General features: G+C 40.7%; 1 protein-coding gene across 2 annotated transcripts; it reads right to left on the reverse strand.

The window, feature by feature from the left end:
• Positions 1–1,728: 1,728 nt before the first annotated feature.
• On the reverse strand, positions 1,729–59,033 carry st3gal8 (ST3 beta-galactoside alpha-2,3-sialyltransferase 8). Of its 2 annotated transcripts, XM_010904723.3 has the most exons (7): positions 58,577–59,033; positions 42,485–43,384; positions 36,135–36,328; positions 34,964–35,143; positions 11,567–11,612; positions 6,406–6,525; positions 1,729–6,302 (listed from the first exon to the last, which is right to left on the reverse strand). In XM_010904723.3, exons 2-7 carry the CDS (start codon positions 42,809–42,811, stop codon positions 6,123–6,125), a joined length of 1,047 nt encoding a protein of 348 aa, XP_010903025.1. In that variant the 5' UTR covers positions 42,812–43,384; positions 58,577–59,033; the 3' UTR covers positions 1,729–6,122. The 2 variants fall into 2 exon arrangements, with proteins under 2 accessions (XP_010903025.1, XP_010903026.1); XM_010904724.3 differs by lacking the exons at positions 1,729–6,302; positions 6,406–6,525; positions 11,567–11,612 and adding an exon at positions 13,166–13,432.
• Positions 59,034–72,089: the final 13,056 nt, after the last annotated feature.

The raw sequence follows: 72,089 nt of genomic DNA on the forward strand, positions 1-72,089 counted from the left end.
TGTTTGACGGTGAGGATGGTGTTTTTGGGGTCATAGGCAGCATTCCTCCTCCTCCAAACACGGCGAGTTGAGTTGATGCCAAAGAGCTCGATTTTGGTCTCATCTGACCACAACACTTTCACCCAGTTCTCCTCTGAATCATTCAGATGTTCATTGGCAAACTTCAGACGGGCCTGTACATGTGCTTTCTTGACCAGGGGGACCTTGGGGGCGCAGCAGGATTTCAGTCCTTCACAGCATAGTGTGTTACCAATAGTTTTATTGGTGACTATGGTCCCAGCTGCTTTGAGATCACTGACAAGATCCTTCCGTGTAGTTCTGGGCTGGTTCCTCATCGTTATCTTGATCATTGCAACTCCACGAGGTGATATCTTGCATGGAGCCCCAGATTGAGGGAGATTGACAGTTCTTTTGTGTTTCTTCCATTTGTGAATAATCGTACCAACTGTTGTCACCTTCTCACCAAGCTGCTTGGCGATGGTCTTGTAGCCCATTCCAGCCTTGTGTAGGTCTACAATCTGGTCCCTGACATCCTTGGACAGCTCTTTGGTCTTGGCCATGGTGGAGAGTTTGGAATCTGATTGATTGCTTCTGTGGACAAGTGTCTTTTATACAGGTAACAAGCTGAGATTAGGTGCATTCCCTTTTAAGAGTGTGCTCCTAATCTCAGCTCGTTACCTGCATAAAAGACACCTGGAAACCAGAAATCTTTCTGATTGAGAGGGGATCAAATACTTATTTCACTCATTAAAATGCAAATCAATTTATAATTTTTTTTTGTTGTTATTCTGTCTCTCACAGTTCAAATAAACCTACCATTAAAATTATAGACTGATCATTTCTTTGTCAGTGGGCAAACGTACAAAATCAGCAGCGGATAAAAAAAAAAATCCCTCACAAGCAGTTGACCCAAGTCAAATTGTTGAACCGGACAACTTTGCAAGCTCATGCCACTCCTTTTGACATAGAGACAAAAAGAAATGGTAAATTAGTCCTTTTACTCAAAGGAACACATTTGCCATTGGAATTCATGCGCTCCACCATGATGGATTTTTGGCCATTTTGAGTATGTGAAAAACACTTGAAAAGATATTCATGTATGTATGTCAACAATTGTGGTCACTATTTTCTAATAAACCTTCAAGCGGGCGTGGTTTTGTACTCACAAGCATATTAATGAGACAACGTTGATCGTATTATAATGCAACTTGCTAGACACGTTCAGAACCTTGACAGGACATACCGTGTGCAAGTATTTTCCAATTGACCACACGGGGGTAATGTTGAGCCATACATTTTTGCAAGCTGATGCCACTCCCTCCATTTTACCTAGAGACTGATAAATGGTGGATAAGTCCATGTCCTCACAGCAAACATATTTGTCATTGAGACCCATTACCTCCGCCTTAATAGATTTTTGGCCATTTTGAAAATGTAATGAACACTTCACAGGAATGACATGATATTTGTTAACTACGGACCAAGGTCATTTATGAACTCATTACCCAGAAAAGTACAAATAAAAACATTGCCATTATTGACCAATCAATCTACACATATGCATATAAATCAGACCAGTCAATCATATGATAGTTTTCATTTTAACAGGCTATATCATACACTTGATATAACATGTCAGTGCATTTGTAACAATAATCTATATATATCAAGTGTATGATATATAGTATGTTAAAATATTAATGGATTCGGAATGGAAACACAAAGAAAATCAAATAAGTATGTAATTATTAATGACAATTTCACACATTTAAATATGTATTTTCAGCATTAATTACACTACATTTCACAAGCAGTTCCCTTATTCCACCACTTGGCGCTGGGTGTACGCATGGTCATGGCTGTGTGTAAATTCACACTCAAGCAAACAATCCTACAGATAAATCTCTTAGCGTTGAATGATCCCAGCATGTGATTTGTTTACACTCTTGTTTCTAAAAGGAGGCATTGTGGTGTTTGGTCACCATGCTCTCATTTTAAAAGATACCACAGGTTGATCATAATTAATATCATACACATACACAAACATACAATATGTACTCAACAACACAACTTCTCACTCACACATACATTTGGGACAGGAAATGTTCAGGAAGATTCTAACACTTGAGCCCAGATTAAATCTATAGCTGAAGTTTAGCACTATAGTGATTCATATTTAAAGAATTTTCAATTTAAAAGCTTTTATTGCAACAAAGTCTCATTGTATTCAAATATAGACAGGTCTACAACACTGATGTAATCAAGACCTAACCTACACATGGTTTATTGTGAAATTACAATGAAAGTTCTATAATATACGTTTTCTGTATTTTGGTGTGCGTATGGGTATTTGATCTTTATTTGGGGGTCACAACCATGATCTAAGGGTGAAATATAATTCTACCTAACTGTTGAATTATTCAGTGGTACAGATGTGAATGTGAATTTTTTCTCATTTGTAATTATGTATTTCCATTAGAGATGTATCCCTGTATTTAATTAAGGCTCAGACTTTTCTGTTTCCACAACATATATGCCAGCATGCGCAAAGCTGCTTTAATGTCGGGCCAAGCACAGGCCACTAGGACTTTCAGCAATGTATTCACATATCAATGTGCTTAAGCAACAAGAGAAATGTTTTGATTTTAACATTATTGACCCTGCCACCCCTCTAATTGTCACACCCCAAGTTTAAACACTTTTGCTTGCAATAACATTAAATATTAATAACTTCCTGGTGTGAGGGTAAGTTCTAATGGAAATGCTATTTATGTGATATCAGTTTGAGATATTATGCTTGTAAGTTGTTTCAGTCCTGGTATTTCAGCTGGAAATTGGTTAGTTATTTGTCATACTTATAAAATAATGATGGTTTCTGAATTTTCTTTGTAAGTTTTCCATTGAGAACCAATTTCCCTTTTTTTCTTTAGCAGCCATTCTTTTGTGCTAATTACTGTAACTTTCACATTTCAAATACGCATTGTTCTGGGCTCACCTCATTATATTTACTAATCTAATAGTTTGGCTATTGAACTGTTTTAAAATGGCCTATCAAGCATTTTTACTTTTAAGACTCTGGGGTATCAGAAACACTACATTAGACAACATTTTAGGCCTATGATTGACAGTCTTTCCCAGGGTATTCTGGTTGGGGAGGGTGGATGGCATTTCCGCAACCGTCTTTCAGTCCAATGGTTGCAAGATTGATTTCCAGCAAAAGGTGGGACATCTTTTTAGTTGGTGACTTTAGGCCAATTCAGACCAAACAATTAAAAAGGTTGATGCAATCTATCTCATCTATAATGACACACATTTTATAATATGTTTTTGTTATTTGACATATCAAATGAAAAGCGTATTTAATATGTCAAATTGTGTTATTGAACAAACATTCAAATGAAGCAGTGTTCCACATAGCCAGAGTGTTTCTTGGACTAAACAGACTGAATTTGGAAAGAATTTGGGAAGTAGCATACCAACAATGTAGCTGAGGCAGACAGTTTAACTTAATGTTACATGCATGGGAATAGGATTGAGAATAAACTGGGCAGCACACATGATGTTGAATATGTTCCAATGCAGCAGATCACAGTGATTGTTACACCTTGCAAGCTAACAGGAGTTTTGACAAATTATTCTACTGCCAGCAAGTGCAATTTGTACAGCTTATGTTGAAAATATTTACTGACAGGTAAGACAGACTAATATGCAATGTTTTTTGGGGAGTATGATTACAACTTCATGAAGCAAACCTTGCAACAAGCCTTGTTTATCTAAATAAAACTATCATAGTCTAAAAACATTATAGTTTTTCATAAGCTTGGACCAGTTTGAAATCCCAACTGACCGTGCTGGTTCACGGACCTGGGTTTGAGAAAGGCTGCTATACAATAGGTCGGATACTTTTCTGTGGTACCTATGATGATTTTAAAGTTGCATAAACTCATTGATGATTATTTCTGGCTTTATTTATTAATTCAACACAAACTCTTATGTATCAGTGGGACTGGCACTTGACAAAGGTTCTTACAGATTGTTAAAACTTGCCAATAAATTGACTCAAAAGGCAGCTCACCGAAGTGTTATTGGAAATGTGCTATTCTGTAACTTTAACTGTATACCACATATTGTTCACACTTATGTAAAACATGTATTTCAATTAGGTTGAAAGTGAGTGATGCTTTCATAGTTTAAAACATGTTATTAGATACAATTCAGGGCAAAATAATAGTAGGCAATATAACTGGCTAAAATAATCAGAAATCAAAGGTTTATCCATTCAATCTAAGGCTATCAGGTTCTTGAAGGACCCTTCAGTATAAAGCTATTTTGGTCTAAGATTCCTGAAGGACCCTTCAGTATAAGGCTATTTCAGTGCAGCTTGACGTCATTGACAAAACAGAGAAGGAAATAAATAAGCTGTCTTAGGCTAAGACGATCCACATGCTTTCCTTGTTTGTTTTCATGATCCGTCTAAAATGTGCAGCTTTAAGGTGGTTTACAGAACCTTTCTGCCATTTGATATGCTGTCAACGTGTATTCTCAAAGTACATGATTAAAGTTCTTGTTTTTGTCTGTAGGTTCTCATTTGTGGTTTTGGTTCTACATATTGCTTACAGACAGTAGGCTTTATCACAGGTTTCATGTCTTTTACTGTCTCTGACCACATCACCCTACACCAAGGCTATTCAACTCTGGTCCCTGAGGGCCGAAACATTTCTTGTTGTCATCCTGCCCTTTGATTCAGGGACTGATTCAGACCTGGGAAATTAGTGGCGCTTTTCCACTGCATGGTACTGGCTCAACTCTACTCACCTTGCCTCGACTCTACTCCCTTTTCCACCACTTTGTACCAGATTGACTTGGCTCTACTTGCCTCAGTTTGTTTTCCACTGCAGATAGTACCTGGTACCCGCCCATAGTGACATCACAGGAAAATCTCCAACACGACACACAAGGGAACAACAATGAAGGATATCGTACAACTATTTAAACCGGCAGTGAACAGAAAACTCCAATCAATTGAATGAACTCCATCAGTTTTCTTTTAAATTGACAAGCTTTGAATGTAAAGTGGCAAATCAAAAGTAAACTAAATCTGGATAACATGGTCACAGACCCTGTTTGAAAAACAGCCAAAAGTATTTGAATAGAATTATTGCCCTGCAGTATAAAAGATGACAACTGGAATGTTCTGTTAGATTTAAGTGTATAATCCCTCCACCTCGATTAAAAGGTATAAACAATTGCCTTATTAATTGCTGGCTATAATACCATGGCGACTGAGTCAAGAGTATCCTACTGTAAACAAGGCAGCGTTTATACCGGTAGTGGCGAGGAAGCACGCGTGAGCAGTAACTTTGGTCTTAATACATTGCAGACTGCAAGAATGGTTAGAAAACTTGGTAGGCTGCTTCTGTTTGGCTTGACAATACTACTTTGACCAGTGCAATGTATGCCAGTTAGCCTATAGAAAAACCCAAAGGAGGAAATAGACAAGATCATTTTGTAGGTTACAAAAATGGTGTCTCTCTCATGGGGATAACGAGTTGATTTCAACACCTGTGCATAGGTTCAATCCGAGAGGAGTTTTGGGGAAATATGAATTTATAAATTAGGAGTCTGGTCCTATGCACTAGCACTGAAACCCATTTCAACGCAAAGACTACTGGGTAAGACCTGCAAAGACGCGCCATTCTCGTCTCATAAAACCATTCTCTGACACTGGACGGCTAACAGCAGAACAGATGGTTTTGCTTTGTTGCATGCTTTGAGTCACTCTTGTCTAATCAGAAGTCTTCTGTGTTTTCACGTCACCTTTTGGTATCGCCTCAGCTCGCTTGGAAACCTCGACAGAGCAGGTACTAAAAAATTTACTTTTGGCCAGTGGAAAAGCAAAAAAGGTGAAGCATGTTGAGCCGAGTCGAGCTGGTACCATGCAGTGCAAAAACTCCCAAAGCAAGTAGACGTGAGTCGAGTAGAGTTGAGCTGGTACCATGCAGTGGAAAAGCTCCTATAAGTGAGTGAAATTTAAACTATCAGGTAGAACCATAAAAAATAAGTCCTTCATCCCTCCAGGACAGGACAGAAGTTAAATAGCCCTGCCCAACACTATAATTACTTCATCCTGTGCATCTCCTGTGCAGCTTAATAATTCCTTCTGTGGCCATTCTTTGGATAACTTCCATCTCAAAATCGGCATTGTGCACCCCAGTTCTTCGAAATGCGCCACCATACTTGTTGTCTTCCCAGTAGTGGTGCCAGCTCCCTTGTTGGTCAGCACCATAGCCAAATACAGAAACCTGTAGGCCAGAAATGTTTATCATTACAATTGATAGCAGTCATTTACCTTCAGTCTAGCTTCTCCTACTAAAGACACATACATTGCTTTCAAAGAGTACTCACCTCATCGCAAATGTGCAGGGCAAATACAATGGCCAGCATGCCCGTGGATGGGTATCTGCCATGGTGCTCCGTCCACTGGTCATGGGTGTACTTAAAGAAGGCTGGATTCACCACTATTACCTGCAAATTAAAGGGTGAGTAGCTGTGATAACATAAAAAGTATCAACATTCATTTACAGCATGGACTCCCACACATTTGTTTGACTTACAATAAAAAAAGTTAATGACTTTAATAACAGTTTAAATTACATATTCATAATAGAGGTGTTATTTTTTACATGCATAATCTCAGCGACTTTGACAAGGGCCTCCAAAACTGCAGCCCTTGTGGGGTGTTCCCGGTCTGCAGTGGTCAGTATCAAAAGTGGTCCAAGGAAGGAAAAGCGGTGAAAAGGGTCATGGGCGGCCAAGGCTAATTGATGCATGTCGGGAACAAATGCTGCGCCATGTGTTCAGATCCAACAAATTAGCTACTGTTTGCTGAAAAAGTTAATGCTGGTACTGATAAAAAGGAGTCAGAACACACAGTGCATCGCTGTTTGTTGTGTATGGGCTGAGTAGCCGCAGACCAGTCAGGGTGCCCATGCTGTCCCCTGTCCACTGCCAAAAGTGCTTACAATGGGCATGTGCGCATCAGAACAGGATCATGAAGCAATGGAAGAAGGTGGCCAAGTCTAAAGGATCACGGTTCCTTTTACATCACGTGGATGGCCGTGTGTGTGTGCGCCCCAAACATGCATGGGATGGCCTCGCTGATACTCAGGATTGTTCCAGCTGAGCTGTGCAGCCTCTCTCTCTTCGCACAGATAGAGGAAAATACTTTGAGGAAGAGGTTGACATCGATGTCGCCCGTGGATTGCCTTCTTCTTCTGGGGAAGACACTTCGGATTACGGCCTCGGGGATAGGGAGGAACATCTCCAGTCCTATGGAAATCCCTCATTCAAGCCATGGAGTTCGCCTGTGACCAAATTAACGCAGGGACTGTGCAATGATGGATTCGCCATTCAAGAAGATTCTTCCCTCGCTATCTTGCAATAGAACATAGCCTGTGATGTGGACAAAGTGTTATGGCCAGATATAGCTAGGTAAAGAGATTATGCTTAGGGTTTTTGTATTTTTTATTCATGCTTTCTTTTTTGTGTCCAGAATATCTTTTGCTGTGTTAATGCACCATATTTCATTAAGAATATGTTCTGTTCTGGGGCCGTATTCACAAAATATTTTATCTTACCACTAAGTCCCTAGCAAAGAGTTTCCTCTTAAGATCTATAACTCGTCTGCGCTGCATATTTGCATTTTCCCTGCGGCCAAGTAACGTAGCGTTGATCTCCAATGTTACTGTTTTTTTGTTTTTGGTTAAGTGACAGAATCCCTGAGTAGCTCTGCTATGATCATAATACTCTCGCGATTAAGGCGATTCCTTGTTAAAAGCTCAGTATCAATAAATGTTTCTAAAACTTCGACCTGATTACAAAGTGGATTGCAGGCAGCAGCCTTTTTGGGACTGTTTGTGATTTGGTCTTAGTGACATAGGTGTCCTCTAGACTACCCCTAACTTTTTTACAGACTTAGGAGCTGGTTTTAGCGCTAAAATGCCTTGTGAAATACTCTTAGACCAAAAATGTAGGAGTGCTAAAGTTTTTTAAGAGTTAAATCAGCAATTTAGGTGCTAGTTTTAGCCTTAAGATGTTTTGTGAATATGGCCCCTGATTTCCAGTGCAAAATGCAACCTTTGGAAATGCATTAAAAAGTAGAAATGTTAAAACTGTTTTAGATTGAGCATAGCAGTGTGTAGCTGGTTCAAACTGAATCAGATCGTATGAACCATGTGTGTGTCATACAGTGACAATATTTTGTTTTTATAAATTATTGTAGAACCCTGTGTCCAAAAAGGTTGGGAAGCTGTGTAAAATTAAAATAAATAAAAAAACACTCTCTTCTGTTCCCAAACGCTTTACAGAATTTTTTGTGTTTTTTGTGTTAATTGAAGAGGTGATGCAACACAGTGGTTTATATGCCCGTCACAACTTTTTTTGAAACAAAAAAAAACAAATCTAAATGGGCATATATTTTTCAAAAAACAACATTTCTCGGTAATCCTTCAAATTAGTAACTGACAAATACAATCAGTGAAAAACCCCTTTATGAAGGTTACATTGAATTGGTTTGGCTAATTGCTGTCTATGGGCACAGCCATGTTTGTTTTCATTCCACTGGATTCTGGGACCAAATGTCTCTGCGACCAAAGATGGTTCAAATCTTGATTACATTCCTGTCTCTGAGTCACTCATCTTGTCACCTTTATCTGACTATGTTCGATAAACAAACTGTAGCAGACAAGTTGCAAATCGAGAAATACCACGTGTGACAGACCAAACATCATGTAATGTTAAGTTGATCAGTCTTTTTTCTTTACCGGAAGGCAAGTAAGCTGGGTAAAATGTCTTGTCTATGATATGTCATTTGCAATAAATCGAAATATAATGCAATTGAACAAAATAGTAAGGTAGACGATAATTGGGAACAGGGTCGTATTTTTTAACAACATCGGAAATATCAGAAATGGTAATCAATGACATGCTAGTTAAAATTTTACCTCGCTAATAATTGCAAAACATTGATGACTTGATAAAAATATTATTCGGTATACAAGAACATCATTTTCGAAACTGCTGCTGACCTGAGGCCTTTTCTCTTGGCCTTAGAGAATAAGAAAATTATATTTTATAATTTAATATTTATTTTCATGAATGCTATATGGATTTTACAAAGTTCGTTCCCATAAGTCTATTGACGTAGTTTCATTGCTTTTCTCTGCCTCAGTTGCGCTGTTTCCAGTACAGCTCATAAATCAGAGCTTTTATTCAATCAAATATTCCACGCATGCTGTCTCTGGGTGAAAATCTACCCTGAGGCCTATAGAATTTCAAGGGAATCTCATCTTCTGTTGAAGCAAATGGGGAGGATGTTGTTGATTGTCATATTCTTCAACCAATCAGATTTCAAGCTTGACATGTTAAGCATATACACTCACCTAAAGGATTATTAGGAACACCATACTAAAACTGTGTTTGACCCCCTTTCGCCTTCAGAACTGCCTTAATTCTACGTGGCATTGATTCAACAAGGTGCTGAAAGCATTCTTTAGAAATGTTGGCCCATATTGATAGGATAGCATCTTGCAGTTGATGGAGATTTGTGGGATGCACATCCAGGGCACGGAGCTCCCGTTCCACCACATCCCAAAGATGCTCTATTGGGTTGAGATCTGGTGACTGTGGGGGCCATTTCAGTACAGTGAACTCATTGTCATGTTCAAGAAACCAATTTGAAATGATTCGAGCTTTGTGACATGGTGCATTATCCTGCTGGAAGTAGCCATCAGAGGATGGGTACATGGTGGTCATAAAGGGATGGACATGGTCAGAAACAATGCTCAGGTAGGCTGTGGCATTTAAACGATGCCCAATTGGCACTAAGGGGCCTAAAGTGTGCCAAGAAAACATCCCACACACCATTACACTACCACCACCAGCCTGCAAAGTGGTAACAAGGCATGATGGATCCACGTTCTCATTCTGTTTACGCCAAATTCTGACTCTACCATCTGAATGTCTCAACAGAAATCGAGACTCATCAGACCAGGCAACATTCTTCCAGTCTTCAACTGTCCATTTTTGGTGAGCTCATGCAAATTGTAGCCTCTTTTTCCTATTTGTAGTGGAGATGAGTGGTACCCGGTGGGGTCTTCGGCTGTTGTAGCCCATCCTCCTCAAGGTTGTGCGTGTTGTGGCTTCACAAATGCTTTGCTGCATACCTCGGTTGTAACGAGTGGTTATTTCAGTCAAAGTTGCTCTTCTATCAGCTTGAATCAGTCGGCCCATTCTCCTCTGACCTCTAGCATCAGCAAGACATTTTCGCCCACAGGACTGCCACATACTGGATGTTTTTCCCTTTTCACACCATTCTTTGTAAACCCTAGAAATGGTTGTGCGTGAAAATCCCAGTAACTGAGCAGATTGTGAAATACTCAGACCGGCCTGTCTGGCACCAACAACCATGCCACGCTCAAAATTGCTTAAATCACCTTTCTTTCCCATTCTGACATTCTGTTTGGAGTTCAAGAGATTGTCTTGATACACACCCCTAAATGCATTGAAGCAACTGCCATGTGACTGGTTGATTAGATAATTGCATTAATGAGAAATTGAACAGGTGTTCCTAATAATCCTTTAGGTTAGTGTACTTTGACACACAGCAGCCTTTAAGCTTGCCTAGATGCATACGTGTGCATTTTTCAGGTGGTGTGATCGGAGAGCCAGTTATTTGTGTGTGTGGTTATGTGAATAGTTTGTGTTTTGACAGTATGTGCCCGGTTTTCAGGAATTGTAAAAAACTGTTTATTCTGAAATATTGTACACATCACCGCCCACAGTTGGATTTGTAAAGTGGTCTTCAAACAAAAAAAACTATAGAAAAAAGAAAATAAGCTTTCATTTACGGTAAGCTAATAGACATTTAGGCTGCATCCTGCCTTTGTAATCCAGTGTTCTTCAACATAGGAGAGTGCACCTTTGGTCCTTTTGTTGCTGAAGCTATGATTGCTATTTGAAAAGCAACAAGTGTTTGCCCATATGAGGAGTCAATGGTGTGACTAGTAGTTTGAGTTTAGCATTCTGAATGGCAGTGTTTTCCATATGAACACAAAAGATTGTATCAATGTAAATTGGGCCAAATGTAGAGAATAGTGTGTAGTATTTTGTAAAAAGTGTGGTTAAGAATTGCAAAAGGAGTTAAAGTGTGTTTGTATTTGTGAAATATTGGTGTATGATAAGGTACATGAGTTTCAGGTTTTGTTCATTGTGTCCCAAGTTCCAGTGTTAGTGTGTAAGCAACTGAGAAATCTAATAATAGTAATAATAGTAGGAACTCTCAAAGCAAGCCATTGCCTATTAGGAATGGGATCAGAATATGTTATTACATTTAACATAAACTCTTTACAAGCTAGAGCCCTATTTCTAGGACAAAAACAGACTAAATATGTTCATTATCAATGCATTTAGTAATTTATACCTTTATTTTCAAATTCTCTCCAAGACACATTTTCAAATCTGGACACCCCACATTCGGTTGCAACCCAATTTACATAATGAGCCTTACCTTGTCCTTATCAGCACGTACTCTATCTTTCACCCTCATGTATGTCCTGAAGAAACATGAAAAGAAAAGAAAATGTTTGTTAGGTAATTTAGAGTCTGGTTGTGAACACAGATTAAGACAAAAAAAAATCAGCTCAGTAGAGTTTTGGGCATTTCCATAGTAATGGATCGTTTTGTTTAACAACATTTTATCTAAACTTTTAAATCATCAAAGTAGCCACCTGTTCCCAAAAGTATGTTGCACTTGTAGGTGTCACGTCCTGGCTGTGCCCCTAGCCATCTCTGCGCTGGGCATGGCCAGGACAGGAGGTGGCATCTAGCCACCTCTAATCCTCTTTGGTCTCCCCAATTGGAGGCAGGTGTTGATCATTGCCTCCAATTGGGGACCATATTTACGTTCATTGGGTTGGCCATGCCAATGTGGTTCATTTTGGTTTGCCTGTTTTCAGTTAAGCCTACGTCACTGGTTGCTGCCCTTTGTTTGTTTGAGACCTTTCTTTATTAAACATGGATTACATCGACTCTGCGCCTGTGTCCTACCACAACCTCATCCGTGACAGTAGGTTGCTTTGCTCTCACCCTTCTGCCCAGTTTAGCCCAAACAAGCTGGAGTTTAAGTCTGGAGACTGTGCTGGCCAATCCATGATTTGAAGTCTACTGACTTGTTCTTTTCATCTAAGGTAGTTCTGATATAGCCTGGAGGTACAGTTGATATAACAAGTCTACACACCCCTATTAAAATGCCAGGTTTCTGTGATGTAAAAGAACGAGACACAGATAAATCATGTCAGAACTTTTTCCACTTTTAATGTGACCTATAATGTGAAAAATTAAATTGAAAAACAAACTGAAATCTTCTAGGGGGGAAAATGAAAAATAAAAACCTTACAACAACCTGGTTACATTGGAATGTTATGTATCTGGGCCCTGGGATGTTATACATCAGTGCATCTGATGCCGCCAAGTAGCACCACAGACTGTCCAGGAGCTCTGATGCCTTGACCCAGGACTGGGAGGACACCCTCCGCCATCTCATCAGGATCATGCCCAGTCATTGTTGGGAGTGCATACAGTTACGTGGGTGCCATAAACACTACTGAGTTGCCGTGATGAAATTCATGCAAGTTGGAACAGGCTGTGATTTCAATTGTTTTCTTAGATTTTTGGTGTGAGTTTAAATCCAGCCCTAAATCATTTGGTGATTTAGGCTTCCATTGACCGTTGGTATGTCATTTTGTTCTCAACAAACTGCACAATGTACAGTAAAGATTTTGATTTTAAATATATTTAGTTAATTGAGACCTGATGTGTGATTTAAGTGTTCCCTTAATTTTCTTTAGCAGTATATGATCTTATCAGTAGGCTTTTTGCATTTTCAGTGTAATACTACATACTGTACGTAAAGTAGCCTATTGTAAACAGTTTTTCACAGTTGCTTACACACTAACACTGGAAGTTGTGACACAATGACCAAAACCTGAAACTCTTGTACTTTATCCTACACCTTGTAACCAGTGGGGGTAGAGAGGAACCACGCACAGGCATATTGCAGGTGATGTTGGCTTTTAATGAAAACAAACAAAGTACGTAAAAAGTACAAAAAACAAACGTTAAGAAAGTAAAGGGGCTGACTGGAAGCTCTCACCGGATACATGTGGACATACAAATGACAGCAACAACAACAATGATGGACAAGTGTGGAGAGCAGAGGAGAAACATTTAAACACAGTGATGGAATGATTGGGACCTGATGTGAATGAATGAAGACATGACACAAAACAAGTCCGGGATATGTTTGTGGAGTGACGGGAAGTGGAGGTTCACTGCACGGTGGCGCTGATCCTCACTGTACCGTGAAACACCTATTCTGCACAAATACAAACACATTTCCTGCTTTTCACAAATTTTTGCTGTTCTAAACCACAATTTTTGCAAAAGATTACACACAATTCTCTAAATATGGCCCAATCTCTATTGATAGAATCTTGTGTTCATATGGAAAACACTGCCATCCAGAATGCTAAACTGAAACCACTAATCACACCACTGACTCTTCATATGGGCAAACACTTGTTGCTTCTCAATTAGCACCAAAGGTGAGCTCTCCTGTGTTGGAGAACAATGGATGCCAACTTTGCAGAGGTAGAACAAGAGGAGTGAAAGTGAGAGGACGACTATGACCCGAGGACAGCAACTGTCTCCAATGAGATTCGGGCCACTTCAGTTGACCCCATGGTCAATTATGGTCTGAAGATGAGGCAGGCAGAGCTGAGAGTCCAGCCTAACTTGAGCTGCTTTATTGTGGCTTCAATCATTCGGATATAAAGAAATGAGAATAGGTAAGAAATCTACTCTCCTTATTGTCGTACTACATATCAAGACAAAACTCAATGATTACTGTTGAATACAGTAAGAACAAGGTTACATGTATGTATGAAATTGTGAACTGTACTCAGTGTATGCCAGTGTACAGTACTGTTCCTGTATTGTTCAGTAGTAAATGTAGGTTATAGTGTGTCACTTTGGTGATTTATGACCCTGGTGGGCGGGGCTTCTAGATTGATTTGACATGTGGGTGGGACATCCGGTTTGCAGGGTGGGACTTCCGGTGTGACGTATGGACTTCCTGTATGATGTGTGTTAGGGCTGGACTTCAGGAATGATGTATGCATGTCCAGTAACTTTGTAATTTATGATTACATTGATGTAACATGCACAGAATTACGTGTGGGAGTTTTTTGTGTAAGATATAAAGAAGGGGTCGGGACTTACGAAATGTACCCGGAAGGTAGCATATAAATTTGTAAAAACAATGGTGAATCGTTGATAGGGAAAGATATGTTATTTCAGGTAATCAAAACATTGTAAAGGCGTCTTGTGAAATTGTACAACGGGGATCAATGCAACAGACTGTTTTCTTCACATTGGTAGAAATGTTTAACCGGCAAAGGTGTTTACAAACTGTAGCAAGAGGCGTGACCTTCTGGAGGTGCCCCAGCTATGATGTAAAGACAATATTAAATCTGTGGTTTCCACAGAAGTCAGGTGTTTCCAGCGTGTTACCGTTGTAAGTACAAGTTATTTTATTGGAAGTAATTGATTTGAATTGTGTTGCAATTACAAACGGTAACAAACTAACTTTTTAAGAATGTTTAAATACATTTTATGATTGGGCAATCCATGCACTTTTAATCTGTCTTTCATATTGTCTGTTTAAATCTCTGGTTTAGGTTGAGCGGAATTAAACCCAGCCATGTTTGGTAAACACATTTTTGGGCCTTCAAATCTTGGTAAGTAGACTTTTGACATTATTGTTAATCAGCTTTAATTACCTGTATATGCTTGTTAACCCTCTTTGTATTTATTTCAGACAAAGTGACAAGCATCAGTGTCAGTTGGACTGGGCGGTTGTGATCTTACACAACCTGAACAGATACTTTTTGTGTAAATCTAATTAATTACAGACATTTTCAGTCTTGTACTAAAATGTTCTTAACAATTACGACGATGTGCATACAGCTGAACCTTTGTACTATATTTACCAACCAACAGATTGAGGACTCCCGGTGATGATACAGAGTACATCACCATAATGGCTTCAGTTACGGACACCCAACCTTGTGGCTGCACAGCGTGAGGGGATTTTTGTTTCATTGTTTTCTTTCATGCTTGAAAGCTGAAGGTAATACATATTTTACCGTCAACTCATCAAAACTGTGATGTATGTAAATGTATGTTTGAGTTAGAATATTTTAACCTGTGAGTGGATCGTTATTTACACGTTAAGCTAGAGAAATGGCGAAAGATAAAGCTAACAACAGACAAGACCAGGAACAACCAACAACATCTACACATAATCAACAGACCACACCCCAAAATAAAAATGAACCGGCCATTACTTTGTTACACAGCGGTGCACACAATAATCCTCAGATGCAAGGTTTGTTAACCGAGCTTAGTAGCCCCCATTTTTCACAGGATCTAGTTGACTCTCCTCTGAGCTCTCTGATGCAAACTCATTGCAATGCTGGCGATGATAGAGTTATACAACATAATGCATTTGACAACGTTGAATTACGACAGTTGATACATATAAAAAATATTGGAGAAGTTGGGGATTTTGGCACATTCTATGCAATCAATACAGGCTTGGATACTTTGATTGTTATAGCTTCAGACTTTGTACAGGGCCTGGTGATCGTCTGCAGATTTCATTGATTGATGAATCTCTGATATCCCCCGTACATGTGACCATGAGAGCAGATTAATATTATGAACGCACGTTTGATAATTTACTTGAAAGTGTTATGCAGAGTAATTCTGAGATTATGATTGATGAATCACTAGAGCTGGTGGTACAAATTGTCAACAACCTTAAGGGTGGTGCCGTGCACCGTAAAGCTCAAACACTGTTGATAGAGCAGATTATCAATAAAAAAATAAGGCATTTATATGTGGCTGTGAATAATGATTCTACATGTTTTTCCGTTTGTTTGATGGGTATGTTGAACCCACAGTACACATATGCTGAGGACCTAGTTAGTGGTCGTGAGTTACATACGGGAGCTGGTTTAGCGTTAGAAGATTGTGTGGCATTCACAAATATTGCTCGGTTTGAAGAAATTACAGGGTCTAAAATTGTTGTCTTTCACCGAACACGGGATGGTCACTTTACCAACTTTCAAAACACAGAGGCCACCCACCCTAGAACCGTCTTTATGTACTTACACGATAACCATTCCTATGGCATTGTGAGTCTGAAAGGTTTTCTGGGTGTGTCATACGTTTGTGAGTGGTGTTATACAGGTTTTAACACCCATGGCGATCATGGCTGTAAACATAGCTGTAGTGTCTGTCTTCATGAAGATTGTCATACCCAACCCCATAACACAAATCAGTGCCCAGACAGTAAGCAGATATGTTATTCAGACTTTTGTTATAGACAGCATAAACGCTTGAAGCACCACAAAAGTGTGGGTCGGTGGGTTAGCAGGTGTGACCAGAAGAAATACTGTGTCGATTACGGCCGTCAATACAATGTTAGTATTACCAACTATAAAGCGCACAATTGCACGGCTAACATGTGTCCCAATTGTAACATGGATCTGGCTGTTGAAATGAATCATCAGTGTTTCATAAAACCCTCTAAGCCCGAGGACCCCTGTGAGCACTACATATTTTGTGATTTTGAGACAATTGCCAATCTGGTGAAAGTTTGTGTGCGCAATAAGCTTTTATAATGAGACGTGGTGTTCAGCCGGAGATGGTTCTGTCGCTGCTTTTTTACAAAAGTTTAGGCAACCAAAATATAATGACTACACATTTATAGCACACAACTTTAAAGGTTTTGATGGTTACATCTTGATGCAGTACCTTGCTAACAAAGGTATTGGCACGACACTTATTCCTAATGGTAGCAAGCTCATGATTTTTACAGACAGCACATTGAATCAGAGACACATTGATAGTCACTGCTTCCACATACCCCTTTGTCATACAGGATGAAATAAATGCTTACTGTGTGAATGATGTGGTCATCTTGAGAGTGTTGTATGCGCTACAGACTGAAGTTCCTGGAGTGTGGTGGTGTTGACCCATTCCGGTCAATTACAATTGCTTCGGCTTGCAAGTCTTTTGCAACAGATTCCTCACCAAGGTCACCATTGCATTGGTCCCCTCAACTACAACCATTGTCAGAAGACATTCTCAAACAGCTCAATCCAATGGTTTGAATATGTGGCCTCTGATGAGAACATATCAATACAGCACGCCCTGAACGGGGGTGAAGTGTAAATTGGTGCGTACTATGTTGATGGATATGCTGAATGCGATGGGGTGTGCACAGTCTATGAGTTTCTGGTACGGTCAACCAAAGTGTCATTGTTCAGCAAGCACAAATCCGGTGACAAAGATTCAGTACAGGTTGACGTACAAACAATGTCTGACAAAGCCTGAGGCTTTAAAAGAACAACACAACGTACATGTTCAATACATATGTGAATGTGAGTGGAATCAGCTTAAAAACACATCCCCAGATGTCAAAGCTTTTTTGAAGACATTTGATGCTCCGGAGCGCCTTGACCCTCGGGATGCTCTTTTTGGCAGTTGTACCAACGCAATTAATTTTAAGTTTACAGCTTGAGTTTTACCACACAGGGTCGGTGTTAAGCTGTTCTTTCCATTGTGTAGATTATGTGCAGAGTCTGAAAACCAAGTAACTGATTGTTCACATACAGATTCAGAAAGATCTTTAACGGTTACCTGGGTTTATTGAGCTGGTTGAGGCTGTTGAGAAAGGTTATCGCATTGTGAAAATATTCAAAGTTTGGGATTTCACCAGGACATCAGATAGAATAGAATAGTTTTTGGGGTAAGATGGGTGAGCGGTCTAACTTTATGAACACAATGCTAATAACAGATCCGGAGTTTAGCCACTACCTTTTTTCCATTGAAATAGAAATTGCTTATTTCGCTTTCCTCTCAGACACAGTTGCGATGGTACAATGGCGTTACACAAAACAGACACCAATCAAACCACATAACACCATCATTTTTATTGCTACATTCACACCTGCTTATGCTAGACTCGAGTTGTATTCATTCTTGGAGAAGCTGGATAGACATGTACTCTACACAGACACTGATTCAGTGATCTTTGTCACACGCCACGGGGATTGGGTACCCCCACTGGGGCCATTCTTGAGTGACTTGACCAATAAGTTAGCAGATGGTGACAGCATCACACAATTTGTTAGTGGTGGCCCAAAGACATACAGTTACAAAACCGTTAAAGGTCTGACCTGTCTCAAAGCAAAAGGCATTACACTCAACAGCTACAACACAATTTGATGGCAATTCCATCGATCGACACTCTTAAAGGAGTAAGAACAGAGACAAAATTCTCTTGGCACAATTTAACAGTTTTATTAATTATTTGCAAATAAGAGAGACACGTCGAACGCTTACAAACATAATCATCCGAAGAGTCTCTAACTTAATACATGAACAGTCCATATTTATTACAGTTATTGCAACAGTTGTTGCCCATCTGTCTCGTGTCAAATAGGTTTTTACCCAAAGGGCAGGCTGTCCCTCCACCTTATCCTTCCTGCCATAATGTTTACTGTTGTGTTTACCTAAAGGGGCCAACTGATCTTACTTCCCCCCCAAGGACCACATTCCTAAGGAACAGAAAGGACTGACACCCTTCTTTGTCTAGGCAGGAGGACATGGCCCAAATACCTAATATTATAAATCCTCTGATATTATACAGAAATGTGTGTCACAATCAATGTAAAGATTTACATACCAGCTAATGGAAAGACAGACATTTCTCAAATGTACCTTAGTTCAAAATTTCCATAACAACAACCATTGTTAACTTGGAGATGCTAACATGGCTGGTAGATAGCTTTGTACGGGGCGAGGTTGGTGAAGATGATCACATCCTTGCTAATGCAGACACAATTGCTAGAGATAAAAGAACATTCACACAAGTAGTGTCTAAGCGTTTCAGAGTTGTGTACAACAAGCGTGTACAACAAGCGTGTACTGCTCCCTGATTACAGCACAAGGCCTTACGGGTACTAAATCACATTCTAGGATGGATAGCGGTTTTGACCAGCGACTTGAACACCCATTCAGCTGGGTCATTAGTGGCCCCAGTAACTCGGGTAAAACATATTTTGTGAAAATGTTGTTGGATAATGCTGATGTTGTTTTCTCCATAGAAATTCAGAATATCGTCTGGGTTTAATCATGTTGGCAACCGCTGTATGACGAAATGTTGAAAGTGAGGGAGATTACTTTTATAGAAGGTCTACCAACATTGCTGTGTGATGAAAATATGCTACCGATTCAGAAAAACAACCTTTTAATTATTGACGATTTAATGAAAAGTGCATCAGAGAGTTTGGAGATGGAGAGAGTATTCACACAGTATTCACACCACCGTAACTTGAGTGCAATTTACCTTGTCCAAAACATGTTTGTTAAAGGCAAATCTAGTAGAACTATTATCTTGAACACAAGATTTAAAAACCCCTGTGACAATCAGCAGATTAGTATTTTAGGCAGACAGATATACCCTGGTCTTTCTCGATTCTTCATGGAGAGTTTTAAAGACACAACACATCCGCCTTTTGGTTATTTACTTTACTTTACTTTAAAGCTAAACTCCATCCTAGCTGGAGTGGTGCTCTTCTTTTATCTAGGAACATTGACAGGAGTCTCATTCATATAGCCTCACCATGAGATAGGGTGCAGGTCAGGCCCCATGCTGTTAGCCAGCCTGCTAGCATAGTGGAGTCTGTCGATAGCATAGCCAGAGTAGTTAGTACAGCTTTACCTATTGCCACTGTGACTCGTTCCAGGCTGAGAAAAGTTAAACAAGGTAGTGCTAAAAAAAACAACCTTATTAAGATAAAGCCTTCCTCCACCTCGGTCACAAATAAAAATGACTGTATCACCTCGCATCACAAAATGGGACTCCTGAATGTTAGATCCCTTGCTCTAAAGGCAGTTGCAGTAAATTAATTAATCTCTGATCATAAACTAGATGTTATTGGTTTATGTGAAACGTGGCTAAAGCCTAATGAATTCATTGCCTTAAATGAGGCCTCTCCTCCTGGTTATACTAGTGATCATATCCCTCGTGCATCCCGAAAAGGAGGGGGTGTTGCTAATATTCATGACAGTAAATTCTTTAAAAGTTTTACTCATGAATGTAAACCAGGCCGATAAATCGTTTTATCGATTTATCTGCCTGGTTAAGAAACAAAGAGCGTTGTTAGCAGATCTCACTGTGAACCTCGACGGCTGCATAGTCGTATCCCAAAAGACTGTAAAAAACCTTGGCGTTACCCTTGACCCTGACCTCTCCTTATGTCTCAAGATTTGCTTATTTTCATCTTCGAAACATTGCAAAAATCTGAAACTTTCTATCAAAAACTGATGCAGAAAAATGTATCCATGCTTTCGTTACTTCTAGACTAGATTACCGCAATGCTCTTCTCTCTGGTTATCCAGACAAATTAATAAATAAACTTCAATTAGTGCTGCACACGGCTGCTAAAATCTTAACTAGAACAAAACATTTTGAACACATTACTCCTGTCCTAACGTCCTTACATTGGCTGCCTGTTAGGGTTAGGGCTGATTTTAAGGTTTTACTCTTAACCTATAAATCAATACATGGACTTGCTCCTGCTTACCTTGCTGAAATGATCCAGCCATACATACCGACACGTAACCTACGATCGCAAGATGCAGGCCTTTTAATTGTACCTAGAATTTCTAAACAAACAGCTGGCGGCAGGGCCTTTTCTCATAGAGCTCCACTACTGTGGAATGATCTGCCAATTAAGGTTAGAAATGCAAACTCAGTGCAAACTTTCAAGTGTCTACTAAAAACTCATCGTTTATAATTAGGTGTAGCCAGGCTCGGGGGTGTGAAGGTGACCAGTAGGGTTGATACTGTCCACCCTTGCTGTCTTGCCAGGTGGGCTCTCGTTGCCACTGGGATGCCCGCCCTCCAATGCCTTTCGGGGGAAGAGTCACTGGCATGTTGTTGTCTCTCTGTGGCGCACTTGTGCAATTGGGCTTTATGCTGCTGGCAATACTTGGCCCTCGTTCAGGGGGGTTGCGGTTGGTGGGTGTTGCTTTGGTTGATGCCTGGCAATGTGGGTGGATTGATTTCCTGCCTGTTGGGTCCTGTCTGGGGCCTCCCCCGGGTAGGGCCACAGTGTAGCCGGAACCCCCCATCTCAGTTCCAAGGTGTTACGCTGCTATACTATTGTGCTGGGGGATATGAGGAATGCACTTTCTAACTTTTCTCAGTCTCCTCCAGTTTTAAACTTTAGGTGGACATGAGGTCCTGGTCCACACCTGCGGAGTACCTGGTTTGGGCGGCCCGTTGCTGTCCCTGTCCTTGTCCACCTGGTCATACTTTTGACTTAGTATAAAATCAAATAGACTCTGGATTGAGCCCAGAGAAATTTATTAATTATTCCAATTGGACTCTTAATATCTCACCCAGCACAGCCAGAAGAGGACTGGTCACCCCTCTGAGCCTGGGTCCTCTCTAGGTTTCTTCCTAAAATTCGGCCTTCTTAGGGAGTTTTTCCTAGCCACTGAAATTCAACACTACTGTTGTTTTTTCCTTAGGGTTTAAGGCCGGGTGTCTCTGTAAAGCACTTTGTAACAACTACTGTTGTAAAAAGGGCTTTATAAATACATTTGATTGATTGAGCTAAAACACCAGAAGACTACCATCTGAGAACGGGGTTATTTTCAGGGGATTGGCCTGTCGTGTACGTTCCTAAGAAAGTTTGATCATGTCTAAACGCATTCGTAGAAATGTTTAAGATGTTCTTTAAAGCACAGGCAAGTCAACGAAAAGTTATTTTAGAATCAGCTTCCACCGACCTCATTCTATCACTCTGTTTAATAGTGCTTAATCTAAGGCGCAGAAATATTTCTTTAACAGAATCGCAGCTCCAAAAAGTAAAGAGACAAAAGCCCAAATGATATACATGTCTAGAAAGAACACTTCAGTCGTAAAGAAAAGAAAAAACATCAATCAATCTGGAGGTTTTCTACTACCGTTACTAAGCGTTGCAGATCCATTCCTATTGCATCGAGACACGGTTAAACAACATGGATCATGCTCAGAAAATGGTTCTGGTGCCACAACATCAGTTAGAAAAACTGTGAGAATCCAAAACGACTAGCACTGATGTAAGATAATCTGATGAAAATGATTTGAACTCATCGATTCGCAATATACTGTTGAAGCCTGATATGGATTTACATGAGAAAGCTAAAAGATACCCTTCCATTTTACAAAGATTTTTTAACTATTGTGAGACAGGGAGAGCTTGACACAAATACATTGACTTTAAGTCTGAGACTGGGGCTGAGGACTGGGGTTGAGGAAGTAAACATGACTAAGACTAAGCAAACTGTTGACCGAAATGTAAACCTTGTTGATGAAATGTTGGATATTATGCCTGCGAGGCATTTTTTATATATTATAATAGAATCCACAGGTCTAAAGATCTGACTTCATGGACTTCAAATGGTGAATTCATTTTCAAAGGAGAGATAATCAAGGGTTTGCTCCTGTTGGATCTGGTTAAAAGTGCGACAGCAACCAATAAAATTGCTGAGGATAGAAGGCCATTGGGGTGGGGATGTTTTTAGAGGCCACGGCATGTCTCAACATGCCTTTTACAACTATTCCAAATGAGCTTGTATGGCGTAAAATCAATTTGTATAAACAAACGTCTGGTGACACAATGGATGATTTAGCAACTCCCCCTGCAAATGGTTATCAACCAACCAAAGCTTTCTTTGTACCCCCTACCACAGACCCTACAAAATGGCTACCATATTAATGTGTTTACATTTTAAGCTTTTTTATCATTTGTGATTCATTGTCAAAGTATCTTTTACCTTGAATAATTGTTGTATGAAAAATACTATGTAAATATTGATGTGGTTTTACAAATGGTTGTCTTTTTGAATTATAAAGCTGACATACACATGATTTACTTTTCTATTTCAACAACCATGACACAAATTAAACGATTCACGAGATTGAGCATGTTGTATGCAATTAAACATTTGCTTATCACCCTTATTCTGGTACATCTTAGCTATAAACGTTGAGACTAGCACATCATTTTCTCATAAATCATCAATATAAAAACACATAGCATCTTTATAACTCAGACCTCTTGTCATTAGATAAAGAACACACAATGTTGTCCACACGTGATTGAAATCATGTCCTGTACTTGAATTGAACAGTCAACTCTGCAGTATTAATTTCCACACCCTTTTCCCTAATAGTAGTCAACCATGACTTGTCGCCGGATTGACACTTCGATAATGGAGTAAAGAATTGAATGAAAAACCAAATTAATTATGTGGGGTAGTGGTTGTCTGAACTTCATCTCAAGTCGTACATTCCCTGACTTGATCAAGGATAGATGCTGACCACATTTCTCATCCGGCGCGCAGTTGAATGCATAAAGTGCATAACAGTGTAAGAAGTCAGACCTGTCAATAGCCAACGCTTGGTCCTTTAGGTGTTTCTTGAAGCTAAGGCTAATTGGTGAAATTCACACACAGCTGACCCCGTTGTGTAATTTGGTTGGAATGGTTTGCTAGGAAATTACTGACCATCTACATACATAGCCATAAACTCCAAATTATAATGTTTGAAATTAAATGGATTTTTGTGTAACTTCCTGTAAAACTGTCATTGTCCACCAAACCAACAACAGTACATTTTGGCAGGCATCCTAGAAATAGGTTTTCCTGGTTGCAAACACGACTCCCCGCCAGTAAACTAAATGTCTTCATACACACTCTTTCAATTACGTACTTGGCAGTGGTTGAGAGTAGCGCTTGAGTGTGTCCAAATTTCACAGCTGGTGATACAGTAACTTTCTTGACAAATAGTAACGCAGATAATACATGCAAACGATAAAGCACATCCCCTGCCCCCATAAGGCAGAACTCATCTTTACAGCATACCATCCTAACCTTTATGTCAACGCCGTTTAACATGAGTTTCTCTTGAAAGAAGATATCGCTATGAACAGGGCTATGTTGTAATATCTGCTGAATAGGCAGCCCGCCTGTAGGGTCCGTAACATCTATGTGACCTGCAGCATCCTTGTAAAACAAACCAGCTGAAAACTGTCTTTAATGTACCACATCCATAATTCAGAAAGCTCTCTATAACGGCTCTGTAGGGGTATGTGTTGCTACTCTGGCAAATTAAACGATCACCCAAGGAGACAACCACTTGTGAAAATAGGGTGGCTATCGGATAGTTGATAACCCCAACACGTGCTCCGGCATCAATATTAGTTCCGTCCAGTTTAGTGACTTTTACGAGTAAGTACAACAAAGTATTGTTTAGATCAACGTAGTCTTCGCCATTCCCAGCAATGAAGAACTATAGAGGGGCTGCGTCAGATATTGCTGGGTCGGTATTTCAATGTATGTATTTTTCCGAATAGATGTCTGTGTAAATGGAACTGTGAATAAATCCAACTCTGTTTTCATACATTCACCAGACATACGGTGTAGGAATGACATCTTTCTAAAATATATTCTTAATCAACTTTGCGGTGTTCCCTTTGAGTGTCCTCAGAGCGTTATGTCTTCTTTTAACCGTGGCTCTTGTTTTTGTCTCATTCTTAAGTTTTTTACTCTTTGGTAGGCTCCTCCTACCAGGTGGTCTCTTTCAAACACCTTGAGTCATAACCATCAATCCTAATCCGTCCTGCTGTTTTGTTTGTCGTGACATAGTATTTGATACACTGCCAATTTAGCAGGTTTTCCTACTTACAAAGCATGTAGAGGTCTGTAGGTACACTTCAACTGTGAGAGACAGAATCTAAAACAAATATAATGTATGATTTTTTTTAAATTAATTTGCATTTTATTGCATGACATAAGTATTTGATCACCTAACAACCAGTAAGAATTCCAGCTCTCACAGACCTGTTAGTTTTTCCTTTAAGAAGCCCTCCTGTTCTCCACTCATTACCTGTATTAACTGCACCTGTTTGAACTCGTTACCTGTATAAAAGACACCTGTCCACACACTCAATCAAACAGACTCCAACCTCTCCACAATGGCCAAGACCAGAGAGATGTGTAAGGACATCAGGGATACAATTGTAGACCTGCACAAGGCTGGGATGGGACAATAGGCAAGCAGCTTGGTGAGAAGGCAACAACTGTTGGTGCAATTATTAGAAAATGGAAGAAGTTCAAGAAGTTCCGTTGGTCTGGGGCTCCCTGCAAGATCTCACCTCGTGGGGCATCAATGATCATAAGGAAGGTGAGCGATCAGCCCAGAACTACACAGCAGGACCTGGTCAATGACCTGAAGACAGCTGGGACTACAGTCTCAAAGAAAACCATTAGTAACACACTATGCCGTCATGGATTAAAATCCTGCAGCGCACGCAAGATCCCTCTGCTCAAGCCAGCGCGTGTCCAGGCCCGTCTGAAGTTTTCCAATGACCATCTGGATGATCCAGAGGAGGAATTGGAGAAAGTCATGTGGTCTGATGAGACAAAAATAAAGCTTTTTGGTCTAAACTCCACTCGCTGTGTTTGGAGGAAGAAGAAGGATGAGTACAACCCCAAGAACACCATCCCAACCATGAAGCATGGAGGTGGAAACATCATTCTTTGGGGATGCTTTCCTGCAAAGGGGACAGGACGACTGCACCGTATTGAAGGGAGGATGGATGGGGCCATGTATTGTGAGATCTTGTCCAACAACATCCTTCCCTCAGTAAGAGCATTGAAGATGGGTCGTGGCTGGGTCTTCCAGCATGACAACGACCCGAAACACACAGCCAGTGCAACTAAGCAGTGGCTCCTGGAGTGTCCTAGCCAGTCTCCAGACCTGAACCCAATCGAAAATCTTTGGAGGGAGCTGAAAGTCTGTACTGCCGAGTGACAGCCCCAAAAGGATCTGGAGAAGATCTGTATGGAGGAGTGGGCCAAAATCCCTGCTGCAATGTATACAAACCTGGTCAAGAACTACAGGAAACGTATGATCTCTGTAATTGCAAACAAAGGTTTCTGTACCAAATATTAAGTTCTGCTTTTCTGATTAATCAAATACATATGTCATGCAATAAAATGCAAATTAATTACTTAAAAATCATACAATGTGATTTTCTGGATTTTTGTCTTTTCTGTCACTCACAGATGAAATGTATCTATGATAAAAATTACAGACTTCTACATGCTTTGTAAGTAGGAAAACCTGCAAAATCGGCAGTGTATCAAAAACTTGTTCTCCCCACTGTAACCCTGCTGACATCGCTAACTCTATTCCTCGCATTTTTTCAGATGTGGTTTTGCTATTGAGAACCCACGTTTCGATGAATGTATTGCCATACGGAAAAGCCCTCGGAAAAGGCCCCCTAGACCAGCCCCATACATTGCAGCGCTACCATGATTCCCTGGTAAACCGTTACTGGCCTATGTTGTGTAGTTTTCAACATACCTTTGAGGATTACTAAGAGGCATGTAGTGTGGCTTGTCGTAAGTCACTGTGACAACTTCTTTCTTTTTCCCTGCAATATGTACAGTTCTCAACAGCCAGACATGACTGTCACCAACTTGTTGATAATCAATTATATCTGTGTAGATGTGTAGGGTGTTGAACCCTGCCAGAATATCTGTGGGGAATGGTCCGTACCATGTGGCGTACCACAGATCGCCTGGTTTTAAGCCTAATATCTGTTCCAGTTTTGCACTAAATTTCAAACAAAAATGTGGCTCGCCTTTTAGAAACATTCTATTATGAAATTCATCATACCCCGCCCATACACCATGAGGTTTCATATAATTGTTGATCTCTGCCACTAATTGTCCTATGCTGTTGTAATACCCAGTGTTGAGTTCATACTTCCAAGTTTTGTCGTTATTCGAGTCATGTAGTTCAAATGCGTTTTCACCCCATGTAAAAGTCTTCCACGTATGCGGGTATTGGAATTCTATCAAAGATACTTCCCAGTCACCTTTCAAATCTATATCTTTGGCAAATTTTGTGGTATAGCTCGAACTCTAATTGTTTGGATAGACATGTGCTCGACGAGTTACTGGCAGCGTTATGTAGAAGCCACAGATATTGCATGCTGATCGCCGTCAATGTAAATGAAGTGATCCTGAAAATCCAGGAGTTTTGTCCAGTTTCTAGGTCAAGCATTTTTTCCGATGGTATCCAGCTGTTGAATTTCTCAGGCCAACCAAGCCATTTCACAAGACAAATTTTCTTCCCTTTCTGTACTTTCTCACCCAGAACTGCTTCCACTTTAACAGTTTTATCCTTAGCCACGATTATTTTCAGTAATTCCTGCCCATAAAAGGTCCCAACTATCACATCACCATCGTAATCTTTTATACTATATACAGGAGGTACCCGAGGAATGCATTCTGTTATTGTAAAATATTCATCTGTGTACCCTTTTTCATAGCCTTTTGTAAATGCTCCTCTCAGCTTGGAGAGTCTCACAGTAACCCCAACCCGGCACATGTATTTTTGATTACCATTTCTCATCATTGTTGTACCATACAAGTTCTTGAGAACTAGTCCAACATTTTATTCAAAAACGTCAGCAAACTTCATCTTAATAGACCGATGGTAGCTATGGTTGTATCCATGAATTAAATCTTGAATACCCTCAACATAACGATGAGTGTTGGCAGCTGTGAGATACCTCCACATTCCTGATTTGTTTTATTAAATCTCTTTGCTTTCGTCGCACCAAGACGCCACTGCGTTGCATACAGCATCCTCATTAAATGTATCCATGTATCCCTGTTCTCACTCAGTCTCTGTGTGATGTTTGGCTCCAACTTGAGCTCATGCAGAAAGTTCTCAGCGGGCATGTGAACATCGGTCAGCAGTGCATGAAACCCTGATGCGTTCAAAGCCTTGACCAACACTTTCAGTCGCAGTTTTAAAACTGTCTCCATGATTTCATCATAATGGGTCTCAAAAAAATTATCAGGTAGACAATCCAATGCATGCTTTGTGGAGAATAGCCGCAACAACGTTTTCCAGAATCATATCCAATGTTGCTTTGATGATCTTTAAAACTTTTGATAACTCTTGTCAGCATTTGAAAGGTATGACAGATTAAGAGGTCCAAGCTGTTCACCATACCGGTCAAGCCAATTGTAGCTTCTTGTTGTGTATGCCTGTGGAATCGAGCTGTCGGGGTCCGGGGTACCGTAGAAGTCTACAGCGTTGTCAGCGATGGCGTCATATAGCCAGGCCTCAACCTTGTGGAGTTCAACCTTCGGTTGGTTGTATTCTTGAGACATGTTTTGCAAATTCTTCCGACTGCTTGATAGTCACAGGCGGTATGTCTGTTTTTATGCTATGTGAGGACTGTGTTAGGTTACGCTGACATTATCCGGAAATAGTTCCAATCTAACAGAGTCATACAGCTGCATTCCCTCAACAACTTTAAACAGTACATCTACCGTATTATGTGTGCCCTGTTTTGGCCTCAAATAAATCACTTTCCGAAAGGTGTTCCATAAACCGGCATTAAAAACCATTTGATCAGTCAAACCGGTGTGACGACTGACAACCAGCCTTAAAAACCTGTTCTCACTGGGAGTACCTCTGCCGGGACACCAAAATGTATGCCACAAAGTGTGCAAAGTGTTGAAATTTTTTGTTGTTGTTATAGGCATATTATATATGTGCAGAAAGCTTAGAATCTCATTAATCTAACTGCAATATACAATTTAACGTAGCTATTACGGCGACTAACTCCTATGCAAGTGTTTGAGTTTAGTCAACATCCACAAAAATGCCACCAGGGTCACTAGTTTGGTGTCTGATGGTAAATTCTTCTGATTTCTTATCTTGATGGTTTCAGAGATATAGGCAAGCATCGTTTTGTTAGATAAAATCTGTTTTTAAATTGACAACAATTCATGTTCTTCACAGCGAAATCCAACTAATGGATTTGAAACTTGCTAGGTTGAGAGCACACGAGCCACACTTTACAGCAATTGTTGAACGATCACCGTCAGACACAGGACACACCAGCCGTGCGCACCACCCCCACAAATCTTCAACCAAACTTGACTATTGCGCAAGACGCATAGCTGTTGGTCCTCACGAAACTATACTCAACATTTAAAGTTTAAATGGCTATTCCTAAGTGGAAAAGCAGCATAGGAGACCAATTTGGACTAGATGTTTAGAAGAAATCATGGACTGTGAGTCAAGCAACTTGGTGAGTACAATGAGATAGATTACCCAAAACATACAATATATTAGCACTAGCATATTAGGTTATGTTAGGCTTTGTTATGCTACGTTATGCTATGTTATGCAATGTTAGGCTATGTCATATAGTTTCTGAGCATTTACTGCCAATTGGGTCACATCATTATAGTAGATTTCAGTTCATAATGTCCTTATATGTAACCAATTGTCTGTGATTTGGCTATAACATTTTGTGGCTGTTTCTTATAGCCTACTCATCCCCATATTTCTCCCTAAATAACCAACAGTGATTCAGGAGGTCCCTCTGACTGGCCATTTCAGAGATTTCCCAGAAGTCGATAAGTCTCCCCCTTCTTTCTTCTATTCCCTTCTACTCTTTTCCTTTCTACTCCTGCCAACTGTTTGCTTACTATCTATGTGTGTAAGGAGGCATAGATACCACATATGATCTAATATCATATGTGGTGATCTAACATATGATGCAAACACCTCATATGATGTTAGATCACCACATAATATGCAAACACCACATATGATGTTAGATCATATATGATGCAATAACCGCATATGTTAGATCACCACATATGATGCAAAGATCAATTATGATGTTAGATCACCACATATGACATCATACGTTAGATCATTGGATCTGCCTCCTTATCACGCCTCCTGTTAGTATCTTTATGAAGGAAAGCTAATTTTCCATCATGTGTAACATTCCTGGGAGGTTGTAACCCTTATATTAATCACTTTTGCACTGTTGTATGTTCTGTGTATGTATGAACTTCATAATGTGTCCTAAATGTCCAATTCGGCACCAAGTGGCCAATATGTAAAGGACACTTTGGCCTTGCTTTACAAATGAGTAAGTTGATCACTGAATTTTATATCAAATGGCCATGAAACTTTACCAGGATACTGCTGACATCTAGTAGATCAAGTGGAAAGTTCCTCCAGGTTCATAATCCATGTTTGGCCTTCCCCACTGCAACTCAAACATGATGAGGAATTTAGTTTTTTACAAGAAACGCATGTTTTTGGTTTGTTTTATCTTCTGCCAAATCTATTGTGTTATACTTTCCTGCATAATTCCTACAAACTACAGAGTGTCTCCTTTCAAATGGTACCAAAAATATGTTTATACTATATTTAGGTCATGAGCTACAAGCATTTAGATTTGGGTACATCATTTTAGGCTGAAATTAAAATTTTTGCCCTTTGCCCTCTTAGCCTTCTGGTAATTCATAAAATGCAACCTCTGGTATCTCTGGGTTGAAAATGTATCCACGATCCGAGCGTCATCCTACTTCCATTTCTGTGCCAAGATATTCTGGTGTAGTTGATGTACTCGGGTTAAACTCTGCATCGGTTTCTTCAGGGCTAGCATGTTGATTGCTTCTCTGCTGTCCATTTGTTTTCTCTTACCGACTGTTAGCCTTCAATGGTGTTTCATTCAAAATGCTGATCGCTGCACAATCCACCTTGGTTTGTAATGTGTACGTACATTCACACAGGCAATACGGAATGACCATCACAGGGGTTGCATGGTTTAAATACACAGACCAAGCCAAATCATGAAAGGTTAACACCCACTGGTTGTAGCACTTATCGGAACATAAAATGCCGGGGGTTTATAGCATTGCTGAACCCTGGCGCCCCATTTGGTAAACACCAAACATCTTGCCGCTGATATAACACTTATTGCCTGGGAATTTAACATTCCGGAACCCTAAGACCCATTTGTTAAACATCAAACATAACCCACCTGTTATAACACTAGTCCAGGATGCTGGGTGGATTGATTTCCTGCCTGTTGAGCCCTGTCCGGGGCCTCCCCCGGTTAGGGCCACAGTGTCGCCGGACCCCCCCGTCTCAGTTCCAAAGTGTTACGCTGCTATATTATGGTGCTGGGGGATATGAGGAATGCACTTTCTAACTTTTCTCAGTCTCCTCCAGTTTAAAATTTTAGGAGGAGATGAGGTCCTGGTCCACACCTGCGGAGTACCTGGTTTGGGGGGCCCGTTGCTGTCTCTGTCCTTGTCCACCTGGTCATACTTCTGACCTAGTCTAGAATCAAATAGACTCTGGATTTAGCCCAGATAAATGTATTTATTATTCTAATTGGACTCTTAATATCTCACCCGGCACAACCAGAAGAGGACTGGTCACCCCTCTGAGCCTGGGTCCTCTCTATGTTTCTTCCTAAAATTTGGCCTTGTTAGGGAGTTTTTCCTAGCCACTGAAATCCAACACTACTGTTGTTTGCTCCTTGGGGTTTAAGGCCGGGTGTCTCTGTAAAGCACTTTGTGACAACTGCTGTTGTAAAAAGGGCTTTATAAATACATTTGATTGATTGATTGATTGATTGATTGATGCTCATCATCAGTTGTAAAACATCAAACATGGATATATCAATAAATTACAAAGTCACTGGACATGCATACGTCATTCCAGAAGTTCTGCTCTAACACATGTCATACAGGAAGTCCATATGTCACACCGGAAATCCCACTCTGCAAACCGGATGTCCCGCCCACCTGTCAAATCAATCTGGAAGCCACACCCACCAAAGTGACACAATATACCAACACTTCTCAAAGTCTGGACTCCGGTCCGGATCCGGAGGGAATTCAATCCGGACCCGCCTCCATTTCGTATTTCAACCATAGACGGTAAAAAAATATGGACGTAGTGTCCGTGACGTCACCCGTAGGTTTGTGAAGAGCAGTTTTGAAGCCTAAAGTGGGCGGAGCCAACCGTCGCCATTTTGGCAGCGCGTCAACGCACGTCACTCCCGGATAAACAGAAATGGGCAAAGAGACGGGATGAACTCAGCGAGGTGCCTGGATGCTGAAACCTAGCTCGACGTGAACGAGTTTGCTCAGGCTAAGCTAATGCTACTGGCCTCCCACTAAGTGACTAACAACAGCTGACTTGAAGTAAAGCCAAAAGTTAAAGTTAATGTTTTTGCCCTTCGAAATACTATTAATAGACATAACTAAAAGTGAGACTGTGTATCGTGATGCTGTATTACTCTGCTAGTTAAAGTGTATTACCTTACAGTATTGCTGTGAGCTTGTGTTTCATGCACAAACATGTCATATCAGCCAGCGCGGCATTGCACATCAAGTTCATAGAGAGCTTTATTCAGTCCATTTAAATTTTTTATTTTGGCTGCCTCTCAAATTGGTCAAACCATATTTATTACCTAAGAAGTTCAAGTAAATGCGCTAGAAATCTGTGCTCATTCAGTTGTGCATTAGTTTATTGCATGGACGGAAAGCACTGACACCCCCAGGAATTTGCATCTGACGGTACATAAGCATATCTAACGTTAGTCTGTTCAGTGAGAGCAACGGTACCGCAGAACGAGTGTAGCCTCTAAATCTATAGACGTTTTACACATTTTTAAATCTGGAATCTCCACACAAAAGCAACAAAATTGTCAGACATCCATGAGTGCATGTTCACAGAGGAAAACAACAGAAAAACAGCCCTGGTTGTTCTCTTGATACTCAACAACGACGGAATACAAAGGTGTGGGCGAAGGTATAATGCGTGTATTAAATTGTATGAAATAATCCAGAAAAAAGCAAGAACACGGCCGATATGTCCAGTTCAGCAGCTAGAATTAGCTGAGGAAGAAACTGGCTAACAGCTAACAGCAGACATACAGCTAGTGAGAGTGAGTGAGAGACCAACAGCAGCGGCAATCCACCTGTCATTGATGAAAATTCAGATTTGGACCTTTTTGAATGTAGACTTTGAGAACCCCTGCAATATACCCTACATTCACTACTCTGTTCTAATAATTACAGTTTTATACATGCATATTATGCAGAACTGAAAGAATACCATGTAAGTTGTGGAGACCAAAAGGAGACCAACAGGAGACCGAAATAGTCAATACGGTTAGAGCAAACAATACAATAACACTAAACCATATACAAACTCAAAACATTGAGGACCAAGGCATATTCCAAAATATTGACAGGATGAGTTTGTCAACACTCGACCGTGTCCTACGGCTAAATTGTCCTGCACCAGGAGGAACACAGGGCAAAACACAGCATAAGTTCTGGCGATGGGTCTGAGTATTTCATCCCGGTACCTAACAGCAGTCAGGGTACCGTTGGCTAGCATATGGAGGTCTGTGCGACCCTCCAAGAATATGCCTCCCCAGACCATCACTGACCCATCACCAAACCGGTCATGCAGGAAGTTGCAAGCAGCATAACGTTGACCACAGCATCTCCAGACTCTTTCACGTCTGTCATATGCTCAGTGTGAACCTGCTCTCATCTATGAAAAAAACTGGGTGCCATTGGCGGACCTGCCAATTCTGGTGTTCTCTGGCTAAAGCCACTTGAGCTGCACGGTGCTGGGCTGTGAGCAGAGGTCCCACTAGAGGACGTTGGGCTCTCATGCCACCCTTGTGACGTCTGTTTCTGACAGTTTGGTCAGAAACATGTACAACAGTAGCCCACTGGAGGTCATTTTGAAAAGCTCGGGTAGTGCTCCTCCTGTTCCTCCTCGCACAAAGGAGCAGGTACCGGTCCTGCTGATAGGTTGATGCCCTTCTACGGCCCTGTCCAGCTCACCTTGTGTAACGGCCTGGTATCTCTTCCATGCTCGAGACTGTACTGGGAGACACAGCAAACCGTCTTGCGATGGCACATATGGATGTGTCATCCTGGAGGAACTGGACTGCCTGAGCAACCTGAATGGGATGCAAGTACCACCTCATGCTACCAGTATTGACAAGGACACTAGCAAAACTAGAGAAGAATCAGTCAGGCAGGATAAGGAGAGAGCAATTTTTTGGGTGTTGTCTTGCTGTTGCCTCTATCAAGCACCTGTTGTCACTTTCATTTGCACCAAAGCATGTGACATTGATTCACAATCACTTATGCTTCGTACCTGGACAGATTGATATCCCTGAAGTTTAATTGATTTGGTGTTATACTATGATGATTAGGTGTTCCCTAAATACTTTTGAGCAATGTATTTGAGTATAAGTATAACATAAGTTTAAAGCAGGCTACTATATGTACATTATGTAGTGGAAAACTGAAAATGCAAAAGGCCTACTGATAAGATTATCATTTTAGTGTTTTCCGCTCATCATATTATTTTCTATTGCGCACCTCAGTTGGTTGATGGAAATGTCTATTAATTTGATGTATGTCATTTAAAGACAAAATTTCATTTTGAGAAGACTTAACTTTGTTTTGAATGCTGGGTTTGCTTTTTCAAGAGATTTGTGGAGTTTTGTGTGTGAGTTCAGTGTTTGTGTTTAGAGTTTTGAAAAAATTAGCCATGCTTTCAGAAAATGTGTGTAAGCATTTCAGAAAAACTGTAATAACTGCATCCCTTCAGTATGTTTAAATAACCTGTAATGTTCATAATATATTGTTAAAATAACTTTCAATGATGTCAAGCATAAAATCTGAATCAGAATTTTCCTGTAACCAATCTAAAAACAAAAAAACACATTCCCCAGATTTCCAAGAAACCCACTGACTGTGGAAGGCAGGATACCATGCTATAGTTGCATACTCAATTACTGTAATTAGCATGTGATTGGCATAGAGTACCTACCTTTTAATTTCTCCTGTCGACAGGGCACTGGCCACCCACTCTAGATCGCGGAGTTTGAAGGGCAGCAGGACAAGGTGCACCCCATGGGCAATGTCTACTGCACTCTCCGGGTACATAAAGTGGTGTGTTGTTCTGTTGCCCACATCTGCCTCGAACCCCATTGTGGTGGCTTTATTCATCCTTTACAGAAAAGAGAAAAACATTATTTCAGGTCACAGGCAGTTTGTGAACAAATCCTGGGACCTATTATTTTAAATACTGGGCTATAGTATGTGTGCATTCATTCCAGACAGTCAGGCCAACACCTGAATTAAGCAACAGTTACATAAGTATGTCTTCATTGAACTCAATTGGTATGCCTCACTAGTTTCAGAAGATGCAGTAGTTATGTCTGGTGGTTTGGCAGGCTCAATATTGCAAGAATTTGAGATTATAAGGTCCTATCTACAATTTTTGAATCAAGTATCTCAGAATCATCTTTTTTGCGAAAAGCTAAAATAAGCTCTATATTGTCTAATTTCTGATATGAAGAATGCCTGTGGTTTTATGGATTGCAGAACCGATGGAGTATGTTTCCATATTAAGGGAATTCAAAGATTAAGGGTATGTTTCACAAAGTGCTGTTGCTGGCTTTGGGGTTTTAGACTGAGTATCTAAAAAAGCACTTTGTGAACTGCTGATGTAAAAAGGTCTTTATAAAATAAAGTTAATTTGATAGATCAACTACAATAACATTAAGTTAAATAGTTTTCATCTCAAAATGGTAATTTAGCATGTTAGACTTTTTGTGTTGGTGGATTGATATACAATATTAATAGCCATTTTAGCATATCTACATTTTAGTCGTTTAGCAGACACTTATCTAGAGCGTCCATAAACATATTTCGTATACATGTTCATACTTTTTAAAAACTTTAATTTCATTGGAATCAAACCCAGAACACTGAATGGCTAGAAGCGCCATCCTTTTTCCACTAACCAACCATGATTTGAACTGAAGTGAGTAAACAGTCAATGGTCAAATAACTTTGATTATGACTAAAAACTCTTGCTTTTTTCCAGTGACAATAATAATGGTTGTTTGCACAATGATTGTAATGTCTGTCTTAATGATGGTTCTGACTGTGTGATTGTTTTGTCAGCTTTGGGTCACTGTTTCTCCTGAATTTACCTTATGATATTGTTGTGGGTGTCAATCAAAGAGCCACACTGACAATCCAACAGATTTCCCGAGTTCCCCACCACTGCACACTTCAAGCACTGAGTAGATTTGGATTTCACATTCATGGAAGGGGGAGTGATGACCTGGAACATCTTCTGGATCACATCGTATACCGTCTGTTCACCTGCGGAGCGCTGCAAAGCCTAGACGGAATGTGAAAAGTAACTATAGTTGTGAATAGACAGTGGCATCTATTGTTGGGTCCCTTAAACAGATCAACAGAAACAGGGAAATATATACAAGGTTAATTACTGGGGCCTGTGTAGCAAGCAGCCCCAGGACCAATCTTTGACATTGATCTTATTAAGGGCTTGCATTCCGAAGAAAATAAATCGCAGTATTTGATTACTATTTTATTACACTTAGAACTTCCACTGACTTGAATGTAATTTTTTCAATGAGCTTTTTCCATTTACTTTAAGGGGTTTTCAAAGTAAAAAAAAGGATCTACGCTACGGCTCTATAATAATGAATACATAGCATGAAATGAAAGAAAAATGTTATATACATCATGTCTTAGAAATTACATGGTAATGTCTTCCTTTTCTCGATGAAGCCAGCACAGCGGAACACTGAATTTGCAACAGGCTCAACTAGGGCTGGGCAAAACATTTATATATATCGCAATCAAGTTTTCAGAATAATTTAATGAAAATAACAATCTTTATTATTGAAATATAAGAAAATATATTGCATTTGCGATGTAGTTATAATGCTGCACACCAGTGTTATTTTATTTGGATTATTCAGAATTTTTTGTTTATGTTTTAGAGAATTCTATTAATAAAAGTTAACACAACTAAACCTTTCTTTCTTGATCTTTCTTGATTTCCTGCATTTAACTTTAAGCTAAAACAGTGTGTAAAAAACAAAAGGATGTGTTTTTACATTTTATTTTAAGATAAACATACATAAAAGAAATACATATATTGTCAACAATATATATTGTTATTATAAGTAGCTTTAAAATAGGGACATTAGCAGTTGTAAGTACAAAGATTCAACAGGAGGCAGGCAGCTGTAAATGGTGTATTTATTTAGACAGTATTGACGATGATTGCTATTAACATAGCCTAAAATACTTATATATTTATAAAGTTATGTAGAATTAAGAACTCAGCCTTCGTTTAAGCCTAATTAATACTTCTACTTGAAAGTGGGTGCAGAGTCACCATTTGTACATTGATTGTGCAGCACAGTGGTACTATACACTGACCAAAAAACAGTAGAATTTGGTCAGTCCAAACCAGCACCAGCAAACTATTTCCTACAGGCATTCACACAGCTTGTGTGCTTTGGCGATGACGTAATCGCGCTGGGAGTGAACTTTAACCTCAAGAAGCTACGCAAGGTAAAAGTTGCTCTAGCTGGCCCATTATTGTGAATATCGTCAGTTGGCTTCAGTTTTATTTCTATCCTTGTGGAAAATGCTGCAATCGTGATTTGTTTGCAAAGAAAGGTACAAGGGACCTGGAAGAGGAGACTTGGTGTTTCACTCATTGCCATATCTTAATCCAGACATGTAACATTTAATTCTACCATTGACCTACGATTTAGTTAGATATACAGGTATATTGATGCTTGTATAAGCTACTTAAGTGGTTAAATAAATTAAATGTTGTTGTCTACCATTGTCTGATTAGCTTTGTTGACCCCAAATGAATAGAAAAGTTTAGCTTTGAGCTAAAGCCTCAAGAGTGAACGTTTGTGCACCAGAAAACATGCGTGAAGTTGGCCCACCACCAAACGCAAAACCTCGGCAAAATAGGCACAATGGATTGTGTTCCGTTTGTGCTGGTTTGTGTCGTTAAAGTTTTCGTTTGTGCTGCTATAATTTAATAGATAATAAAGAATATTTAATAGGTCATTCTGAGGTCACTCAGCCCCAAAACATCCTCCAAAATGAACTAAAAAAGTCTAATTTGTTTGTGCTTTGTTTGTGCTGCTGTCATTTAATAGATATTAAATAAAATAGTGTAAGTTATTCTGAGGTCACTCAGCCCCCCAACATCCTCTGAAATCAATCAAAATAATCTCATTTGTTTTTGCTTTGCTTGTGCCGGTTTAGACTGAATCTAAAACAAAAATCCAGAAAATTACATTGTATGATTTTTAAATAATTAATTTGCATTTTATTGCATGACATAAGTATTTGATCACCTAACAACCAGTAAGAATTCCAGCTCTCACAGACCTGTTAGTTTTTCCTTTAAGAAGCCCTCCTGTTATCCACTCATTACCTGTATTAACTGCACCTGTTTGAACTCGTTACCTGTATAAAAGACAAACTCAATCAAACAGACTCCAACCTCTCCACAATGGCCAAGACCAGAGAGCTGTGTAAGGACATCAGGGATAAAATTGTAGACCTGCACAAGGCTGGGATGGGACAATAGGCAAGCAGCTGGTGAAAAGGCAACAACTGTTGGCGCAATTATTAGAAAATGGAAGAAGTTCAAGATGACGGTGAATCTCCCTCAGTCTGGGGCTCCATGCAAGATCTCACTCGTGGGGCATCGATGATCATGAGGAAGGTGAAGGATCAGCCCAGAACTACACAGCAGGACCTGGTCAATGACCTGAACAGAAATGGGACCACAGTCTCAAAGAAAACCATTAGTAACACACCAAGCCGTCATGGATTAAAATCCTGCAGCGCACACAAGGTCCCCCTGCTCAAGCCAGGTCCATGTCCAGACCCGTCTGAAGTTTGCCAATGACCATCTGGATGATCCAGAGGAGGAATGGGAGAAGGTCATGTGGTCTCATGTGGTCTAAACTCCACTCCACTGTTTGGAGGAAGAAGAAGGATGAGTACAACCCCAAGAACACCATCCCAACTGTGAAGCATGGAGGTGGACACATCATTCTTTGGGGATGCATTTCTGCAAAGGGGACAGGACGACTGCACCGTATTGAGGGGAGGATGGATGGGGCCATGTATCGTGAAATCTAGGCCAACAACCTCATTCCCTCAGTAAGAGCATTGAAGATGGGTCGTGGCTGGGACTTCCAGCATGACAATGACCTGAAACACACAGCCAAGGCAACTAAGGAGTGGCTCCGTAAGAAAAGCATATCAAGGTCCTGGAGTGGCCTAGCCAGTCTCCAGACCTGAACCCAAAAGAAAATCTGGAGGGAGGGAGCTGAAAATCTGTATTTCCCAACGACAGCCCTGAAACCTGAATGATCTGGTGAAGGTCAGTGTCAAAATACTTGTTCTCCCCACTATAGCACATCCTCCTTTTGAAACACCCAAAACCTACTCTTCTCTTAAACAATTTATCTCTCTTCAACCCCCCACCTATTCTCTACCCTGAAATCTCTAGACTACTTATATAAACCACTTTAAAATGAACAACTTATGTACAGGTGCTGGTTATAACATTAGAATATCATCAAATGTTGATTTATTTCAGTAATTCCATTCAAAAAGTGAAACTTGTATAATGTATACATTCGTTCCACACAGACTGATATATTTAGTGTTTATTATTTTATTTTTTAAAACTGACAACTAATGAAAACCCCTAATTCAGTATCTCAGAAAATCTGAATATTGTGAAAAGGTTCAATATTGAAGACACCTGGTGCCACACTCCAATCAGCTAATTAACTAAAAACACCTGCAAAGGCCTTTAAATTGTCTCTCAGTCTAGTTCTGTAGGCTACACAATCATGGGGAAGACTGCTGACTTGTGTCAAGCCACTCTTGAAAAAGACACAGCATCAGAAGCGTCTCGCCTAGGCTAAAGACAAAAAGGACTGGACAGCTGCTGAGTTATGTTCTCTGATTAAAGTAAATGTTGCATTTCCTTTGGAAATCAAGGTCCCAGAGTCTGGAGGAAGAGAGGAGATGCACAGAATCCACGTTGCTTGAAGTCCAGTGTTTCCACAGTCAGTGATGGTTTGGGGTGCCATGTCATCTGCTGGTGTTGGTCCACTGTGTTTTCTGAGGTCCAAGGTCAACGCAGCCGCCTACCAGGAAGTTTTAGAGCACTTCATGCTTCCTGCTGCTGACCAACTATATGGAGATTCATTTTCCTACAGGACTTGGCACCTGCACACAGTGCCAAAGCTACCAGTACCTGGTTTAAGGACCATGGTATCCCTGTTCTTAATTGGCCAGCAAACTCGCATGACCTTAACCCTATAGAAAATCTATGGGGTATTGTGAAGAGGAAGATGCGATACGCCAGACCAAACAATGCAGAAGAGCTGAAGGCCACTATCAGAGAAACCTGGGCTCTCATAAAACCTGAGCAGTACCACAGACTGATCGACTCCACGCCACGCCGCAGCGCTGCAGTAATTCAGGCAAAAGGAGCCCCAACTAAGTATTGAGTGATCTACATGCTCATACTTTTCATGTTCATTTTCTGAGATACTGAATTTGGGATTTTCATTAGTTGTCAGTTATGATCATCACAATTAAATGAAATAAACATTTGAAATACACTCACCTAAAGGATTATTAGGAACACCATACTAATACTGTGTTTGACCCCCTTTCGCCTTCAGAACTGCCTTAATTCTATGTGGCATTGATTCAACAAGGTGCTGAAAGCATTCTTTAGAAATGTTGGCCCATATTGATAGGATAGCATCTTGCAGTTGATGGAGATTTGTGGGATGCACATCCAGGGCACGAAGCTCCCGTTCCACCACATCCCAAAGATGCTCTATTGGGTTGTGATCTGGTGACTGTGGGGGCCATTTCAGTACAGTGAACTCATTGTCATGTTCAAGAAACCAATTTGAAATGATTCGAGCTTTGTGACATGGTGCATTATTCTGCTGGAAGTAGCCATCAGAGGATGGGTACATGGTGGTCATAAAGGGATGGACATGGTCAGAAACAATGCTCAGGTAGGCCGTGGCATTTAAACAATGCCCAATTGGCACTAAAGGGCCTAAAGTGTGCCAAGAAAACATCCCCCACACCATTACACCACCACCACCAGCCTGCACAGTGGTAACAAGGCATGATGGATCCATGTTCTCATTCTGTTTACGCCAAATTCTGACTCTACCATCTGAATGTCTCAACAGAAATCGAGACTCATCAGACCAGGCAACATTCTTCCAGTCTTCAACTGTCCAATTTTGGTGAGCTTGTGCAAATTGTAGCCTCTTTTTCCTATTTGTAGTGGAGATGAGTGGTACCCGGTGGGTCTTCTGCTGTTATAGCCCATCAGCCTCAAGGTTGTGCGTGTTGTGGCTTCACAAATGCTTTGCTGCATACCTCGGTTGTAACGAGTGGTTATTTCAGTCAAAGTTGCTCTTCTATCAGCTTGAATCAGTCGGCCCATTCTCCTCTGACCTCTAGCATCTGCAAGACATTTTCGCCCAAAGGACTGCCGCATACTGGATGTTTTTCCCTTTTCACACCATTCTTTGTAAACCCTAGAAATGGTTGTGCGTGAAAATCCCAGTAACTGAGCAGATAGTGAAATACTCAGACCGGCCCATCTGGCACCAACAACCATGCCACGCTCAAAATTGCTTAAATCACCTTTCTTTCCCATTCTGACATTCAGTTTGGAGTTCAGGAGATTGTCTTGACCAGGACCACACCCCTAAATGCATTGAAGCAACTGCCATGTGATTGGTTAATTAGATAATTGCATTAATGAGAAATTGAACAGGTGTTCCTAATAATCCTTTAGGTGAGTGTATATCAGTCTGTGTGCAATGAATGAAAATAATATAAAAGTTTCACTTTTTGAATGGAATTACTGATATCAACTTTTTGATGATATTCTAATTTTATGACCAGCACCTGTACACATCCAGCATGGGAAGGTTCTAAACTCATAAAACCTACCAAGAATTAACACCTTGAAGACACTATTTAATAATAGGTAATCCGGAAATGGCTGTACGGTCATGAAAAACTGTCCAGAAGTTGCATTCATATCGCTACCAAACAACCTTAACAAAAGGTCAAAGCAATAAATCACTCTTATTAGCAAAGTGAAAGGATCTGGGAATTACTCTAACCCTTACATACTTTGGTAATTTGACCATCTGTGTACATTGTTCAAAACAGGACAATATTTTATCTATAAATCACAATATATCAAGATCTATATTTCATCTATATATCACAATTGTCTCTCCCCAGAAATTGTCATACAATTTTAAAAAGCATTTCAATGGTCTTTCCTTCCTATGAAAGTTTACATGTCAGAACTAACATTATCTGGTACAAGAACTGTTTCACTTCTGCTGGTGGAATTGCACATAAGCAATACCTGACAGTAAAAAGGTACTGTTATCAATAATAGTATTCTTACCAGCCACCATTTCAGGGCGAGGGGATCCATACTGCTGACTTTGTCTGTAAGAAAGGGCTGCTGCTTTGGATCATAGTGCTTATTAAACCACTGAGACACCTCCTTGCAAGATGGGCACCCACATATCCTGTTGGGACTGGACGAAGTGATACTCAATGGTGCCGGTGTTCGGTTGACTTCAGGACTGAGCACACCTCTGGAGGTGACATGGGTCTCTGCCAAAGTCATAGACAGGATGTTGTTCTTCTGAATGGTGTGGCTGGCGATCATAACAAAAATAATCCCACAAAACAGAGCAAACAGGCACACCTTCCTCTTGAAGAGCATGACTGGATGGTTTGGGTAGAAGTGGTCAGTTACCTGAGAAAAAGGTAGTCCAGTGAAAGCACAATAGGTGTAGGCACCACAGGTTTCAGTGGTGGAACACAGCTTAAGCAGTCCAGGGCTGATGTTTTAACTCCACTGCCTGTTGGCTATTTATCCGCAGTAAGTCAAGCGATTAAGTACCAGTCAAATTTAGCAAATAACTACTCCCAACCGTTCCAGCCAGAGGGAAAGCTCTTCTTAAAATTATTTCTTCATATACACATAACACAAAATGTGCAGAATAGTTGGTTGATACCTGAGTTTGAGTTTGGCCCGATCTGTGTCCTATTTTTCAGTGCTGGTCTGTCACAGGGAGTGAGTGAGACTCAACCAAATACTTCTGTCCGCCACCTATGAGGAAGACTGTCCTGCTCGGCTTAAGATAATCGCCAAGGAAATGAAAGAGGAAAGAAAAATATAGCCTTCGGTGTTGAAACTTTTTGCACAGCCCGAAGAAGGCCTCTCATTTGTTCAAACTCCTCGTGTGTCTTTCCAGAGCTCTCGGGTCTGCATGCGCTGCACAGCTTCCTGCTGCTACAAGACAGAAACACACAGAGTAATCAGGAAAAGAAATAGAAGTTTGATTAAAAAATAAATAGGATATGTGGAGAGAAACGCCAAATGCTAAACTGTAAGTTCTGACTTTGCATCAATGGAGGGCTAAAAACATATCTTGAAAACACCCAACAAAATCACTGTGTGCCGTTCGGCACCCCCATTTTTGTGTACAGCACAGGAAGAGGAAGTCCATGAAAAACTAGTTTTCTACAACTTTAGTTGTCAGGAGCATAAAACAACCATCAAAGCAAGAAGCTAAAACAACTGTTGCCTCTTGTAGGGCACAGCAACATTGCCTTAGCTTCCGTGTTGCAAAATCATAATTTAAAATCACATGCTGGCACTGCATGTATGCGCCTCCTATAGATACACTGCTCATAGGCAACGCCTTGAAAACCCTTTTGTCTTTGACGAGAGACCATTGACTAAGGTTTTCAAATCAGTGCATGTCAAAGAGTCTCACAGATAACCCTTACATACTTTGGTAATTTGACCATCTGAGTACATTGTTCAAAATAGGACTATATTTGATCTATATATGACAATATATAGTTCCCATCTTCGAATGAATACCCCCACTCCCAGCCTCTGTAGTACCAGGGATAGAGTATCATTTGGATTGCAAATTAAAATACTGTTTGTGGACTTCCCTCACGGGGTACTATCTCTAGAGTCAGACCAATTTCTGCTGCATGCTGACTTTGCAACAGGCAGCCAGAAGGGTTAACTGTCTCTGAAACACCCCAGCCATAGTGGCTGAAGGTTTAGAGAGAGGAGGGTTTGGAGGGAGATTTTCCCAGGGATCAGCTGATCCTCAGCTGATGCAGTTGATGTGTTTGATAAGATCATATCAGAGAATCTGTCTGACTCAAGCTGCTGACCAGATGTAACTGCATTTTTAAGAGAAAATGTCAGACAGTAATTATGTGTTGTATCACAGCGATCTAATATCCTGAATGTTATCAAAAGGGGGAAAAAAGTAAATACTGACATTCACTGTTGAGGGGAATTGACTTAAAACAAATGTAGTGTTGTCTCAGCTAGTTTAAGATGAACACACTAACATACAAACTTATCCTCAGAACATGGCAGCAAAAGTAAACTGGTCAGCAACCTGCAGACCCAGGCCCATTACCTTTACATTCATTATATAAATGAGATGAAGGCAGGAAAACAATCAAAATGCAGGGGGGAAAGCAAGAAAACCCACATGGAGATACAGAGTGGACACTACAGCAGTCTGCTTTTTCAATGTGATGAGAAATTACTGAAAACATTAGATAATCAATATAATAGAATATCACTGTAAATAATGCAAAATAATGTTATCTTCCCTCAAACCTGATGGGTGGTTGATGTAATGTAGCAGCCAATAATGTAATAACTACCATTAATGTAATAACTACCAATAACATAATACATTTTTAATTCTTAATATAATAAAAGTTAATGTAATAATTTGCCAATAACTTAATAACATTTCTGAACCAATGATGTAATAACTTTTTGCACATAACGTAATTTATTACATTATTGGCTGGTTAAATAAAAAAATATATATAATTGGAGCTGATAATGTAATAATATATTTATATCACTGTGTCTTTAAGATAAATGTTTTAAGTGTCAGACTTCCATAACACTTACCCTTACTGTTGCTTCTTTCAAATAGCTACTTACCTGACCAATCCTGAACCCTGAATCTTAGTCCTAACTCTGAGAAAACACACACCTCTCTCTCTCTTACTCTTAGAGTAGATATTACAATTTATTTATTATTTATAACTTAACACATGTACTCCTCCATTTTCAACAATACAAAAATAAATGTTTGTTATATTCTGTAAAGTGTCACATTAAATTACGGAAACACTGGAGAGAGGTAACCTAGAGGCCTTATCTAACACCAATACCTAAAAAAAGAGAGAACATACAGTTAGGTCCGGAAATATTTGGACACTGACACAATCATCATTATAATTTCCGCTCTATATGCCACCACAATGGATTTGAAACTAAACAAATTTAAGTGCAGACTTTCAGACTTAATTCAAGAAAAATATCATATGAAATATTTAGGAATTGCAACCATTTTCATAGTCCCCCTATTTCAGGGGCTCAAATGTAATTGGAGTCATTAATAAAATGTAAATTATTTATACTTTGTCAGGAATCCTTTGCGGGCAATGACTGCTAGAAGTCTGGAATGCATGGACATCACCAAACACTGGGTTACCTTCTTTGTGATGCTTTGCTAGGCCTTAACTGCAGCTGTCTTCAGTTGTTGTTTGTTCGTGGGTCTTTCTGCCTTAAGTTTTATCTTCAGCAAGTGGAATGCATGCTAGATTCAGGTTGAGATCAGGTGATTGACTCGGCCATTGCAGAATATTCTACTTATTTGCCTTAAAAAACTCCTGGGTTGCTTTTGCAGTATGTTTTGGGTCATTGTCCATCTGTAAAAGCGCCGTCCAATCAACTTCACTGAATTGGCTGAATCTGAGCAGACAATATATCCCTATACACTTCAGAATTCATCTGGCTGCTTCTGTCTTCTGTCACATCATTAATAAACACTAGTGACCCAGTGCCATTGGAAGCCATGCATGCCCATGTCATCACTGTGTTTTATAAATGATGTGGTATGCTTCGAATCATGAGCCGTTCCAAGCCTTCTTCATACTTTTTTCTGGTCGATTTTTCTGTCCCCACAATACTGCCACTCCTCACCCCACAGTACTGTCCCCAGCCCCCCCTCTGTTACAAATCTACAATACTAAAGCCCCCCACACCACAGTACTGTCCCCTGTCCCCCCAATAGAATACTGCCACCCCCTCACCCCACAGTACTGTCCCCAGCCCACTCCCGGCCGAAGGATCTAGCAGTCCTCCTCTCGCCGTAGTTTATCTCGCTGTAGTTTGTCAGCCCTCAGGAGCCCCCTAACGGCCTGGGGCCCAAAGCAGTCACATCCACTGTTCCGGCTTGCTCGCTTCATCGTACAGATACAATTCATTTTCTATGGCTGAATCTCAAATCGCATACTACATACTACATACTACAAGTATGTACTTTGTGGACTATGGTGAAGTATGTACAATTTAGTATCTAGTAAATTATATTGTATGCCAGTATAATACTAGTACGCCAGTACTGGGACCAATTGGGAAAGACTACATCATCATAAAATTGAGTCTTAACATTAGAACATTTCGTTGTGCAATAATATCACGCCAAGTTTGAATATTTAGCTAGACATTAGCATATTTCCTTTTTTAAGGTATTCACATAAACCAAGTAATATCACTGTACATTGTTTATTAAAATCAAATAAACACCAAACTATTTATCAATTATTAACCCTATATTAGAAAGTGAACCAGCTCATGTATTCACAGCCCTGTATTGAAGTATTTATTTTCTTTCATTTCTTTTACTTCATCTATTAAACAATCAATCTATTATAAGTGAAAACAATCACTGTCAACCACAATCAAAAAGTAGTAACCACTCAATGAAATTCAATAACACTGGTCTGCCTTTCCTCATGAAATGAAAGAGAACCAGCCGCAAGCATCAACAATATCAGTGGCATCATAGTGCATACAATTAGAAACAAAGTCTATTTTTTTTGTGCAATTCTGCTTAAATTAGCTGATACATTGACAAAAAGTTTGAGTTTTGTGTAGCATTACCCCAAAGTTTTAGTAAAAACAATGCCTGGATGGTTTAACTGACAATGCCAATATTAAAAGGGCATGTTTGGTGCAGTACGTTGATATGGTCAAGTGGGTCATTGTAGATAAATAATTAAAGGAATTCCCCATGCAATGTGATCATCCATATGCCAGTAAATGTTATTTAAAATATAAGCTGTTGCTTTGGGCTGAATATTGAAAACAATTGCTGCCTTAAATGTGTTGATTTTGTGCCTAACTTGCTGGAACACATTTAGAAACACATTATTTGTAATTTTTTTTATAACAGTTGGCTATCTTTTAACTAGAAAAAAGTTATACAGTTGTGCTCAAAAGTTTGCATACCCTTGGAGAATTGGTAATATATGTACCATTTGTTAAGAAAACATGAGTGAGTAGGAAAAACATGTATTTTATTTCTTATGGGATTCATATTCAACTGTAGGTCATAACAGAATGGTACAATCATAAAAAAAAACATAGCAAAAAATTATAATAATAAACTGACCCCTGTTAAAAATTATGCATACCCTTAGTTCTTAATACTGTGTATTGCACCCTTTAGCATCAATGACAGCGTGCAGTATTTTGTATTAGTTGTCTATGAGGCCCCAAATTCTTGCAGGTGGTATAGCTGCTCATTCTTCTTGGCAATAATGCATTCAGGTCACGCAAAGTCTTTGGTCGTCTTGCATGAACCGCAAGTTTGAGATCTCCCCCAGAGTGATTTGATGATATTAAGGTCAGGAGACTGTGATGGCCACTCCAGAACCTTCACCTTTTTCTGCTGTAACCACTGGAGGGTCAACTTGGTCCTGTGCATTGTCGTGTTGGAATGTCCAAGAGCAACCCAGGCACAGCTTTTGTGCAGAAGAATGCAAATTGTCAGCATTTTCTGATAACATGCTGCATTCATCTTGCCATCAATTTTCACATGATTCCCCATGCTTTTACAGCTCACACCCCCCCCAAAACATCAGTGAGCCACCACCACGCTTCACAGTGGGGATGGTATTCTGTTAACTATAGGCCTTGTTGACCCCTCTCCAAATATAGCACATATGGTTGTGATCATAAAGCTCTATTTTGGTCTTGTAACTCCAAATTACAGTGTGCCAGAAGCAGTCAGGCCTGTTAAGGTGTTGTCGGGCATATTGTAACCAGGCAATTTTGTGGCATTGCTGCCATAAAGTCTTCTTTCTGGCAACTCGACAAAGCAGCTCATTTTTGTTCAAGTATCGTCGTATTGTGCTCCTTGAAACAACCACACTGTCTTTTTCCAGAGCAGCCTGTATTTCTCTTGAGGTTACCTGTGGGTTTTCTTTGTATCCCGAACAATTCTTCTGGTAGTTTTGGCTAAATTATTTCTTGGTCTACCTGACCTATGAAGATATCCCTGAATTTTCCACTTGTTAATTTTCAAGGCTTTGGATAACTTTTAATATCCTTTTCCATCTTTATAACGTTTTATGACCTTGTTAAGCAGGTCTTTTGACAATTATTTTCTTCTCCCCTAGGCTCAGTATCTAGCCTGCTCAGTGCATCCACATGAGAGCTAAGTTATTCGTTGACTATTTCTACCAAAACACTAATTGCAATTTAAAAAGCCACAGGTGTGGGACTTTAATTGTCCTGGCAACATACCTTCTTCTCCTTGTGTGTCTAGCCACCAGCCCCCCACTTCTTGGGACCATACACTAAAACATTATTACAGCACTACTTTTGGTGTCACCCTCAAGAATTGCTCTTGAGAAAATGTTATGTAATTGTCCCCTCCAAAGTTGATATCAGATTTTCATCTGTCTGGACCCGATTCTCCGAACATTAACAGTTGGACAGCTAGTTGAGCCTGATTTCCAATTAAATCCATCTTATTTTCTATGTTTTAATATGTGTATATTTATACTGTTTTTCTTACTGGCCACCTTCAGCACATCAATCGGCAATTGCCGTGGTTGGGTAATGAGTGTTTAGCACTACTAAATAGAGAAATATAATTCTCTTTTTGAATAAATGTCAGTATTGTTTTGTTTTCAGCTTGATAATGAAGAGAGCAGGCACAATCACACCCTACTTTAAAAAAGGTGAGAGGAAGATGAGGGAGAAAGTTGAATATTTATTAGAATATCCAACCAATGGCTATATATCTAAATGAAGTGTTTCACTGATTCCTAAAGGCCTAATATTTTTTTCCCACATAACTTTGAAGTAGGCCAGGAGGGTCAAGGGAGGCCCAGGTAGAGGCCCAAGGATGGATAGTGATAGAGAGCGAGGGTGAGCTAGGAGAAGTAGCTGAACAGCAGGCAGGAAGGTGAGCACTTGATCTGAGAATTAGAGGTCTGAATTAACATTGTTATCATTAACAATGAACCCTCCCCCGGGTAGGGCCACAGTGTCACCGGACCCCCCCGTCTCAGTTCCAAGGTGTTACGCTGCTATATTATTGTGCTGGGGGATATGAGGAATGCACTACTAACTTTTCTCAGTCTCCTCCAGTTTTAAATTTTAGGAGGAGATGAGGTCCTGGTCCACACCTGGATTAACTGGTTTGGGGGGCCCGTCGCTGTCCCTGTACTTGTCCACCTGGTCATATTTCTGACCTAGTCTAAAATCAAATAGACTTTGGATTTAGCCCAGAGAAATGTATTTATTATTCCAATTGGACTCTTAATATCTCACCCGGCACAGCCAGAAGAGGACTGGTCACCCCTCTGAGCCTGGGTCCTCTCTAGGTTTCTTCCTAAAATTCGGCCTTCTTAGGGAGTTTTTCCTAGCCACTGAAATTCAACACTATTGTTGTTTGCTCCTTGGGGTTTAGGGCCGGGTGTCTCTGTAAGGCACTTTGTGACAACTGCTGTTGTAAAAAGGGCTTTATAAATAAATTTGATTGATTGAAATAAATTTGATTGGTTGTTGTGCCCCTCAAACCATACCTTGAACCATTTCTGCAGGGGGCATTATCCTGCTGAGAGAGGCCAATGCCATGGACATAGCGTTGCCATGAAAGGGTGCACATGGTCTGCAACAATGCTTAGGCAGGTGGTACGTGTCAAAGTAACATCCCCAAAAATGGCAGGACCCAAGGTTTCCCAGCAGAACATTGCCTAAAACATTACACTACCTCTGCCGTTTTGCCTCCTTCCTATAGTGCATCCTGGTGCCATGTGTTCTCCAGGTAAGCGACGCACACACACATGGCCATCCTTGTGATGTAAAAGGAAAAGTGATTCATCAGATCAGGCCACCCACTTCCATTGCTCCATGCTCTCACTCGGCACAGCCAGAAGAGGACTGGTAACCCTTTTGAGCCTGGGTCCTCTCTAGGTTTCTTCCTAAAATTCGGCCTTCTTAGGGAGTTTTTCCTAGGCACTGAAATTCAACACTACTGTTGTTTGCTCCTTGGGGTTTAAGGCCAGGTGTCTCTGTAAAAGCACTTTGTGACAACTGCTGTTGTAAAAAGGGCATTATAAATACATTTGATTGACTGATTACGTTTAGCTCCACCATAGCATCTATGAACTGTATGGCTTTTGCAACTGGCTGTTTTAACAGCTTATTAGCCAGTAATAGGCTTACTAGTATCTACTAACTTCCTAGGAATAATCATATAAATTGAGCAATTGCTAGCGAGACTGAAGATTAACTTTTCCATGACAGAAACAGTCGCAATATAACCGTATACAGTTTCAGTTAAGGCTTACTATAACGTAACTACTGTATGTTGTAGCCAGCAAATGTGTTTGTCTATCCTGATCCAAAATGCATGCACGGATGCATACTTCGAAAATCCACCAGAAACAGTTGCAATATAACCGTAAACTGTTTTATTTCATGCTTACTATAATGTAGATACTGTAATGTAGAGTTTTAGCCAGCAAAGTTTTCGTCTATACGGAATAATTCATAATGCATATTTCGCTTCGCCTGCAAGGAGATACGAACTCGGGACATATAGTTCACAGGTCCGCTTCTCTAACCACTACGCTATTTAACAAGGGTTGGTTGGTCATTCGGTCAAGAAGAGACATTCGCTCTTCTTGGCCGGGCTCCGCTTACGTGGTCCGGCCAAAATACACCATGCCAAGAGGAAAGGAGATCTCAGAGGACATCAGGAAGAAGCTAATGAGAGCACATCAGTCTGGGGAAGGCTGTACAACCATCTCAGAAAGATTTGCGCTCTATCAGTCCACTGTGAGGCAAATAATTTAGTTGAAGACCTTACAAAATACCCCCAAGAACCACATACAATAATAAATATGGTAAATGCTACCCAAACATAATAACAGGAGATTTGCAGACCTGCCTTGCTGCATCTCAACAATAAGTCAAAATGGCATTCATGGGCTAGGCAGAAGTTTCTGCGGTCAAAAAGAACCAAACTCCTGGTCTTAACCACTAGAAGAAACCTGAAGGTCCATTCTCTGGACAGATGACTCCAAAATTGACCTGTTTGGTCACAAGCAAACTGCTTTGTTTAGCAAAAACCAAACACTGCCTCCCACCAAAATAACCTTATCCCAACAGTTAATCATGATGTGGGAATGGTAACATCATCTGGGACTGCTTTTCCTCCAATGGAACTAATCGACTGCACATCATCAATGGAACCATGAATTCTGAGGTATACCAGGAGATGCAATTTAAATGCAACCAAAATGCTATGGAGATGATGTGACCGGACATGAAGCAGTTTAGTACATTCTAGACAACCATCAATCCTCAATTATTGGCTGTGTTCTGTAAGGAGGAGTGTGCAAAAATAACTCAAAAGAGATGTCTGAGACTAATTTGTGTTAACACGTCATAGCCAAGCAAATTCCATTTTCATAAACAATTCAACAGGGGAGGAACATTTGTGGGGTCTTTAGAAATTCGAATCACTATTTAATACCAAAATATACTTAAGTGAATTCTGTGAGAACTCAGAAAAAGCAAGTAGAACCAATAAAAAAAAATAAATAAGCAAATTAAAAATTAGATCGCTGAGGGTTGAGGTACAACAAATCCTCTTTTAGGGGATTTAGACCTGAAGCCGAGCAAGCTAAGTACAGTTTTGGAGAGCTGTATTATGGAGGGTCTGTTTTTTCTATCACAAGGCATTCATATCAGTGTGCTGTCAATCAGCACTCGCAAGTGAGCTTCATGGAGGATAGAAATGTGTTGGGTTTCCTGTTGTTTTCGTTTAGACCACACACATTAACGGAAGGGAGACTTCCTCTTCCAAGAAAGCCCCTAACACCCCGCTCAAAATGTGAACACACCTGTTTTGGTGACAAAAAAGTAGAAAAGGAAGGTTTTAAGTGAGGAACAGAAGGGTTAAAATTAAGAGACCATTGCAAATTGAACGCTTCTGTTCCTCACTCAAAACATCTCTTTTCATCTATTTTGGAAAGGAAAGAAAAAGGTGCAGTGGTCTCTTAATTTTTTCCAGAGCTGTGTGTTAAGCAGCAACAGAAGTAGCCATTCTGTAGTTTTTGTGATGTATTTTTCTGAACTCGCACTACCAAAACAGGTGGGTCTTCAACTTTAGTCTCAGCAGTTCGCAAACCAAACCTAAAATAAACACAACATATGTATTATCCCTTAACTGCAGTTCATAGTGGGAAAAAATATGTATTTCGCAACAACATCAATAAGTCCAATGTAAATGTATGATAAAGTGGTCAGGACTTGGCTAATTGAGTCTTGTCTACAGTTTTGTTTACGTATCACATCAGTTAGATTGTACAGTTTAAAGGCCGTAACTTCCGTAGGCCTAATAATAATAATCTCAAGAGTGCCACATTCATTGGGGAGAACCTACACCTAGAGAATACTATTAATACATGTATATGCAGAGGCTACTTTTTCTATTTAGATACTGAATTGTGTCGTTTTCCTGTAAATGCTTAGTAACTTCTTTGCCCAAAATTTCACAGGAAAAAACATTTGTTTAAAAATATAATTTAACAAATACCCCATTAACTTTTATTTATTTGAATGCTACCATTTACAATGGCTTGATGTCTGTGCCCAATATTCACGCAAAGGAAAATATCACCTTTTTCTTTATTAGTTTTTCCATCATAAAGCTACAGTTCTATAGTTATTTGATCATGTTAAATGAGTGCTTTGCTAGAGCATCTAGGTGTTGGTTGAAGATGTATTTCAGGTCTTGAGGATGAGACTCACAAAAGTTGCGTATACTTCAACAGTAGTTGAAGTATACGCACTATAGGTACTCTTCAACTGTGAGGGACGGAATCTAAAACAAAAATCCAGAAAATCACATTGTATGATTTTTAAGTAATTAATTAGCATTTTATTGCCTGACATAAGTATTTGATACATCAGAAAAGCAGAACTTAATATTTGGTACAGATACCTTTGTTTGCAATCACAGAGATCATATGTTTCCTGTAGTTCTTGACCAGGTTTGCACACACTGCAGCAGAGATTTTGGCCCACTCCTCCATTCAGACGTTCTCCAGATCCTTCAGGTTTCGGGGCTGTCACTGGGCAATACGGACTTTCAGCTCCCTCCAAAGATTTTCTATTGGGTTCAGGTCTAGAGACTAGCTAGGCCACTCCAGGACCTTGAGATGCTTCTTACGGAGCCACTCCTTAGTTGCCCTGGCTGTGTGTTTCGGGTCGTTGTCATGCTGGAAGACCCAGCCACAACCCATCTTCAATGCTCTTACTGAGGGAAGGAGGTTGTTGGCCAAGATCTCGCGATACATGGTCCCATCCATCCTCCCCTCAATACGGTGCAGTCGTCCTGTCCACTTTGCAGAAATGCATCCCCAAATGCATCCCCACCTCCATGCTTCATGGTTGGGATGGTATTCTTGGAGTTGTATACATCCTTCTTCTTCCTCCAAACACGGCAAGTGGAGTTTTTTTGTTTCATCAGACCACATGACCTTCTCCCATTCCTCCTCTGGATCATCCAGATGGTCATTGGCAAACTTCAGACGGGCCTGGACATGCGCTGGCTTGAGCAGGGGGACCTTGCGTGTACTGCAGGATTGTAATCCATGACGGCATAGTGTGTTACTAATGGTTCTTTGAGACTGTGGTCCCAGCTCTCTTCAGGTCATTGACCAGGTCCTGCCGTGTAGTTCTGGGCTGATCCCTCACCTTCCTCGTGATCATTGATGCCCCACGAGGTGAGATCCCAGACCGACGGAGATTGACCGTCATCTTGAACTTCTTTCATTTTCTAATAATTGCGCCAACAGTTGTTGCCTTCTCACCAAGCTGTTTGCATATTGTCCTGTAGCCCAACCCAGCCTTGTGCAGGTCTACAGTTTTATCCCTGATGTCCTTATACAGCTCTCTGGTCTTGGTCATTGTGAAGAGGTTGGAGTCTGTTTGATTGAGTGTGTGGACAGGTGTCTTTTATACAGGTAACGAGTTCAAACAGGTGCAGTTAATACAGGTAATGAGTGGAGAACAGGAGGGCTTCTTAAAGAAAAACTAACAGGTCTGTGAGAGCCGGAATTCTTACTGGTTGGTACTTATGTCATGCAATAAAATGCAAATGAATTATTTAAAAATCATACAATGGGATTTTCTGGATTTTCTTTTTAGATTCCGTCTCACAGTTGAAGTGTACATATGATAACAAATACAGACCTCTACATGCTTTGTAAGTAGGAAAACCTGCAAAATCGGCACTTGTTCTCCCCACTGTATTTGGTGTTACACTAAGACAGAGATACCATGAGCTTAGTGTTGGAACATCTTTCAACTAGCAGCTTTATATACTCATGGTCAATGCAAGGACAGGAACTGCAGTTGCTAAATATTCATTCAGTAACAATATCTTTGTGAAAACTATTCTTTGCACAATGGTGCAAATGTGTGTCCTGTTGATGAAGAAAGTAGCAAATTTGACCCTCAATTAAAAGGTTAAGTGTATTAAAAACATTTAAGATGCATCTTTACATTAATTGGATAGTAGCTTATAACTAAACTATTTTTAGTATTAGCAATTGATGTGCTGCTAAAACTGCAACAAAAATAAATCTAAATACATGCATGTTTCTACTTAAAATTAGATTAAATATATTTGTGTGCACAATGAAATGAATAAATAACTTTAGGGAGAAATTGACAGTTACAAAAAGATATCAAAAGCCTTACAAATGCCTATCAGGACTTTTCAATCACTGGTGCATGGTCGAGCTGCCACAAAATAGCCTGGTTACAATATGCACGACAACACCTTGACATGCCTCACAGCATCTGGCACACTGTAATTTTGAGTGGCGAGACCAAAATCGAGCATTATGGTCACAACCATAAGCATTATGTTTGGAGAGGGGTCAACAAGGCCTATAGTTAAGAGAATACCATTCCCACTGTGAAGCATGGTGGTGGCTCACTGATATTTTGTGGAGTGTGAGCTCTAAAGGCACGGGAATCTTGTGAAAATTGATGGCAATCTGAATGCAGCATGTTATCAGAAAATACTGGCAGACAATTTGCATTCTTCTACACGAAAGCTGCACAAGAGACACTCTTAGACTTTCCAGCACGACAAGGATCCTACAGTAAGCACAAGGCCAAGTTGAACCTCCAGTGGTTATCGCAAAAGAATATATAGTGTTCTGGAGTGGCCATCACAGTCTCCTGACCTTATGCTTAAGGGGGCAATACACAGTATTAAGAACTAAGGGGATGCAGACTTTTGAACAGACTTTTGTTTTACGATTGTGCCATTCCGTTATTACCTACAGTTGAATGTGAATCCCAAAATAAATAAAAGACGTGTTTTGCCTGCTCACTCACGTTTTCTTCACAAAGCTCCAGAAAAAATGAAGATGCCACTGCACCTTTTTCTTTCCTTTCCAAAAAAGTTGAAAAGGAAAGTACTGAGTGAGGAGTATATTCAAGCCAAATGGTCTGTTCCTTTTTATAGTGCTGTCTACTCTTCCTTGGTTTAGGTAGACGGGCACTTCCTTTATAAGTCAAAGTGCAATTAAAATATTGTATCATATTGTGAAACAGCTGATAATACAAAACACATTCCGTCATTGTTAATTCCTGAAAATTGCTGTTTGAAACTGCAATCTAAAGGCTTACTTTTTGCATTGGTGGGGAAATGGCTTCCCTATATTACCAGGCACAATAAGTTGAACAGAGGAATAACAAGAAACTTTCAAACAAATTCTCTAATAAAACTAGTCTAGTTTTCCAAAAACATATCCCATCAACCCAGCAGTCCCAGGAGAATTATTGCTTGAGAATCGTTTTTTCACTAAAAACCCATTTGTTTCATGGTTTTCATGCCATGATTCTTACTCAAATGACCTATTTTCTACATTAAGAAATGGATCCGATGTACTGCCCAGAGGAAAACCTGAGTAATCTTCTGCATTCTGTATAAAGCTTGGGCCAGCTGTGTGTATATTGTCTGTGACGGTGGTGGGGAAGCAGACAGAGGGAGAGAGACAGAGGAAGAAAGGCAGAGGCTGAAACAGAGTAAGTTGCAGAGGGTTACAGCCATCATAGCCGCAGCTGAACGGAGTGCATTTGGGGCATGGAGAAAGCAGAGAACACATAACCACTGCTAGTCATCTGGATTTTAGACAGTCAACACCAAAACACAGCCATCATGGCTACGTAATCATTCCCAGCTTCAAAATGGCTCATTCATCTCCTCACCTCCCCTTGTAAAATAGTTAGCATTTAATGTACTGAAGGTACTATAGTAAAATGTATATAAACGCTCTAGCTATGAGAATCAGCTTAATGTCTAGCATACAAAATCACTATATCATTGGAAGATAACTACAGAAGCATACTTGTTGACCATAAATAATTTATGGAGACAATAACAGCTACAACCAGTCTTTTACCGACTACTGGACAATTCTATGAGAAAGACAACCTGACCTTGCCCAAACCATATTCATAATTATCCAGTTGACGCAGACCTCACCAATGGATGAGCGGACTACGGACGCGCATCGGTAGTGAGTGAAAGCTAAAAGTTAATTTCTGAAACTCATCAGGGGGTGCAGAGGCTAAGAATGTAGGGCTGCAGCACCCCCCACCCCCTAACTTCCCGTGGCTATGGGTATAAGGAAAGTCTTGGATTTCTGGTCAAACCAATGAAAAAGTGCAGACAACATTTTCCAGAAAAGGAAATGGTCATCAAAATAGTCAAATTAAAGGAAAAGATTTGCCTTCTGTCCTTTTAAGAAACATAACCTTGTGATTCTTAATTCTGTTAACAAAAACCCTACAGTAACTAACTGAGCAGTATCTAACAACGGACGTCTATGGACGTTAGTTCAAATGGTCACTCTTCCTTTTATCGGCTCTGTTGTCTTTTCAGTATGAATGAACCAAAGTACAGTAATGCCCAAACATTTGAAACAGAGAATTACATTCATTTTCATAATCATCCATTTCTGTGAATCCCACCATACTATTAGATATTAATGTCTTTGTCATTAATAGAGGCTTAAGTTTACATAAAGTAATTGTGTATGCAGAGTTGTATACACAATTTAGTATTTTTTTTCAAGTTAAAAAGATTGTCTAACCCTAAACATCAATTATCATAGTCGGATATTATAACAGTATAATATAGCATTGTTTAATGTTACTCTAAGACAAAACATAACTTTTTCCCCTCATGTTGCCAAAACTTGGGAGTTAGTACTAGGAAAAATACAATGGCAGTATACCCTGTGAATAAACCGGATGCTTAGAATCCTTAGTGCTGATTGGCTGATAATTGTTGTGTATGAGACTACCACGGGTATGACGACATAACATAACTCTTTACTGTTCTAATTATTTTTGTACCCATTTTTAAATAGGGAGAAGACATATCCATATCTTTACTGCTTGTACACACATCTAAAGCCTGGAAACGCCCAATTCAAAACTAAATTCACTAGTGCTCCTGACTAACTTCAGTGCTGCATATGGAAAATTAGTGGGTCTGTGTGAGTGTGTGTGTCGGAATAGCAAGTCTCCCGTGACAGTATACTGGATGGAGACGCTTCTGAGGATATGTTGTTGCTACAATTTTTGTAACATAGCTTTCCTGTATTTATTACCAGTCACGAAAACGGAGTCAAGTTCGTTACGTTTTACAGCACACAAGCATATGCAAATGGCATGAATAAAAATGGTAGAACGTTCTTGAACCTTTCATTAATACGCTTTTCAGGTTCCTCGAAGAAAACTTCCCGAACACTTTGTTGTAGCCGAACCAATAGGCTATTAAAAAACTATTAAAAGTAAACATGAAAAGTAGGCTAATATAAAACTATAGCGTATATTCAGACAATATATATCGGAGAAAAATCGATTGATCAAATAGTCTTAGTGCAACTAAAAAATGAAAGGCTATGTGCAAATCTACCATTTTAACGGTAGATCAGCTATCAAACAATGTATACTAGGTGTTTGTCACATTTTTTCGTAATTTCTACATTGGAAAATAGTCAATTGAGAAGGAGAAATACTTACATCTTGCGGGACGACGTGAGTAACTGTTTTTGGTAGACTAATGGATGATCAGGATTTAGGCTACAGGAGGACCGTGTTCTTGCCCAGCGTACAATTACTTGTATGACCATGCGCGTTTGAGAAACAACTATTCGGACTTTATAAATGTTACCTAATTAAATAACGCAACATACTCATTTTTCGCCAGTAGAATGTGTTGGAATTATTTTAATAACTTTTCCAATAGTCTTACAAAAACGTAATAAAGTACTAGTCCTGATTGGACGGTGTTATTACTTAACCGTGTTCACGTGTTATTGGAGTTATCGGAGGCTCCTAGCTTCCAGTTGGACAATCCACTTGAATTATTTGTTGGAACTAGCAAAAAGAAACTCGGAAAAAACATGTATCCGAGTTGAAGAGTATCAAGCACGTCCCTGTGAATATCAAAACTGCCTTTTCGCTCCGAACGACCTATACAGACTTGCCCTCTTATTGTCACGTGTTGCTGACGAAACTCCGAGGAAGACTTCCATAAAGGGGTGTCCGGAGGGGATCCCCCACAAGGTAGTAGTAAACAAAAAAATAGCAATCAAATGTGTCAGCACTCATGAAGTATAGGCTATTTGCAACCATTGTAGACTGTACAATTCATTTTTGATTAGTGTGTGTCTTTATTAGTGCCAAAAAATACACCCTAACCAAATTATTTTTTACGCCTATAGGCCTATATACACTCACCTAAAGGATTATTAGGAACACCATACTAATACTGTGTTTGACCCCCTTTCGCCTTAAGAACTGCCTTAATTCTACTTGGCATTGATTCAACAAGGTGCTGAAAGCATTCTTTAGAAATGTTGGCCCATATTGATAGGATAGCTTCTTGCAGTTGATGGAGATTTGTGGGATGCACATCCAGGGTACGAAGCTCCCGTTCCACCACATCCCAAAGATGCTCTATTGCAGGGGTGTCAAACCGGTTCCACAGAGGGCCGAGTGTCTGCAGGTCTTTGGGTTTTCCTTTAAATTGGTTCCCAGGTCAGACCTGAACAACCAGGTGGGGGTAGAAATTAACCAATTAGTGAACTAATTAATCAATCAGGTACAAGGTGAGAGCGAAAACCTGCAGACACTTGGCCCTCCGTGGAACCGGTTTGACACCTGTGCTCTATTGGGTTGAGATCTGGTGACTGTGGGGGCCATTTCAGTACAGTGAACTCATTGTCATGTTCAAGAAACCAATTTGAAATGATTTGAGCTTTGTGACATGGTGCATTATTCTGCTGGAAGTAGCCATCAGAGGATGGGTACATGGTGGTCATAAAGGGATGGACATGGTCAGAAACAATGCTCAGGTAGGCTGTGGCATTTAAACGATGCCCAATTGGCACTAAGGGGCCTAAAGTGTGCCAAGAAAAGATCCCCCACACCATTACACCACCACCAGCAGCCTGCACAGTGGTAACAAGGCATGATGGATCCATGTTCTCATTCTGTTTACCCCAAATTCTGACTCTACCATCTGAATGTCTCAACAGAAATCGAGACTCATCAGACCAGGCAACATTCTTCCAGTCTTCAACTGTCCAATTTTGGTGAGCTTGTGCAAATTGTAGCCTCTTTTTCCTATTTGTAGTGGAGATGAGTGGTACCCGGTGGGGTCTTCTGCTGTTGTAGCCTATCCGCCTCAAGGTTGTGCATGTTGTGGCTTTAAAAATGCTTTGCTGCATACCTCGGTTGTAACGAGTGATTATTTCAGTCAAAGTTGCTCTTCTATCAGCTTGAATCAGTCGGCCCATTCTCCTCTGACCCCTAGCATCAACAAGGCATTTTCGCCCACAGGACTGCCGCATACTGGATGTTTTTCCCTTTTCACACCATTCTTTGTAAACCCTAGAAATGGTTGTGCGTGAAAATCCCAGTAACTGAGCAGATTGTGAAATACTCAGACCGGCCCGTCTGGCACCAACAACCATGCCACGCTCAAAATTGCTTAAATCACCTTTCTTTCCCATTCTGACCATCAGTTTGGAGTTCAGGAGATTGTCTTGAGATTGTCTTTATTTCAACAAAGAACAGACTGAGACCAAGATCTCTTTTACAGCTGGGCTCTGCATATACATGTTGGAACATACAGTTTAGGTACAATGATTAAAAACCAAAAGAAAAAAACACAGTGAACAGAAATGAACAAGACGATCACAGATAGAAGACAAAATACAATGCTTTAAATACAGGTTTTTAAAGCATTTTTTAAAGCATTAAAGCATTGTGGGGTCCCTTAGGTGTAACCCAGGGACAAGATCTTTGCTGACATTAATATTGATATTACAGCCAACAACAGGACCGACTTTTCCAAACGAATGCAGCGCACTTGTCATAACACAGTGGAAACAGTAAAAGAAGCATGCTCTGATTGTACATGACTTGCATGTAAATCTTGAGAGTATTACATTACTTTAATTTTCAGAGGTGTTGGGAACCAGTATATATCCACTTAAACCTGTGGCCTCTTAAATCCTCCACTGTGGAGGATGATGTAAATCAGATACCGTTTTGTAAATAGTTACACAGTTTCTCCCACAAAAATCTGCATGTTGCTATGACAAAATGCACACTCTTCAATGCATGGCAGTTGTATGCATACTTTTTACCCAGGGGGGAATTTAATCCATACCTTTTATCCCAGGGACAGACCATGCACAAAACCCTCCAACGCATAGATGTAGCTTCTTTTAAGTTTCAGTCAGTACCTTGGTATGGCCACCAAAGTTTCAGTGACAGGAAATGTTTAGGTGTCCACTTCATAGTGTTCTTCTCCTTACATGTCCTTGTCTACCGGTATACGTATGAAATATTAGGCAACTGTGTAACAAGCAAACCAGAAGCAGCCACTGAGACATTGACAGTGATAGCTGCATGGCTAGCATGCCCACCTGCCTCCCCACCGCTGCGGTTTTTGAGCCCTGATGGCTGCCAATGATGTCAAGGAATTTACAGCCTCATCTCCTCCCTCTTCAGCAGGCTGCCTCTCTGTTGAAGCCAACACAGCATTAACTCCAGATTTTCTTATTCCAGTGTGTTACACTTTAGTGCCAAGTATGTAAATGAGTGTCACAATGTCTTCTGAGTGCAAAGTGAACCTAAAGTAGCATGTTCTAGCGTTTTGCAACCTCTCAGTCATGAAAATGTCATCTTATTGTTTCATTTTAAATCTGCATATTGATTTATTCCACATTTTGGAATAAATGGAAAAAGTGACATTGATATGTTATTTCTCTTTATTAGACAATTACTTTTGAGGTAGCACAGTTATCAATTGGAGCAGATCTTCCCCCCAATTGCCCTGCTTAGAACAAACCCAGTTACTACCATGCTATATAGCTGGTAGTATGAAGTGGTTGGCTCAGGGTAGAATGTTATCAAAGTTGTTCAATGTCAGGGATGTCTTCAACAATACCACATTATTGGGTATTGTGTGTAGATTAATGAGGAACATAAAATTTGGACAATGTGAAAGGTTCTGTTATACTTTCTGAATGCACTGTAATGAGCAACGAAATCTGGGGACAGTAAAGGAAGTAAATGGGGTTCACCTTTACAATTATGGCATGTGGTGCGAATAATGGGTGATGGCATGGTTGGATTGAACAGATATCAAATGCATGCGCAACGTCTTCCCGGTGGCAATAATTCCACATTTCACACACATACACTTTTACTCCAGTTGGGTTTTAGAATGTTGAACCATGGACTTTATATTTATATTAAACCTTTATTTTATCAGTCAAGTCAATTAAGAACAAAGCTATTACTGATGAACTGTGCTTTCCTAAACATTTATTATTAGAATGAACAATTCAATAGAGATAGAATCCCACTAGCAATCTCTTCTGAAAGATACGATAATGGCATCATAGTCCTGTGGGGACATATTGGTTCCAACACAGTGCATACACTAAAAACACCAGCATGAACACAGCATATTGACAAACAGAAAAGTACAAGTAGATAAGTGAAGTTAGTGGAAAAATGAATGGTGACTACAAGATTAATTAGATTAAAAGAATGCCTAAAGTAAGATAAAGATTATTCAAAAAGGGCGTATTACTAAGACTTCAAACAAACAAAATTTAAATATTTTGACATTAGCTCTTATTTTTCAACAGTTTCCAAGCTCATTCCTGCCATTGTATACTGAACAATGTAAAAAAATATATATGTAAACACAACATGTAAAAATTTTTTCCCATGTTTCAGTATTGGTAATAAAAGACCCCTGAAATATTTCATATGCACATACCTGTATTGCTAGTCTGACATGCTTTTTTTTTTTAAGGAAGACTCTCTCCAGGCAACAATGGAAGTGAACAGGGCAACCGATATGGTGTTTGAAAATATAAGCAGCTGCCGCGCAGATTAATCTGTCTGTAAGGAGGCTGTATCCATAACCGGCTTTGTTTACACAACTGCTAAAGCTACTAGCTCAAACAGAAATGCCAGCAAGTTGTATTCGTTGCTAGTAAACTAACGCAAATTTGTCTGCAAGGAGGATTTCTCCTGCAACCTGCATGACCTCTTCCTGCCAATGACATTTTGAAATATTTGAATAACTGTTTATATATACTTTATTTCTAGACAATACAAAAGTATTATTTTAAAATATTTGGATATGGATACAAATTAACCAATTTGTTGACAAACAATACCAATGTCTCCATGATTTTTCCTGGCCCATCCCAAGATTATGAACAAATTTGTAGGGTCATAATATTACATTGAATTATATTACACTCTCAAAACATTTTCCATGGATGTATAAAAACACTTTTTGGATTCCTGGATTGCCCGCAGAATCCCTTTTTGAGAACCCCTGTATTATACACTGTTAAAAAAGAATCAGTATACTCAATCAGTACACTACAAGGTGACCTGTAGTCCTTACTGTCCATATTTGATATTGCAACCCTGTCATTTCGCAAACAGACTTTGTTCTCTTTAAACAAATAAGCACAGTATTAACAGTCAATGGGACGCTTAAAATGGGCTAACACACGTGGCATCCACACAGCACACCTTTCATTGATAATGATATTAGTGAATGTGTAGTGACTAAATATGACTTAATACTTTGTGAAAACATGCTGATCATTATTGCCATTCTCTGTTTTCAGGAAACACAAAGAGACATTTGAATAGACACTAAAAGTTAGATTAATTAGAAAAATAAAATGATAGATAATAATTAGAATCAAAGTACCTTCTTGAAAATTGCATAAATGGAAATTCTAGAAGATTATATAAGATTGTATAAGTTTATATAACATTTTGTCTTTGCCCCATGGTGAGAAATAGCACCTGGACCAAAATCTGGTTCTAATGAAAGGCACAAAAAATACTAATTTCAAATAACTAAAATGAAAAAATGAATAGACATTTTTATTAGTTTCACTGAGACATTGTGAAAGACTGATTCATTATGCACTCACCTAAAGGATTATTAGGAACACCATACTAATACTGTGTTTGACGCCCTTTCACCTTCAGAACTGCCTTAATTCTACATGGCATTGATTCAACAAGGTGCTGAAAGCATTCTTTAGAAATGTTGGCCCATATTGATAGGATAGCATCTTGCAGTTGATGGAGATTTGTGGGATGCACATCCAGGGCACGAAGCTCCCGTTCCACCACATCCCAAAGATGCTCTATTGAGTTGAGATCTGGTGACTGTGGGGGCCATTTCAGTACAGTGAACTCATTGTCATGTTCAAGAAAGCAATTTGAAATTATTCGAGCTTTGTGACATGGTACATTATCCTGCTGGAAGTAGATGTCAGAAGATGAGTGGTACCCGGTGGGGTCTTCTGCTGTTGTAGCCCATCCGCCTCAAGGTTGTGCGTGTTGTGGCTTCACAAATGCTTTGCTGCATACCTCAGTTGTAACGAGTGGTTATTTCAGTCAAAGTTGCTCTTCTATCAGCTTGAACCAGTCGGCTCCTTCTCCTATGACCTCTAGCATCAACAAGGCATTTTCGCCCACAGGACTGCCGCATACTGGATGTTTTTCCCTTTTCACACCATTCTTTGTAAACCCTAGAAATGGTTGTGCGTGAAAATCCCAGTAACTGAGAAGATTGTGAAATACTCAGACAGGCCCGCCTGGCACCAACAACCATGCCACGCTTTCCCATTCTGACATTCAGTTTGGAGTTCAGTAGATTGTCTTGACCAGGACCACACCCCTAAATGCATTGAAGCAACTGCCATGTGATTGGTTGATTAGATAATTGCATTAATGAGAAACTGAACAGGTGTTCCTAATAATCCTTTAGGTGAGTGTACACTGCTCAAAGAAATTAAGAGAACACTTAATCATCACAGAATAACACCAAGTCAAAATAAACATCAGGGATATCAGTCTGTCCAGTTAGGAAGCATAAGCGTTCGTGGATCAATGTCACCTGTTTTGGTGCACTGGAGAGACAACAGCAAGACAACCTAGAAAACGTGAATGGTTTTGCAGGTGGTGTCCACAGACAATTGCTCTCTCCTTATCCTTTCTGACTGATTCTTCTCTAGTTTTGCGTTTTGCTAGTGTCCTTGTCACCACTGATAGCATGAGGCGATACCTGCAGCCCATTCAGGTTGCACAGGCAGTCCAGCTCCTCCAGGATGGTATATCCATACGTGCCGTCGCAAGAAGGTTTGCTGGTGGGTCAGTAATGGTCTGGGGAGACCTCAGACCCATTGTCAGTTGCTATGCGATTTTGCACCGCCATCAACGAGGTAGGGCCCAGCTGTTCTGACAGGCCCTCAACCGCATCACGGGTCAAATTAAAAAGACGTAAGACATTATAATGAACGTAATTAATGCGGTCTACATTCTTGTTTGGAGTGACGGGGAACAAAGCGGACAGAACAGGAACATTTTCTAAGCCCGACGCGACCTGGTCTGCGAGTTTGAATTCTTTGGGGACACCTCTAGGGACCCCTATCGCATCTATATAGGTTGGGGAGTCCACAGTGAGGTCAAATGTATCAGTCGAGCAACGGCCTATTTCATGTCTACGCCGATGCCGGGTAAGAACATCGCTCCTTTTTTCCTGGAGTGACTTAACTCGGTCGCCTATCAGCACTAAGGGTGCTGCTAACCATACCATCGCACATATCCCCTGGGTACCTTCTGAGATTCTTACCAGGAGTCGGGTGCCCCCACAATAGTAATACAGACCAGGCCCAGGGTCCGATAATAGCTCGGCTCTGGTTCGTAACATTACACCACTGCGAGGGGATTTCCCAACGTTCACTACGGGTTTCTGGCTGAAACAGGTATACCACCCTTTATGGGGAGTAAATGGCCCCGTCCTGGTGTCGTTAGCTATCGGAGGGAACCCGCTTGCCAGGGCGATGCAGTTGGCTTTCTGGATCACCTCTAACGGTTTCAATTTGGTATAGTCAACCTCTACCACTTGCCCAGATTGTGCCTTATCTGTTGAGGTGTCCGCAGTCCCCGTGGCTGTTACAACTGGGGAACTGGTGGTCGGCGCCCTAATGTTGATCTTAATAAACGCTTTGGTGTCTGTTCCTGACTGTTCCACTCCAAGATCCAGATATATTTTGTCCGCTCCTCTGTAAGGAGAGCGGTCCCAACCTCCAATAGACAGGGTGAGTGGATTCTGGGAGGGACTGAAATCTCGTTGGAACTTAAACAAGTTCCACATGGTGGCATTTGGTCCCCGCGGGAGTCCGGGCTGCCACTGTCCAGTATATGCTCGGACCTTGCACCACCCATCAACCGGCGGACGTCCCCACATGGCACATGCCACATCTACCACTGGAATGTGACATACATACAGGTCGTAATCCCTCCACGAACCATTGAATCTCCCGCAATCTATGACCGAGCATAAATCAAACGTGAAAGCAGTATTTTATAATCCAATTTGATGCCTCCTCTCTTCTTCAGGCAGGCATCCTTTTTTTGTGTCACCTGCCTTCTCGCTGGGGAAATGGAGACCCGATGCCAACCGGGGAAACCTGTAGCAACATACAACACACATATCATTATTCCACCAATGCCCATGTACCACTTCATTCTATTATCATCTCCCCAGACCTTTCTCTGTGACCCTGTCATCTTGGTACGAGTGGTAGGAGCCACTCTGTGTCCTATACCCCCTTTTGTTACAGTATTCTTAAGTTCCTTCCCCTAAAAGTCTATTCCCCTGGCGCCGTCCTTTGTCTCCTTCTCTCGTTTGTAGTCCCGCATTATCCTGGGGTCCACTCCTGGCACCGGTCCGGCTGGTTTTGGTCCTCCTTCCGTCCACACTGGGGCAAGCTCTTCCTTCCCGGTTTGGATGAGGTCCGTCAGCGACCTCCCTGGCTCCTGCGCTGGTGTACACTGGCTCCAATGGTACCACGTCTGTCCTTTGTCCCTCAGGCGGACCGCATGGCTCGTTCTCTCCACCACCTGATGAGGACCCGTCCACCTTGGCTCCGACCACTTTCGCTTGATGACCTTCAGCAGCACCCACGCAGGTTCTGGTCCAGCGGGTGCAAGTTCCTCCGTTCTCCGACTCTGTTGGTGAATTCTGAAACGAGAGCTCGCAATTCATCAAAATACACTCTGTGATCTTTGGGCCACTTTTCCCCTTCCGGGACCGCAGGCCCCGCGGCTGGTCCTGGAAACTGTCTCCCCGTCAGCAGCTCGTATGGGGTGAACCCAGTGGTCTGATTTAACGAGCACCGAATCGTCATGAGTGCCAGTGGCAGTGCATCTACCCAGTTCAATTTAGTCTGTGCACATATCTTAGCCAACTGGTTTTTTAAATTTTGGTTCATCCTTTCTACCTTTCTCTGGGACTGTGGGTGGTACACAGTGCCAAAAGCATGTTTTAGGCCCAATAAGCTCTTTACCTTCTGTAAATCACTGTTCTTAAAGTGAGTCCCATTCTCTGAACTGATTTTCTCTGGGAAGCCGTGTCTGGGAATGTACTGGTTCACTAAACAGTTGATCACTGTCTGACAGTCCTCCCTTCTTGCCAGCCAGGCTTCTGGCCACCCTGTGAACATGTCCACACACACTAACATGTAACGGCACCCCCGTACTGTTTCCCCCATGTCCGTGTAGTCTATCACTATCTCTTGTCCAGGTCTCGTCGTCATGGGGAACGCCCCCATCACAGGATTAATCTACGGTTTTGGATTGTGGTGAGTGCAGATGGTGCATGTCCTAGTGTAGTTACGTACCATGTCTACCATAAACGGGTGCCATCAATGGGACAAATTTCTTAACATTTGAGCCGGCCCTACATGACCCAACCCATGGGCTTCTGCAAATTTATCTCCTTGCATGGCTGGTGGGAGTATTACTCTACCGTCTGGCCCCCTCCAGAGCCCTCTCGTCTCTGTTGCTCCTCTCTGTCGCCAAATTGTTTTCTCTTGTGGGGAAGCCCCCTTTTGATGTCTCACTAGCTCGTCTCTCTCAGGGCCTTCTCCCCACCCCACTTCCTCTTCTGCTCTTACCACCATCACTCGTGGAGTGTACCCTGCTGCCTGTTTTGCTGCTGTGTCTGCCGCTTGATTTCCCTGAGCTACTGCACTCTTTGAGTTATTGTTTCCTTTGCATTTTGTGATGGCTACCTTTTCGGGCTGGTCTAGGGCCTTGGCTAGTTCTCTCATCTCCACTTCGTGTTTAATCGGTTTGTCTCCTGCTGTTCTAAACCCAGCTTTTAACCTCTGTCCTAGCTCCATGTGCGCTGCGCCTACCGCGTATGCCGAATCTGTGTAAATGTTAACTCTCTTCCCCTTGGCCTGCCTGAGTGCCTCTATCACTGCTCTTACTTCTGCTCTCTGAGCTGACTGCAGCCCCTGAAGCCTCTCTGCTTTCACTGTGACTAGTGTGATGGCAATTTCTAAAGTCCAAATAGTTCTATGAAAATGGTAGGTAAGACAGGAGAAATCAATTGCGCAATTAACGGCTTTAATAAACTTGCAAGGAGAGAATACGCAGGTTACAAAGTAACAGTGAATAGTCTCTAAATAAAACATCATTTCGACAGTATTTATTACATAGAAAAAGGGGTGTGGTAAGATGCTGCCATCTGTCTCATGTCAATCAAACACATTCCCTTTGTTCTATCACACAAGTCAAATGCTATCTTCCCCCACCTTATCCTTCCTGCCATAATGTTTACTGTTGTGTTTACCCAAAGGGGCCAACTGACCTTACTGCCCCCTGTTGTGTATCTTCTCCTATCCTGTCCTAAAACCCATTGATCTGCATCTACCCCCATCCTGCTGGAGCTTCATGTTTACCTCAACACCTCATACTTCCTTTCCCACAGCACAACCAACATTCCTTTTCTCATTTAAACAGTTGGTCAGTCGTCTAACTGATTAGACGACTGACCAACTGTTTAAATGAGAAAAGGAATGTTGACACCTATTCTTAACCATAGGGCCGCGGCCCACACCTGGGCCGCGAGCGCCACCTGGAGGGCCGCAAAAAAGTTAAAGTTTTTTACCTGTGGGCCGGGAGGGCCGCGGGACCGAACAAGTTATCAATTGAAGACAGCAGAATGACCACTGTTGTAAGACAGCTGCAATACACCATTACACCACTAGTGGCAGTAATGCCTCTGTTAGTTGTTGACTATCACGCGCCAATAAGCAGAAGAAGACACTCAGTCAACCGTAGCCTGTTATGGAAAAGTTAATATGGAGAAGTTTTTAAAGCGGAAAAGTGGAGACCAAAGTCGCGCCAACCCGGCACAAAAGTCAAGATTTTGACGCAAATACAATCCTGACTTCATTAAGTATGGATTTGTGAATGGAGGTGACGAGGCAGAGCCGAGAGCCCAGTGTGTGGAGTGTGGGCTGATGCTATCCAATGAAGCACTGAAGCCTTCGAAACTAAAGCGGCATCTAGAAACCAAACATCCATCGCTTGTGGGAAAGTCGGTAGAATTTTTCAAGCGAAAAGAAAATGGGCTTCAGATGCAGAAAAAGTCTGTTGTGTCACTGACTGGAACTTCTAAATGCGCTTTGAAAGCCAGCTACCTCGTAGCCAGACGAGTGGCACAGACTAAGAAAGCATTCACTATAGCGGAGGAGCTAGTTTTACCTGCCGCTGTGGATATGTGCCGTGAGATGATTGGAGAGGCTGCTGCAAAAAAACTGCTAACCGTCCCTCTCTCAAACGACACTGTTAGTCACCGTATCGCGGACATGGCCGCAGACATACAGTGTCAGTTGCTTGAAAGAATAAAAAGCAGCCCATTTTTCTCTTTGCAACTAGACGAGTCAACTGATGTTACCAATTCTGCACTGCTACTTGTTTTTGTTCGCTATCGCTGGGACAGTAGTTTGCACGAAGACATACTGTTTTGTGGAGAGCTACCCACACGGACTACGGCTCAGGAATGTTTCGGCTGCATGGATAACTACTTCAAAGAGAACGGCCTCGACTGGCAGAACTGTGTTGGGGTGTGCAGCGATGGTGCAGCGTCAATGACAGGCAGGCATCACGGTGTCGTCAGACAGATACTTGATCGTGCCCCAGAAGCTAAATGGACCCACTGTTTTCTTCACCGTGAAAGCCTTGCGGCAAAAAAAATGACACCAGAGTTACATGACGTGATGGATGTAAGTGTGAAAACCGTAAACTTCATTAAAAATAATGCCGTGAACTCCAGATGTTTTGCCAAACTTTGTGAAGGCTTGGAAGCAGATCATGTCCAGCTGCTCTATCACAGTGAGGTGAGATGGCTCTCAAGAGGACTGGTCCTCAAGCGTTTGTTTGAACTGAGGAATGAGGTCCTATCTTTTCTCACTGAGAGAAATTCTCCTTTTGCACATTATTATGCCAATGCACAGTTTACAGCTAAACTTGCCTACCTCTGTGACATTTTTTCACTGCTGAATCAGTTGAATGTCTCACTTCAAGGGAGAAATAGCAACATATTTTTTGTTGCAGATAAAGTTCAAGCTTTTAAGAGGAAACTTGCTTTGTGGATTAAGAGGGCTCAGGAAAAAAGGATGGACATGTTTCCCCTTTTGTCTGACTTTTTGGAAAACTCCCCCCAGGTAAAGATTAGTGACTTAGTCTCACAGCACCTCTCACAACTGGCAGTGAAATTTGATGACTACTTTTCTGAGGATCCTAGAGAGGGACACATGTGGATTGTGGACCCATTTTCTGTGGATCCCACTAAAAATGATGTTGCTTTGCCCTCACATCTGGAATCTCAGCTTCTGTAAGTAGCCACTGACAGAACTTTAAAGTTGCAGTGGGACAGACTGGATCTGGGCTCCTTCTGGATTGCTGTCTCAAAAGAGTACCCCTGTCTAGCACTGAGGGCTGTGAAACTACTCCTCGCATTCACAACTACATACCTGTGTGAATCAGGATTCTCCATTGTGGCCACAACTAAGACCAAGGCCCGAAATAGACTCAAAGCAACACTGGAGGCTACTCTGAGAGTGAGCCTTTCCCCCATTCCACCCAGGCTGGATCTGATCATGTCTGTGAAGCAGGCCCAAGTGTTTCATTAAGAGGGGAACATAAATAGAGTTGTAGCTTGTCCAAATTGGACTGTTGTGACTGTTATTGTTCATTTATAACAGATACGAAGAGCAACTCCAGGTTCTGCCATGCAAAAAAGTTGACTGCTGAAACAATAATCAAATTATTTTGCACTTTATTTCAATTTGCACTTTGTTTCAATTTTCATTTACAAATTATTTATTTAATTTGAAAAATATTTTAGAAACATATTGTTTGTTTTTATTTATTTTTGTTTGTTTTTATTTATTTTTATTGATATACTTTTTCTATATATATTTTTTTTTGTAAGTAAAATTTCTCAAATAAAATTGTTCTTGATGCAGACTGATTTGTCCCATGAATTGTGTGTTTGGCATCTTGTTGTGTGCAGGTTTACATACACATGAATAATGAACTGATAAACTGCAAGTGAATTTCGTTAAAGTATTGAATACAAATCAAACCATGGGTGAGATCAATTAACCAATACAGTGCTAATATTTGAATGGGCCCTGGGCCACTTTGTATTTAAAAATTTGGGCCCCGATATCAAAAAGGTTAAGAACCCCTGAGTTAGAATACATTATTAAAGACATTTCCACAACACTAGACCTTCTGGTGTTAGTTTCACTACCGCAAAGGCCGCCCTCAGCCCATCTTGTTCGTGTCTGAAACAGCACCCATCAGTGAAGAGGTCCTCTGCCCCTTGGAGGGGTTTTGCCTCCAGATCGGTTCGTGTCTTACTCTCCCTCACTACCTCTTGCGCGCACTCATGTGGCAGTCCTGTCCCCATCTGGTCTGCCATATTTGTCCCCTTGTGTGTGAAAGTCAAATGTGTAGCCCTGAGAATTTTGCTTAGGTGTTGTTGCCTTAGTGAAGTCATGGTGAATATCTGTGAGTTTACATTCGCCACTACACTGTGTGTTGTGAGTATCTGAAGTTGATGTGGTAGTCTCGTGTATCGCCATTGTCGACCCCTATG

This window comes from Esox lucius, chromosome 17 (assembly GCF_011004845.1).
Source record: "Esox lucius isolate fEsoLuc1 chromosome 17, fEsoLuc1.pri, whole genome shotgun sequence".
Lineage (NCBI taxonomy): Eukaryota > Metazoa > Chordata > Actinopteri > Esociformes > Esocidae > Esox > Esox lucius.

Excerpts from the sequence above, each read along its gene's own strand:
- st3gal8 (XM_010904723.3), bottom strand. The coding sequence starts at position 42,811 with ATGCTCTTCAAGAGGAAGGTGTGCCTGTTTGCTCTGTTTTGTGGGATT. Across the intron at positions 36,329-42,484 it reads TCGCCCTGAAATGGTGGCTG|GCTTTGCAGCGCTCCGCAGG; the intron begins GTAAGAATACTA and ends CATTCCGTCTAG. Across the intron at positions 6,303-6,405 it reads CCCTGCACATTTGCGATGAG|GTTTCTGTATTTGGCTATGG; the intron begins GTGAGTACTCTT and ends TCTGGCCTACAG.